This window comes from Stenella coeruleoalba, assembly GCF_951394435.1.
Source record: "Stenella coeruleoalba genome assembly, chromosome: 2".
NCBI lineage: Eukaryota > Metazoa > Chordata > Mammalia > Artiodactyla > Delphinidae > Stenella > Stenella coeruleoalba.
Window position 1 is genome coordinate 40,602,398 of NC_137147.1, and position 60,948 is coordinate 40,663,345.

At 39.7% G+C, this 60,948-nt stretch overlaps 1 protein-coding gene across 1 annotated transcript; it reads left to right on the plus strand.

Annotated features, from left to right (window-relative positions):
* The first annotated feature begins 41,800 nt into the window (after positions 1-41,800).
* On the plus strand, positions 41,801-60,386 carry DHRS7 (dehydrogenase/reductase 7). The gene is made up of 7 exons (XM_079912807.1): positions 41,801-42,157; positions 48,321-48,473; positions 50,231-50,337; positions 50,807-51,046; positions 53,630-53,752; positions 54,953-55,168; positions 57,838-60,386. The coding sequence occupies exons 1-7, from the start codon at positions 42,025-42,027 to the stop codon at positions 57,883-57,885; spliced, it is 1,020 nt and encodes a 339-aa protein (XP_079768933.1). The 5' UTR covers positions 41,801-42,024; the 3' UTR covers positions 57,886-60,386.
* Positions 60,387-60,948: the final 562 nt, after the last annotated feature.

Genomic DNA, 60,948 nt, shown 5'->3' on the forward strand with positions numbered 1-60,948 from the left:
TTTGTAAAAAATGTTGCATATGGGGTTAAGAGCCTTAATATATAAAGCTCATTTACAAATCAATAGGAAAATACAGTGCACAATGAAACAAAAAAAATGGATAAAGGACATGGAAGGTCAATTCCCAAAAGAAGAATATTAATGGCTAATATATCAAAATTTTTTATATGGACTAATATTTCAAGGAATATGAAAATTTTAAATGAGCTGCTATATTTCTCTTATCAAATTTTATCAAAAGGAATCAACTTTTAATAAATTATACTCTTCATTATTTGAGAAGGTTTGGGGAATAAATATTTTCAGTTACTGTTAATAGGAGTGTATTTTGCTACAAACTTTCTTCAGAGCATTTAAGTGATGTGTCAAAGGCCTTAAAAATGCTTATACCCTTCGAACAGTAATTCTACTTCTTAAAATTATCTGAGGGAACTTAGATTGGTCTAAAGAATCAAGATAACTCTCCCAGGGACTTCCCTGGTGGTCCACTGGGTAAGACTCCATGCTCCCAATGCAGGGGGTCTGGATTCAATCCCTGGTCGGGGAACTAGATCCCCCATGCATGCCGCAACTAAAAGTTCACATGACACAATGAAGATCCTGCGTGCCACAACTAAGACCTGGCTCAGCCAAAAAAAAAAAGATAACTCTCCCATGCTAATGACTATATGTTCCCAAAAGAACCTGACTCCATATTTTGAGACACATTTGTATTTGAGAATAAAGACAATGAGCAGATTATCTTGAAAAAAAATTTATCTGAGGGAAATAATCAGAGATGTGGCCAAAGGTTTATCTGCAAACATACTCACTGAACATTTCTCACAACAGACTAAAAAAGACAAACCAAAGGATTCAGTAAATAGATTGTGGTTTTTCCATATGAGAGGATAATATGCAGTCTAATGTTTTAGGAGACTGCATAATCATATGGAAAACTGCTCACAGTATATTAAGTTAAAACACTGGCTTAATAAAAAGGAACGAAACTGAGTTATTTGTAGTGAGGTGGATGGACCTACAGACTGTCATACAGAGGGAAGTAAGGCAGAAAGAGAAAAACAAATACCCTATGCTAACACATATATATGGAATCTAAAAAAAGAAAAGAAAAGAAAAACAAATGATCAGAAGAATCTAGGGGCAAGATGGGAATAAAGATGCAGACCTACTAGAGAATGGATTTGAGGATACAGGGTGGGGGAAGGGTAAGCTGGGACAAAGTGAGACAGTGGCATGGACATATAGACACTACCAAAAGTAAAATAGCTGGTGGGAAGCAGCCGCACAGCACAGGGAGATCAGCTTGGTGCTTTGTGACCACCTGGAGGGGTGGGATGGGGAGGGTAGGAGGGAGGGAGATGCAAGAGGGAGGAGATATGGGGACATATGTATATGTATAGCTGATTCACTTTGTTGTGGAGCAGAAATTAACACACCATTGTGAAGCAATTATATTCCAATAAAGATGTTAAAAAAACAAAACAAAACAAAAACACTGGCTTATAAAGTTTAATACTGATTTTTTTACAGTTTTTTTTTTTTCTTTTTGGCTGCCCAGAGCAGCATGTGGGATCTTAGTTCCCCAACCAGAGATTAAACCCGTGCCCCCTGCATTGGAAGCGCAGAGTCTTAACCACTGGACCGCCAGGGAAGTCCCAATACTGGTGTTTTTTAATACTGATATTTTCAATATAAATTTTAAAGAGGCTAGAAGGATATACTTTAGAGTCTTAATAGTGGTTTTTTTTTAAGTGATGAAACTGAGAATTATTTTATTTTTCTTTTTCCTTTTTCTTTTTCTATATTTTCCACAGAGAGCACTTATTGTTATTTTAGCTGAAATGTTAGTTGAGATAAGTGTATTCTCACATGCAATTATCACAACCAGGATATTGACACTGATATAATCCATGGATTTTGTGCAGATTTTTTTTTAAGTATTTTTGGGGTTTTTGTTTGTTTTGTTTTTTGTTCGCACCATGCAGCTTGTGGGATCTTGGTGCCCTGGCAGTGAAAGGAATGAGTCCTGGATAGCCAGGGAATTCTCTGAATTTCTTACTTTATTGTACTCATTTGCGTGTGTGTGTTTAGTTCTATATAACTTTTATCACACCTGTAGGTTCATGTATCCATCACAAGCAAAATACAGAACAGTAAGAAGCATCCCTCCTGTTTTCTTTTATACCAACATCTACCTCCCTAGTCTCCCACCCACCCTCCTGATCCCTAACCCTGAAAACCACTATTATGTTCTCCATTTCTAAAATGTTATATTAAATAAGTTAAATAAATGTTTAAATTTGTTAAATAATTTAAAACATGGAATGTTAAATAAATGGAGTTAAAAGTTCAAAATGTTAAAAATATGTATTAAGTATTGGAATGTTAAATGTTAACATTTAAATGTTAAATAAATAGAATCATACTGTATGTAACCTTTCAGGACTGGCTTTTTTTTTTTTTTCACTCAGCGTAACTCCCTAGAAATTAATCCAAGTTGTCACGTGTACCGGTAGTTTTTCTTTTTTTTTTGCTGAGTAGTATTTCATGGTATGGCTGTGTCACAGTTTGTCGAATCATCCAACCGCTGACGGACTTTTGGGGCTATTCTGGATAATGCTGCTGTGAACATTTGTGTACAGGTTTTCATTTAGACATAAATTCTCATTTCTCTGGGGTAAATGCCCAAGAATAGAATTGCTACATCTTAAGGTATTTGTGTGTTTACTTCTCTGAAAAACTACTAAACTGTTTTCCAGAGGGCTGTGACATTTTACATTCTCCCAGCAGTGTAAGAGTGATTCAGCTTCTCTGCATTCCTCGCCAGCATTTAGTGTTGTCACTACCTTTTATTTTCACCATTCTGATAGGTGTATAGTAATATCTCATTGTGGTTTTATTTGGAATTTCCTTAATAGCTAATGATGGTGAACATCTTTTGATGTCCTTATTTACCATCTTCAGTGAAATATCTGTTCATGACTTTGACTCATTTTCTAATTGGATATTATTGGGGGATATTTTTAGTGTTGAGTTTTTATTTTTATATATTCTAGATACAAGTCTTTGCTGGATATGTGGTTTGCAAGTATTCTCTTTCAGTTTGTAGTTTGTTTAACCTATTCACATGGTCTGTCACAGAGTGAAGTTTCCTTTTTTCTTTTCCTTATGAATTTCTAATTGATTTTAAAACCTATCCAAAGAGCATTTGAGAAACTGGGTATTTTTGACAATGCTAGTATAAGATTGCTGGGTTATATATAAAACTAGTTAATGTCCAAAAGGCCATACTATAACCTTTGGGATTATCTGTTCCACCAGACAGAAATTATTTGTATACCAGATATATAAATTCACCTCCACTTCTACAGAACTGTAAATAGCCCAAACAATAGAAAGTCGAGCTCAGCACTATATCGCAAGAGTACTGAGTAACCTCTTTTGTTTCTTTCCAAGTTGAACAATGTGCCAGGAACACAAAACTAAACTACAGCCAGTGAGACTCTTCAGGTCTTGCACTTTATTTTATTTTATTTTTTTAAACAACTTTACTGGAGTATAATTGCTTTACAATGGTGTGTTATTTTCTGCTATATAACAAAGTGAATCAGTTATACATATATCACCCTATCTCCTCCCTCTTGCATCTCCCTCCCACCCTCCCTATCCCACCCCTCTAGGTGGTCACAAAGCACTGAGCTGATCTCCCTGTGCTATGTAGCTGCTTCCCACTAGCTATGTATTTTACATTTGATAGTATATATAAGTCCATGCTACTTTCTCACTTTGTCGCAGATTACCCTTCCCCCTCCATGTGTCCTCAAGTCCATTCTCTACATCTGCGTCTTTATTCCTGTCCTGCTCCTAGGTTCTTCATAAACTTTTTTTTTTTTTTAGATTCCATATATACGTGTTAGCATCTGGTATTTGTTTTTCTCTTTCGGACTTACTTCATTCTGTATGACAGACTCTAGGTCCATCCACCTCACTACAAATAACTCAATTTCGTTTCTTTTTATGGTTGAGTAATATTCCATTGTATATATGTGCCACATCTTCTTTATCCATTCATCTGCTGATGGACACTTAGGTTGCTTCCATGTCCTGGCTATTGTAAATAGAGCTGCAATAAACATTGTGGTACATGTCTCTTTTTGAATTATGGTTTTCTCAGGGTATATGCCCAGTAGTGGGATTGCTGGGTCGTATGGTAGTTCTATTTTTAGCTTTTTAAGGAACCTCCATACTGTTCTCCATAGTGACTGTATCAATTTACATTCCCACCAACAGTTCAAGAGGGTTCCCTTTCCTCCACACCCTCTCCAGCATTTATTGTTTGTAGATTTTTTGATGGTTTCTGCCCATTTTTGGATTGGGTTGTTTGTTTTTCTGATATGGAGCTGCATGAGCTGCTTGTATATTTTGGAGATTAATCATTTGTCAGTTGCTTCGTTTGCAAATATTTTCTCCCATTCTGAGGGGTGTCTTTACGTCTTGTTTATGGTTTCCTTTACTCTGCAAAGGTTTTTAAATTTCATTAGGTTTATTTTTGTTTTAATTTCCATTTCTCTAGGAGGTGGGTCAAAAAGGATCTTGCTGTGATTTATGTCATAGCGAGTTCTGCCTATGTTTTCCTTTAAGAGTTTTATGGTGTCTGGCCTTACATTTAGTTCTTTAATCCATTTTGAGTTTATTTTTGTGTATGGTATTAGGAAATGTTCTAATTTCATTCTTTTACATGTAGCTGTCCAGTTTTCCCAGCTCCACTTATTGAAGAGGCTGTCTTTTCTCCATTGAATATTCTTGCCTCCTTTATCAAAGATAAGGTGACCATATGTGCATGGGTTTATCTCTGGGCTTTCTACCCTGTTCCATTGATCTATATTTCTGTTTTTGTGCCAGTACCATACTGTCTTGATTACTGTAGCTTTGTAGTATAGTCTGAAGTCAGGGAGCCTGATTCCTCTAGCTCCATTTTTCGTTCTCAGGATTGTTGTGGCTATTCAGGGTTTTTTCTGTGTCCATACAAATTGTGAAATTTTTTGTTCTAGTTCTGTGAAAAATACCAGTGGTAGTTTGATAGGGATTGCATTGAATCTGCAGATTGCTTTGAGTAGTACAGTCATTTTCACAATGTTGATTCTTCCACTCCAAGAACATGGTATATCTCTCCATCTGTTTGTATCATCTTTAATTTCTTTCAACAGTGTTTTACGGTTTTCTGCATACAGGTCTTTTGTCTCCTTAGGTAAGTTTATTCCTAGGTATTTTTTTCAATTCTTTCAGAATTTTTTCATTAGTGTATAGGAATGCAAGAGATTTCTGTACATTAATTTTGTATCCTGCTACTTTACCAAATTCATTGATTAGCTCTAATAGTTTTCTGGTAGCATCTTTAGGATCCTCTATGTATGGTATAACGTCTCATGCAAACGGTGACAGTTTTACTTCATCTTTTCCGATTTGGATTCCTTTTCTTTCTTTTTCTTGCCTGACTCCTGTGATAAAACTTCCAAAACTATGTTGAATAATAGTGGTGAGACTGGGCAACCTTGTCTTGTTCCTGATCTTAGAGGAAATGGTTTCAATTTTTCACCATTGAGAATGATGTTGGCTGTGGGTTTGTCATATATGACCTTTATTATGTTGAGGTAAGTTCCCTCTATGCCCACTTTCTGGAGAGTTTTTATCATAAATTGATGTTAAATTTTGTCTAAAGCTTTTTCTGCATCTATTGAGATGATCATATGGTTTTCATCCTTCAATTTGTTAACGTGGTGTATCACATTGATTTTGTGTGTATATTGAAGAATCCTTGCATTCCTGGAATAAACCCCACTTGATCATGGTGTATGATATTTTAATGTGCTGTTGGATTCTGTTTGCTAGTATTTTGTTGAGGATTTTTGCATCTATGTTCATCAGTGATATTGGCTTGCAGTTTTCTTTTTGTGTGACATCTTTGTCTGGTTTTGGTATCAGGGTAATGGTGGCCTTGTAGAATGAGTTTGGGAGTGTTCCTCCCTCTGCTATATTTTGGAAGAGTTTGAGAAGGATAAGTGTTAGCTCTTCTCTAAATGTTTGATAGAATTCGCCTGTGAAGCCATCTGGTCCTGGGCCTTTGTTTGTTGGAAGAATTTTAATCACAGTTTCCATTTCAGTGCTTGTGGTTGGTCTGCTTATATTTTCTCTTTCTTCCTGGTTCAGTCTCGGAAGGTTGCGCTTTTCTAAGAATTTGTCCATTTGTTCCAGGTTGTCCATTTTATTGGCATACAGTTGCGTGTAGTAGTAATCCCACATGATTCTTTGTATTTCTGCAGTGTCAGTTGTTACCTCTTTTTCATTTCTAATTCTGTTGATTTGAGTTCTCCCTTTTTTCTTGATGAGTATTGCTAATGGTTTATCAATTTTGTTTATCTTCTCAAAGAACAAGCTTTTAGGTTTATTGATCTTTGCTATTCTGCCCTTCACTTCTTTTTCATTTATTTCTGATCTGATCTTTATGATTTCTTTCCTTCTGCTAACTTTGAGGTTTTTTGATCTTCTTTCTCTAATTGCTTTAGGTGTAAGTTTAGGTTGTTTATTTGAGATGTTTCTTGTTTCTTGAAGTAGGATTGTATTGCTATAAACTTCCCTCTTAGAACTGCTTTTGCAGCATCCCATAGGTTTTGGGTCATCATGTTTTCATTGTCATTTTCTTCTAGGTATTTTTCTATTTCCTCATTGATTTCTTCAGTGATCTCTTGGTTATTTACTAGTATATTGTTTAGCCTTCATGTGTTTGTATTTTTTACAGAAACTTTCCTGTAATTGATATCTAGTCTCATAGCATTGTGGTTGGAAAAGATACTTGATACGATTTCAATTCTCTTAAATTTACTAAGGCTTGATTTGTGACCCATGATATGATCTATCCTGGAGAATGTTCCATGAACACTTGAGAAGAAAGTGTATTCTGTTGTTTTTGGATGGAACATACTATAAATATCAATTAAGTCCATCTTGTGTAATGTATCATTTAAAGCTTGTGTTTCCTTATTTATTTTCATTTTGGATGATCTGTCCATTGGTGAAAGTGGGGTGTTAAAGTCCCCTACTATGATTGTGTTACTGTCAATTTCCCCTTTTATGGCTGTTAGCATTTGCCTTATGTATTGAGGTGCTCCTATGCTGGGTGCATAAATATTTACAATTGTTATATATTCTTCTTGGATCAATCCCTTGATCATTATGTAGTGTCCTTCTTTGTCTCTTGTAATAGTCTTTATTTTAATGTCTATTTTATCTGATATGAGAATTGCTACTCCAGCTTTCTTTTGATTTCCATTTGCATGGAATATCTTTTTCCATCCCCTCACTTTCAGTCTGTATGTATCACTAGGTCTGAAGTGGGTCTCTTGCAGACAGCATATATACAGATCTTGTTTTTGTATCCATTCAGCGAGTCTATGTCTTTTGGTGGGAGCATTTAGTCCATTTACATTTAAGGTAATTATTGATATGTATGTTCCTATTACCATTTTCTTAATTGTTTTGCATTTGTTACTGTAGGGCTTTTCCTTCACTTGTGTTTCTTGCCTAGAGAAGTTCCTTCAGCATTTGTTGTAAAGCTGGTTTGGTGGTGCTGAATTCTCTTAACTTTTGCTTGTCTGTAAACGTTTTAATTTCTCCATTGAATCTGAATGAGATCCTTGCTGGGTAGAGTAATCTTGGTTGTAGGTTTTTCTCCTTCATCACTTTAAATATGTCCTGCCAGTCCCTTCTTGCTTGCAGAGTTTCTGTTGAAAGATCAGCTGTTAATCTTACAGAGATTCCCTTGTGTGTTTTCTGTTGCTTTTCCCTTGCTGCTTTTAATATATTTTCTTTGTATTTAATTTCTGATAATTTGATTAATATGTGTCTTTGCATGTTTCTCCTTGGATTTATCCTGTATGGGATTCTCTGTGCTTCCTGGACTTGCTTGACTATTTCCTTTCCCATGTTAGGGATGTTTTCAACTATAATCTCTTCAAGTATTTTCTCAGTCCCTTTCTTTTCCTCTTCTTCTGGGACCCCTATAATTCGAATGTTGGTGCATTTAACGTTGTCCCAGAAGTTTCTGAGATTGTCCTCAATTCTTTTCATTCTTTTTTCTGCTCTTGGTAGTTATTTCCACTCTTTTATCTTCCAGATCACTTATCCGTTCTTCTGACTCAGTTATTCTGTTATTGATTCCTTCTAGAGAATTTTTAATTTCATTTATTGTTTTGTTCATCATTGTTTGTTTCCTCTTTAGTTCTTCTAGTTCCTTGCTAATCATTTTTTTTAAATTTTCTCCATTATATTTTCAAGATTTTGTATCATCTTCACTATGATTACTCTGAATTGTTTTTCAGGTAGACTGCCTATTTCTTCTTCATTTGTTACGTCTGGTGGGTTTTTGCCTTGCTCCTTCATCTGCTGTGTGTTTCTCTGTCTTCTCATTTTGCTTAACTTATTTTGTTTGGCGTCTTTTCACAGGCTGCTGTTTCATAGTTCCCGTTTCTTTTGGTGTCTGCCCCTAGTGGGTGAGGTTGGTTCAGTGGCTTGTGTATGCTTCCCGGTGGAGGGGACTGTTGCCTATGTTCTGATGGGTGGGGCTGGATCTTGCCTTTCTGGTGGGCAGGGCCACATCAGGTTGTGTGTTTTGGGGTGTCTGTGGACCTATTATGATTTTAGGCAGCCTCTCTGCTAATGGGTGGGGTTGTTTTCCTGTTTTGCTAATTGTTTGGCATGGGGCATCCAGCAGTGGAGCTTGCTGGCTGTTGGGTAGCTCGATCTTAGCATTGAGATGGAGATCTCTGGGAGAGCTCTCGCCGATTGATATTATGTGGGGCAAGGAGGTGCCTGGTGGTCCAATGTCCTGAACTTGGCTCTCCCACTTCAGAGGCTCAGGCCTGACACCAGGCCAGAGCACCAAGACCCTGTCAGCCACACGGCTCAGAAGAAGAGGGAGAAAAAAGAAAGAAAAACTAAAAAATTTTTTTAATAAATAAAATTAAGGAGGAGTCAAGATGGCGGTATGAGAAGATATGGAGTTAGCACCTCCCCACATCTAGGGCGCCTTCTGGCTGCTGGTGGCCGACTCAGACACCCAAGGAGAACAGAGGAACTCTAAAGTGAACTGGTAGGATGTAGGGAGACTAAGGGAGGAGGAGAAGTGGAGACCAGACAGGATTGGCACCCCTGAGGCCAGGGAGATCAGGAGAGGCAGTCGGGAGGGGCCCTCAGGGAGGAGCGGAAGAGGAGTGGAGGGCGATTGCCCCACCCACTCAGGCATGGGGAGCCTGCTGAGCTCCCAGGTCAATCCCCTGCCCTCCAAAGTCCCCTCCGCGTGGGTCCTTGGGGGCATAGGAGGGAGGCCGGGGACATTAGGAGAGGCAGGTGAGAGGGGCCCTCCCAGACCAGAGGAGCAGGAGAAGAGAGGAGAGCGTGTGTCCCACCCACTCGAGTCCAGGAAGCCTGCTGGCCTCCCAGGTGGGGTCCCCTGCCCTCTGAGACCAGGGGTGGAGGGCACGCCTGGGTCCCATCTTTTCCTTGAGCCTGAGCCCCACCCCCTACATCCCCCAGGGCCTTTTCCATCCCTGTGGGTCCTGAGCATTGGCCCCGCCCACCACCCAAACTTCACCCTTGCTTAGGCCCTGCCCCCCACAGCCAAGGCCTTTTGCTCTCATCTTTTTTTTTTCTTCTCTTTTCCCTCCTCCTCTTTTTTACTACTGTGGTATTGATGTACCTTCCAGTTGTTGACTCATCTATATTTTAATTTTTATATTCTTCCTAACGTATCTGTTAGTTTCCTAGTCTAATTTTATATTTTACTTTGTTATTGTTCTCTTTTTTTTTTTTTTTTTTGCACCTCATGCAGCTTGCGGGATCTTGGCTCACGAGCCTGGGGTTGGGCCAAAGCTCCTGTGGTGGGAGCTCTGAGTCTGAACCACTGGACTAACAGAGAACCTCAGATCCCAGGGAATATTCAGCAGAGTGAGTTCTCACGGAGTTCCTCATCTCAGCACTAAGACACAGCTCTACCCAATAGCCTACAAACTCCACTGTAGGAAGCCTCAGGCCAAACAACCAGTAAGACAGGAACAGACTCCCACTCATAAAAAATAAAATAAAATGAGATAGCAAAAAACATGTCACAGATGAAGGAGCAAGGTAAAAACCTACAAGACCAAATAAATGAAGATGAAATAGGCAATCTACCTGAAAAAGCATTCAGAGTAATTATAGTAAAGATGATCCAGAATCTCAGATATAGAATGGAGGCATGGATTGAGAAAATACAAGAAATGTTTAACAAAGATCTAGAAGAACTAAAGAACAAACAAACAGAGATGAACAACACAATAACTGAAATGAAAAATACACTAGAAGGAATCAATAACAGAATAACTGAGGAAAAATAACAAATAAGTTAAAATGGTGGAAAAAACTGCCAAGGACCAGAATAAAGAAAAAAGAATGAAAAGAATTGAGGACAGTCTCAGAGACCTCTCGGACAACAATAAATGCACCACCATTCGAATTATAGGAGTCCCCAGAAGAAGAAGAGAAAATATTTGAAGAGATTACAGTTGAAAACTTCCCTAATATGGGAATGAAAATAGTCAATCAAGTCCAGGAAGCACAGAGAATCCCATACAGGATAAACCCTAGGAAAAACACAACAAGACATGTATTAATCAAACTAACAAAAATTAAATTCAAAGAACAAATATTAAAAGCAGCAAGGGAAAAACAAAAAATAACATACAAAGGAATCCCCATAGGTTATCAGCTGATTTTTCAGCAGAAACTCTGCAGGCCAGAAGGGAGTGGCAGGATATATTTAAGGTGATGAAAGAGAAAATCCTACAAACAAGATTACTCTACCCAGCAAGGATCTCATTCAGATTCAATGGAAAATTCAAAAGCTTTTCAGACAAACAAAAGCTAAGAGAATTCAGCACCACCAAACCAGCTTTACAACAAATGGTAAAGAAACTTCTCTAAGTGGGAAACACAAGAGAAGGAAAAGACCCACAGAAACTAATCCAAAACAATTAAGAAAATGGTAATAGGAACATACATATCGTTAATAACCTTGAATGTAAATGGATTAAATGCCCCAACCAAAAGACACAGACTGGCTGAATGGATACAGAAACAAGACCCATATATATGCTGTCTACAAGAGACCCACTTCAGGGTGGGTCAGTGTAGGGACACATACAGACTGAAAGTGAAGGGATGGAAAAAGATATTCCATGCAAATGGAAATCAAAAGAAAGCTGGAGTAGCAATACTCATATCTGATCATATAGACTTTAAAATAAAAACTGTTACAAGAGATAAGGAGGGACAATACATAATGATCAAAGGATCAATCCAAGAAGAAGATATAACAATTACAAATGTTTAAGCACCCAGCATAGGAGCACCTCAATACATAAGGCAAATGCTAACAACCATGAAAGGAGAAACTGACAGTAACACAATAATAGTAGTGGACTTTAACACCCCATTTTCACCAATGGACAGATCATCCACAGAGAAAATAAATAAGGAAGCAAAGCTTTAAATTACACAATAGACAGGAAATATCTAATTGATATTCATAGAACATTCCACCCCAAAGTGGCAGAATACACTTTCTTCTCAAGTACACATGGAACATTCTCCAGGATAGATCACATCTTGGGTCACAAATGAAGCCTCGGAAAATTTAAGAAAATTGAAATCGTATCAAGCATCTTTTCCAACCACAATGCTATGAGATTGGAAATCAATTACAGGAAAAAACTGTAAAACACACAAACACATGGAGGCTATATAGTATGCTACTAAATAACAAAGAGATCACTGAAGAAATGAAAAAAGAAATTAAAAACTACATAGAAACAAATGACAATGAAAACACAATGACCCAAAACATATGGGATGCAGTGAAAGCAGTTCTAAGAGGGAAGTTTATAGCAATACAATCTCACTTTAAGAAACAAGAAAAATCTCAAATAAACAATCTAACCCTATGCCTAAAACAACTCGAGAAAGAAGAACAAAGAAAACCCAAAGTCAGTAGAAGGAAAGAAATCATAAAGTTCAGAGCGGAAATAAATGAAATAGAAATGAAGAAAACAGTAGTAAAAATCAATAAAACTAAAATCTGGTTCTTTGAGAACATAAACAAAATTGATAAACCCTTAGCCAGACTCATCCAGAAAAAAAGGGAGAAGACTCAAATCAATAGAATTAGAAATGAAAAAGGAGAAATCCCAAATGACACTGCAGAAATACAAAGGATTATAAGAGACTACTACAAACAACTATATGCCAATAAAATGGACAACCACGAAGAAATGGACAAATTCTTGGAAAGGTACAATTTTCCAAGACAGAACCAGGAAGAATTAGAAAACATAAACAGACCTATCACACGTAATGAAATTGAAACCATAATTAAAAATCTTCCAGCAAAGGGCTTCCCTGGTGGCGCAGTGGTTGAGAGTCTGCCTGCCGATGCAGGGGACACGGGTTCATGCCCCAGTCTGGGAAGATCCCACATGCTGTGGAGCGGCTGGGCCTGTGAGCCATGGCCGCTGAGCCTGTGCGTCCGGAGCCTGTGCTCCGCAACGGGAGAGGCCACAACAGTGAGAGGCCCGCATACCGCAAAAAAAAAAAAAAAAAAATCTTCCAGCAACAAAAGTCCAGGACCAGATGGCTTCACAGGCGAATTCTATCAAACACATAGAGAAGAGCTAACACCCATCCTTTTCAAACTCTTCCAAAAAATTGCAGAGGGAAAAACACTCCCAAATTCATTCTACAAAACCACCATCACTCTGATACCCAAACCAGAAAAAGATCACAAAAAAAGAAAATTATAGCAAATATCACTGATGAACATAGATGCAAAAAATCCTCAGCAAAATACTAGCAAACAGAATCCAACAGCACATTAAAAGGATCATACACTATGATCATGTGGGGTTTATGCCAGGAATAAAAGAATTCTTTAATATGCACAAATCAATCAATGTGATACACCATATTAACAAAATGAAGGATAAAAACCATATGATCATCTCAATAGATGCAGAAAAAGCTTTTGACAAAATTCAACACCCATTTATGATAAAAACTCCCCAGAGTAGGCATAGAGGCAACCTACCTCAACATAATGAAGGCCATATATGACAAACCCACAGCAAGCATCATAGTCAATGGTGAAAAAAGAAAGCATTTCCACTAAGATCAGGAAAAAGACAGGGATGTCTACTCTCACCACTCTTATTCAACATAGTTTTGGAAGTCCTAGTCACAGCAATCAGAGAAGGAAAATAAATAAAAAGAATCCAAATTGGAAAAGAAGAAGTAAAACTGTCACTGTTTGCTGATGACATGATACTGTACATAGAAAATCCTAAACATGCCACCAGAAAACTACTAGAAGTAATCAATGAATTTGGTAAGGTTGCAGGACACAAAATTGATGCACAGAAATCTCTGGCATTCCTATACACCAACAACGAAAAATCAGAAAGAGAATTTAAGGAAACACTCCCATTTACCATTGCAACAAAAATAATAAAATACCTAGGAATAAACCTGTCTAAGGAGGCAAAAGACTTCTACTCAGGAAACTATAAAACACTGATGAAAGAAATTAAAGACGATACAGACAGATGGAGAGATATACCATGTTCTTGGATTGGAAGAATCAATATTGTGAAAATGACTATACAACCCAAAGCAATCTACAGATTCAATGCAATCTCTATCAAACTACCAATGGCATTCTTCACAGAATTAGAACAAAAAATCTTACAATTCGTATGGAAACACAAAAGACCCTAAATAGACAAAGCAATCTTGAGAAAGAAAAACAGAGTTGGAGGAATCAGGCTTCCCAAGTTCAAACTATACCATAAAGCTACAGTAATCAAGACAGTATGGTACTGGCACAGAAACAGAAACATAGATCAATGGAACAGGATAGAAAGCCCAGAGATAAATCCACGCACATATGGGCACCTAATTTATGACAAACGAGGCAAGAACATACAATGGAGAAAAGACAGCCTCTTCAATAAGCGGTGCTGGGAAAACTGGACAGCTACAATGTAAAAGAATGAAATTAGAACACTCCCTAACACCATAAACAAAAATAAACTCCAAATGGATTAAAGACATAAATGTAAGACCAGACACTATAAAACCCTTAGAGGAAAACATAGGAAAAACACTCTTTTACATAAACCACAGCAAGATCTTTTTTGACCCACCTCCTAGAGTAACAGAAATAAAAATAAACAAATGGGAATTAATTAAACTTAAAAGCTTTTACACAACAAAGGAAACCATAAGCAAGACAAGAAGACAACCCTCAGAATGGGTGAAAATATTTGTAAATGAAACAAAAGGAAAGGATTAATCTCCAAAATATACAAACAGCTCATGGAGCTCAATATCCAAAAAACAAACAATGCAGTAAAAAAATGGGCAGAAGACCTAAATAGACATTTCACCAAGGAAGACATACAGATGGCCAAGAGGCACATGAAAATATGCTCAACATCACTAATTATTAGAGAAATGCAAATCAACCTCACACCAGTCAGAATGGCTATTATCAAAACATCTAGAAATGGGGCTTCCCTGGTGGCGCAGTGGTTGAGAGTCTGCCTGCTGATGTAGGGGACACAGATTTGTGCCCCGGTCCGGGAAGATCCCACATGCTGCGGAGCGGCTGGGCCTGTGAGCCATGGCCACTGAGCCTGCGCATCTGGAGCCTGTGCTCTGCAATGGGAGAGGCCACAACAGTGAGAGGCCCATGTATCACAAAAAAAAAAAAAAAATCTAGAAACAATAAATGCTGGAAAGAATGTGGTGAACAGGGAACCCTCCTGCACTGTTGGCGGGAATGTAAATTGATACAACCACTATGGAAAACAGTATGGAGGTTCCTTTAAAAACTGAAAATAGAACTACCATATGACCCAGCAATCCAACTACTGGGCATATACCCTGAGAAAACCATAATTCTAAAAGTCATGTACCACAATGTTCACTGCAGCTCTATTTACAATACCCAGGACATGGAAGCAACCTAGGTATCCATCAACAGATGAATGGATAAAGATGTGCCACACTTATACAGTGGAATATTACTCAGCCATAAAAAGACATGAAACTGAGTTATTTGTAGTGAGGTGGATGGACCTAGAGTCTGTGATACAGAGTAAAGTAAGTCAGAGAAAAACAAATACCGTATGCTAACACATATATATGGAATCTAAAAAAAAAAAAAGGTTCTCATGAACCTAGTTGCAGGGCAGGAATAAAAAGGTAGACATAGAAAATGGACTTGAGGACATGGGGTGGGAGGGTGAAGCTGGGGTGAAGTGAGAGTAGCATCAACATATATAAACTACCGAATGTGAAATAGTTGGCTGGTGGGAAGCAGCAGCATAGCAGAGGAAGATCAGCTTGGTGCTTTGTGATGACCTAGAGGGGTGGGATAGGGAGGATGGGAGGGAGGCTCAAGAGGGAGGGGACATGGGGACATGTGTATGCATATGGCTGATTCACTTTGTTGTGCAACAGAAACTAACAGTATTATGAAGCAATTATATTCCAATAAAGATCTATTAAAAAATTTTTTTTAATTTTAAAAAAGTATTAAATAAAATAATTTTAAAAAAGGAAAAAAGAAGAGAACAACCAAACCAATAAACCAATCCACCAATGGTAACAAGTGCTAAAAACTAAACTAAGATTAACATAAAAATCAGAAACTAATCAGTCACAAACAGCAAACCCCAAATCTACCATTGCTCCCAAAGTCCACCGACTCAATTTTGGGATGATTCGTTGTCTATTCATGTATTCCACAGATGCAGGGTACATCAAGTTGATTGTGGGGATTTAATCCACTGCTCCTGAGGCTGCATAGAGAAATTTCCCTTTCTCTTCTTTGTTCGCACAGCTCCTGAGGTTCAGGTTTGGTTGGCCACACCTCTGTGTGTAGGTCACCCTCAGACATCTCTTCCCCACCCAGACAGCAGGGGCGTAAAGCCACGGCTGATTAGGGTGCTCTTGCTCACTCAGGCGGGGTGGGGGAGGGAGGGGTATGGTAGTCATAACTGGAATGCGGAGCGAGCCTGCAGCAGCAGAGGCTAATGTGACGTTGCACCAGCCTGAGGTCCACCGTGTGTTCTCCCAGGGAAGTTGTCTCTGGATCATGGGACCCTGGCAGAGGTGGGCTGCACAGGCTCCTGGGAGGGGGGTGTGGATAGTGACCTGCACTTGCACACAGGATTCTTGGTGGCAGCAGCAGCATTAGCGTTTCATGCCCATCTCTGAGGTCTGAGCTGACAGCCACAGCTTGCGCCTGTCTCTGGAGCTTCAGGTGTTGCTCTGCCTTCTGTGGGCACAAGCGAAAGCAATCCCCTCTCCTCGCACACCCCGAAACAATGGTCTCTTGCCTCTTAGGCAGGTCCAGACTTTTTACCGGACTCCCTCCCGGCTAGCTGTGGCGTACTAGCTCCCTTCAGGCTGTGTTCATGCAGCCAACCCCAGTCCTCTCCCTGGAATCTGACCTCCAAAGCCTGAGTCTCAGCTCCCAGCCCCCACCTGCCGAGGGCTTCCTAGTGCGTGGAAACTTTTCCTCCTTCACAGCTCCCTCCCAGAGGTGCAGTTCTTTTGTCTCTGTTTTTTCTTTTGCCCTACCCAGGTACGTGGGGGATTTTCTTGCCTTTTGGGAGGCCTGAGGTCTTTTGCCAGCGTTCAGTACGTGGTCTGTAGAAGTTCTTCCACATGTAGATGTATTTTTGATGTATTCGTGGGGAGGAAGGTGATCTCTGTCTTACACCTCCTCCATCTTGAAGATCCCTCACGTCTTGCGCTTTAAATGATCGATTTCCAATACACAGGTAATCGATACAAACTTGGGGTTCTTGGCCGATTGTTTAGCTTAGGGCAGACCATCCAGTTGATGCTGACCAATCAACGAATAAATTGCTAAGTATTTGCTTTCCAAGTCACTTTGAGGAACGCTTAATAAGCTTCCCTTAAATTTTCCAGGGCAACAGTTTATAATGAGGGCAGTGAGTCAGGTGTCCATATTGGTCATGGCAAAGTGTAGTGACAACTCCTTACTGCTTACTACTCCATCATTCTAGGTTCCATTTAAAATTGTTGGAATCCTGTCTCCAGGCTAGCAGTCCCTGAGATGTTTTCCCGTTCATCTCAGAGCACTTTCATGGGCCACAAAGCCCTATGGGGATTGGCCAGTTAGAACACATGCCTGTGTTCATGACTCTTCATGACAGCAATGGATAACCCTAATTCAGATCAAGAAGCTGCAACCTCAACTCCTCTGTTGTCCGGAGACGGCAGTGGCATGAACTAAAAGAGGACTCCTTCTCCTGGGGCACCAGCCTTCAGGACCTGCAGAGGGCTCTCATTTCCACTGTTCGGAGCCTTCCAAATGCACAATTCCTGGTGGTCTATCTAATACCTTGTTTGCGGAATTCAAAAGCTTACATTTATTCATTAAGTAGTGTTTCTGAGCCATGCTCCTGGATAACCAGATCCTGGAGGTGGCTCCATTTCATTAATCAAGGTCTCGACTAACTTCTCCACCCTTCAACCTCTACTTCAATGAAATGAAAGTGGTTTCTGTTTCTAGAAGAGGTGCCTTCTCAACCTCCTCAGCCCTGACAGACACCCCTGACACACTAGAGTTTGCTCTCTTTCTTTTTTTCAAAACATGAACTATCGCGTACACAAAGAGTGTAAAACACAAACGTACCACTGTTTAATGTGAAATTATGGAGTGAAAATCTGCAAAACACCATTAATCAAGGAAGAACATTGCCATCCCAGAAGCCCCAGTGTGCCCCTTTCCAAACACAACTCCTTCTCCCTCTCCAGAGGTAACTACTATCTTGACATTTGAACTCATTATTTCCTTACTTTACTTTGTAGTTTTACCAATTTTGTATGCATCCCTAAATAGCATAGTTTAATTTTGCCTACTTTAAAATTCTTTGTGAATGAAGTCTTACCATATATCTTGCTTCTTTCATTCATCGTTATGTTTATGAGCTTTATTCATTTGGTTGAGTCTAAATGTAGTTTGTATACATTCATTGTCCCATTTTTTATTCGTTCTACTGTTGATGAACATTGACTTTTTTTTCAGTTTTTGGTGAATAGGAACATAAACTATAAAGATTCTTGCACATATTTACTGGTGCAAATGTGCCAATAGTTTCTCCAGGGTAAATACCTAGGAGTAGAATTTCTGGGTCATAGTGTAAGGATATCTCTGACTTTAGTAGATAATGCCAAAGAGGTCTGCCAATTTACTCTCCCAGCAGTCCCCATAACTCCATGTGAGCAGTTATATTTTTAGAGTTCTGATGGAAAGGCCTATGTGGCTGGTGATTTCATAGAGTAATGCTTTTTTCCTTTGCTCCCATGGGTCCACGCATGTCAAAAGTAGCCAGGTTACCCAGAGCCCAGATTGAGTCTAACTCCACCAAAAGACAATAGGTGTCAAAGTCAACCTGAGGAGGTGGCCATATTGCCACAATATCATGGACACACTGCCAAAGAAAAGATATAATTTTGAACACTTTAGATAATTTTGTAAAGCATAAAAATATTTGTTGCATTAAATGACATTAGCAGAAAACAAGAACAAAATATTTATTGACAATTCTGCCACTCAGCGAATCATACTGTCTTTCTGTTGTTTCCTGCCAGACCTGGCCTAATTTACTGTTATCATTTTTTTACACTACTGTAGTCACAACATAATTTTGTGCTTTGCTCTATTCCCTTCACAAGATACCATGAGCATTTTTTTCCTACCTTGCTATATAAACTTCCTAATAATTATTTTATTCACTGTGCAATATACTGCCTATCGTGGCAGCTCTGGAGCATAGCTGGGGCAGGTTTTAGTGCCCCCCAATTCCATTCTTCATTCCCCACAAAAAGCCTCAAATAAATATTTAGCCCAAGTAAAAAGAGCATGCGCTCTGTTGAAATGCAGCTTTAAGCCCCCAACTTCCCTCCAACAAAATTATGTATCTCAAACACTTATCATGCAGAAATGCTGAGATTCTACTGACTACCAAGGGTATACCATAACTGATTTAATTGTTCCCCTGTTGGTGAGCCTTCAGGTTGTTCCTAATCCCTAGAAATTTTAAATCATGCCCATTCATAGGGCCATTTTCCTTCCTTTGGGCTATTTCTCTAGCATAAATTCTTAGAAGAGGGTTAATGAGTCAGAAATGAATGTTTTTTCTGGATCTTGATATATAATACTACAGCACTTTACAGAAGTGGTGTTGCAATTTATATTTGCATGGAGGATGTATGAATGTGTGTACTATATTAATCAAAGTCTTTAGTTGCAAACTAAAGAATTATTGGCCCTTCCAGAGGTCCAGAGAATATGTCTTGGAGGCTCCACAGCCATGAAGAATGCCTACACCACACTATGGGACAGTTCCAGAGAAGATTCTGTTGTTGTCATCAGGAGACAACACTGCAGCTCACCTGCTGAGCCTGGGTACTGGTTGATGATAGAAACTCTGCTCTCTCCAAAGCTGCACACCTCTGCTGTCATCTCCATCAGAAAATGAATTCTGTGCATCATCTGCTTCCTCCTGTTTCCCTCTTCTATACCAAATTCTTAACTGGGTGTATTTGTAAGTTACAAGTCTATATCCCTGTTGCAAAGGAGCTTGGGAAAATGAGTTCAGTATTTTCCCTTAAGAGGTAGGACTTAAAACTTGACAACTTCCTCAAATATAAAAAGATTGTTCAAAAGATGCTGGTGGCCACAGACATAATATGAATATGTGTCTGCCTCACCTTCCGTAACTGCCAGCATTAGATGATTAAGTTGCTTTTGCTAACCAGTTAAAAAATAGTTCTTTTTTCATTTATCTGATTACTAATTAAAGTTTCTGTATACTATTTTTATATCCACTCACATAAACTATCAGTCCACCTTCTTCATCTTTTAGAAACACCTGTGAATATATTTATTAATATATTTCTCATGGATGTAGAGGAACTTTTATATGCGATAGAGATTAACCTTACAGGTCAGTGTTTTCATCTCTCAGCATCTAAATGTCACACTCATTTCTATGCAGGGCAAAGGTTAGGTAGGCTCAGCTTATTTGGCCTTTGTGCCCTTTTATTGCCAAGATAAAGAAGAGAAGAAAAAAAGAATCCAAAAATCACAAATATTTGTTTTAAGCCTTTGCACATTTCATGGATCTAGTTATTCTAGGAGGCATGAGAACATTGTGCGCTTAAGTGGCTGAGATGGATCCTCATCATGTCTCAGGTGATATTTTTCTGAACCAGACAGACAGACTTGACCTTGACATTTTTCTCCCGTTTTCATTATGGACTGATGAAACAAAGGAAATAATATTTGTTCTTTATGTCTAATCTTTCACCCAAAGGATCATTAGTTTACAAACATTGACCTCAAGATGAACCCAAGCTCTAATTCTACACTCTGTAAGCAGCCATTTTACATATGGGGGAAAACAGCCCAGTTATTTTATTAAGGTTATAAATATTTTATCAACAGAGTCAGGAATTGTCCCTTTCTCCATTCTGGTCGCTTACTATTATTATCTCATATGCCCCTTATACAGAATTGTACAACTGCCAAATCACATTCTCAACGGCCGGGGAATTGCGCAGCATTCTTTGGGTGCTCTAGGACATGATTTTCTCCTCTACCATGAAAGCACAAAAAGTGCAGCTTACCTCATAGACCACTGGACAAATGCCTAAATCTTTCTGGATTAGATCTGCCCATGTTTTCTGACACATATGGATTTGCCCTAGCTAATGCTGCCCATGATTGGGAACGTCTCTGGAAGGACTTTGACGGATGAATGGCTCTTTCCACTACTTGGTGAATTGTGTGCTCCCATGGATAATAAAATAAATCCAACCGACAAGACTGCATTTCAGAGAAGGGGTAGCAGAGGAGTAAGCAACCAATCAAAAGTATCTAAAGCACCAAATTATGCCCCAGAGGAGTAATCCTGCATATCCTTGGTTCTGTTTCCATGGTAGTAAGGGGTGCTTGGGATATTCAAAGGTAATTTAAATGCATTTAGGCTACAGCTTACAAGGGGATCATCTTCGGAAAATCAGAAGTGAGTAAACATTAACTGCTAGTAAAAATAAGCAGTATTAAAAACGACACTCCATCTTGCTCGCTTTTTTATTTAGTAAAAAATAAACAATTTTTTGACATCTGGAAACTTATGTTTGCTTCTAACTTGGGCTTAGGATGACTCATTTCAAGAGAGCACCACAATTGCCATAGGCTAGAATACAGAAATTTGAGGCCGCTTTTTTTTTTTTTTTTTTTCCGGTACGCGGGCCTCTCCCGTTGTGGAGCACAGGCTCCGGACGCGCAGGCTCAGCGGCCATGGCTCACGGGCCTAGATGCTTTGTGGCATGTGGGATCTTCCCGGACCAGGGCACGAACCCGTGTCCCCTGCATCGGCAGGCGGACTCTCAACCACTGCACCACCAGGGAATCCCCGAGGCCGCTTATTTTTTTAATTTAATTTTTAAGCTCAAAACTATTAACTTACATTACCATTCTCCCCAGGGCCAGCATCAGGAGTGTGAGACCAGGTACAGGAAGTGTACCCTCACCTGAAAATACAACTCCTCAGTGATGTGTCAGTGTTGGAGATTCATTTCTTTAAGCTCTGGTGACTTTCTCAGCCTTTTAGAGTCTCTGTGGAATTCAAAGTACCCTCTAGAAGAAGCTTATCCAGGCACCTTAAAACATTACCAGTTGTGATCTGCTAACACCCTGGTAGGAACCTTGAAAGGGGGCTAAAGATGAACATAGAAAAAAGAAGAAGGGATTGAAAGAAGGAATTGTGGGTAGGAAAGACAAAAAGCTTACTTCTGAATTTTTCCCCTAGGGCGTTGTTTGATTGCAATAATGGGACCAAAGCCTCATGTTGTTTTATCTATTTTATAATTTTGTTTAACGAATACTTTCATAGCACTCGCTCGATGTTAGACACTATTCTATGCACTTTACAAATATTAGCTCATTTGTATCTCATAACCACCTTAAGAAGTAGGCATTTTTATTATCTCAGTTGGATAGATAAGGAAACACAGAGGCTGAGGTGAGGGTACCAAGGGTCCTCACGAGCCAGTAAGTGGCAGATCTAGCTCCAAACTCCCCACTTTTAACCATTCCACTCTGCTCATATACAAACTATGCATGTTTTCAGCTCTCTTTTAGAGCTTTGGTGGTAGGGGATGCGGACGAGGAGAGGTCAGGTTAATGGTAACAGCTAGCTCCCAGGATTCAGCTCCCAAGTGGAGAATATACAATAATGTCTACAGAGGACTCAGGAGACATAAATCCTGGAATTTGATTCTTTCCTCTGCTTTGTGTAACCTTCAGAGAGCTACAGCAACTCACTGCCTCTGTATTCATCTTTGAATGGAGATTTTGATGTTGATCAGATAAGAATTCTAATTTTCATATAAAAGAGAGGCTGAACTCCCCCAGGGGGCAGTTGGGCATTAGCATGATGGCCTGTGAAGGAAACTTTACTTTTTGCTCCTTTGAAAGCAGAGAATAGTCGGATGGTAGAAAACAGTAGGGAACTCAAAGTATTTTGTGGAATCTGAAACTCTTCTCTGTGGCTGAGTATCATGGGAATTTTCTTGGCCTGTGCTGTGAAGGTAGCATGACCCTCTCTCTATGAGGGATGTGAGTTATTCACTATTTCCAACCATACAATTGCTTCATTATGTCCACACCCACATTTTTCTGTTTACAGCCAAAGAAAAGGCCCATTGTTGATGCCAAATCAGCACCTGAAAACAAATGTATCATAATTCACCTAAAATGTCTTAGACTGTTCTGAGGAGCAGTATATTTTATTTGAAACTGGAAAGCAATTTTCAATCATCCCTTATTTAAGAAAATGGTAATAAATCTTTCTAGGGTATTAAAATACCTAGATCTTTAAAGGTATTCAGTCTTAAAAGGTATTGCAAATAATCTTTCACTACCCTCAAAACTGTGTTTTTCTCTTAAAAATGTTATGTGTTTTTGTGTATTCATAGTTTATCCACAGAAGCCTGGGTTTCTGGCCTTTGAGAGCTGCAGAGGACTGAAGTGGCTGTAAGCCATTGTTCAGAGACCATTGCATTCCAAAGCCTCAGTGGAGAGCGATTTTGGTCCCTCAGGGGACATTTCCTTGGCTATAAACAGAAAACTGGCGGTGGGATGTTGTTACTGGCATCTAGCAGGTCGAAGCCAGAGATGCTGCTAAATATCCTACAATGCCCTGGACAGTTTCCTACAACAAAGAATTATCTGGTCTAAAATGTTGATAGTGCTGGGATGGAGAAACCCTGCAATAGAGATGTTCAAAACATTATTTGTAGGACTTTTTACTTAGGCCCTTCATTTTATGCTGCTTGCCTTACAAACCTCCTTTATACATAACTAGTCCGTCCATCTTGGAGCTTACCAGCTCGCAAGGGTGCCCGGCAGGACTCCTTGTTCACAGAGGATCAGAGAAGCTCTATTTCAGAGCTTAAGGTTCCAAACCACACTAAAAGCAGTTCTGTAAGCTAGTCCAAGAACCTAACCCTCATTTATAATTTAGAACAAGTATTTGCTAAGTCCTAGTCTTAGAATGAACTTTTAAAATGTACCTGTTTGAAAACTGGGTGCTGCCTTGATGGTATTTCTTGTTTCAGGTCACTGGGAAAACAGTGGTGCTTGCACTGTTCAACTTCATGCTCTTTAGCTCCTGGAACTACTAAAGAATAAGTCACTACTAGTAAGATCTCTGTCTGAAGAGGACGAAGTATCACGGGGTGGGGTAAGATGATGGGCTTTGGAGCCAGTGTCATTGCTTTCGGATGTGTGGTCTTCGCGGCTCTAATCCTCAGTATACTCATCTGAAGATACCAATTTTTACAGACTTGTTTGAATGATATGAAATGATTTAACCAAATCATGTGCTCCAGTACCTGGCACATAATAGATGTTCACTTAATGCTAATTTTCTTCTCCCCACCTATTTTTCTTAAGAAGAACTCTTCCTTTCTTCTCCTAGCTCATAAAAAATGAAACATCCACCATTTTGCAAGCAAGGGGAAGGGAGTTTCCATCCTTTCTTCCATCTGTTGAATTCTTCTCCAGGGAAGGGGGAAAGACTCATCTGATTGGCGAGATTTGAGGAAAGCATATGTAGTAGAGCCCCATGAGTTCACATGGAGCTTTTGTACAAATGAGACAAAGGTCCCTCTCTGGATGGACACAGCCCTTTAAACACAGGGCTTGACAAGCAAATGGTATTTTTATTCAACACAGACTCAAACTGGTGTGCCCAGCTTGGCTAGCAGAGTGTGAGCTGGATTTCAGCCCCCTCCTGCCCCTCAGCTGGCACCCCATGCAGAGAACAACTTGCACTAAAACATGCATTCTCGGGACTTCCCTGGTGGCGCAGTGGTTAAGAATCCGCCTGCCAATGCAGAGGACACGGGTTTGAGCCCTGGTCCGGCAAGACCCACATGCCACGGAGCAACTAAGCCCATGCGCCACAACTACTGAGCCTGCGCTCTACAGCCTGCGAGCCACAACTACTAAGCCTGTGCGCCTAGAGTCCGTGCTCAGCAACAAGAGAAGCCACCACAACGAGAAGCCCACACACCACAAAGAAGAGTAGCCCCCACTTGCTGCAACTAGAGAAAGCCCACATGTAGCAACAAAGACCCAACACAGCCAAAAATAAAAACTTAAAAAAGAGCATCCTCATTTTTATAACTGGCTTCCCTGCAAAAAGCACACATTTCCCTCTGCCCTTGATTCTGTGGGTAAGCACACCTGGGTCAAGGCCCATGGACGAGCTTCCAGAGGCAGGCCTCTCTCTACTCTACATGTGATAGGCGTAAGGCAGGTGGCCACGTCCCCTGTGGGATGATGGCTGCTCAGCAGACCTTGTCTGACTTCCAGGGTCTAGAAATCTAAACTTCGGGGGAGGAACAGGAAGCCTGATCCTGGCTTGTGGGTTCTGATGTCATTCTCCATCTGACTCCTAACTCTGTTGCCCCATAAAGGAAAGAGGTGAGAGTACCATTTTGGAAACTCCAAGAACATATTCATTAATCCTTACCTCTATTCATTTATTCCACAAATGTTTTTCAGTATCCTCATGTGGCAAGTACGATGTTAGAACTTGCGGGTAAAATTTTGAACAAGACAATCTCTGCTCTAAAAGTACTCACAGCCCAGTGGGAAAGAGAAACAAGTCACAAAATGGTATAGCCAGTTCTCTAATAGACATATCTTTGGGGTGCCTTGGGAACATGGGACCAGATTGAGAACTTAACTCAGCCTGAGAGGACCAGGGAAATCTAGGTTCTTCCCAGGAGAGGAACATCTAGTGAGTCATGAAGGCAGAGGAGTTTTTGTTTGTTTGTTTGTTTGTTTTGCGGTATGTGGGCCTCTCACTCTTGTGGCCTCTCCCGTTGCGGAGCACAGGCTCCAGACGCGCAGGCTCAGCAGCCATGGCTCACGGGCCCAGTCGCTCAGCGGCATGTGGGATCTTCCCGGACCGGGGCACAAACCCGTGTCCCCTGCATCGGCAGGCGGACTCTCAACCACTGCGCCACCAGGGAAGCCCGACAGAGGAGTTTTTTAGACACATGGAGGTAAGCAGGAGGATGGCATCTAGGGTGATGTTGAGGTGTCTGGCTTGGACAACTAGGTGAATAACGGTGGCAGTAATTAGGAAAGAGGATGTAAAGGGAGACGAATCTTAGACATGTTGCTTAGAATTGATGACCTGTGTGTCACCTGGAGTTGTCTAGTAACCAGGTAGCTATAAGAATTTGGAGGAAAGGGAAAAGAGAACACCAGAGTTTTGTTGAAAACCTAATATATGCCAGATACTAAGTGATTTACATGCTTTATTTCATTGAACTTTCCTCAGACTCTGTGATTTATGTCTTATTATTTCCACCTTGCAGATAAGGAAAACAAGGTCTTTCTCAAAGCCACACAATGGCAGAGCTGGAATTTGAATCCAGGTTGTTTATGCTAAAGCCCATGATCCTTCCAGGATCCTGGAGAGATGATGGAGGTCAGGGTTGGAGAGTCTGGTTTAGGATTTTTAACCCAGAAATGATGGTTTATTCTGAATTTGCATTTTGTCTTATTATGGCTGCATCCAGGTGTTCTTGTCGGGACAATTTATGGCACATAGTGTAATTTACATTGGGTTTTCCTTTTTTTTTTTCCTTGCAAGAGCTATTCATGTAGTAGTATCTTTTAATTACTATTTTTTTTCTTGTAAGTCTGAATTTGGGCTAGATATCAGTTGGTTTTCATGCTGTTACTATGTTGGATTCAGCAGTTTGCTGGCTGACTCTCAACCAACAACAATTCTATCAAAGCATAACTTTTTCGCAGCAGGAGAACCAATCATTATAGTTGACCAGGCTTACAGCTTAAATTTTGTCTCAAGAAGATAAAAAGTTTATCTCATGAGCTAGAATTAGCATACACATTGTAAGAACTGCAGCTGGTGATGTCACAAAGAAAGCATTTACTTGAGTTTATTTTTGAGGTTGCCAAAGTAGGAAACCAGTACCCATTTACTCTGATGAGAACTGGCTCTCCTTCTCTGGCTATCTGTCTCTTTCTCCCGGTCTCTCCCTGTTTCTTTCCCTCATCTCTACCTCTGTCTTTCTGCCTCTCTGACTCTTTCTCTTTGTTGTTAATGCATTGGAATTCATTTTTTAAACTTGCAATTCTAAAAATTAGAAAAGGAAGCCTCCTCCTTTTTTTAAAAAAAATCTTTATCGGAGTATAATTGCTTTACAATGGTGTGTTAGTTTCTGCTGTATAACAAAGTGAATCAGCTATACATATACATACATCCCCATATCTTCTCCCTCTTGCGTCTCCCTCCCACCCTCCCTGTCCCACCCCTCTAGGTGGACACAAAGCACCGACCTGATCTCCCTGTGCTATATGGCTGCCACTAGCTATCTATTTTACCTTTGGTAGTGTATGTATGTCCATGCCACTCTCTCACTCCGTCCCAGCTTACCCTTCCCCCTCCCCATGTCCTCAAGTCCATTCTCTACGTCTGTGTCTTAATTCCTGTCCTGCCCCTAGGTTCATCAGAACCAATTTTTTTTTTAGATTCCATATATATGAGTTAGCATACTGTATTTGTTTTTCTCTTTCTGACTTACTTCACTCTGTATGACAGACGCTAGGTCCATCCACCTCACGGCAAGTAACTCACTTTCATTTCTTTTTATGGCTGACTAATATTCCATTGTATATATATGCCACATCTTCTTTATCCATTCATTTGCCAATGGACACCTAGGTTGCTTCCATGTCCTGGCTATTGTAAATAGAGCTGCAATGAACATTGTGGTACATGACTCTTTTTGAATTATGGTTTTCTCAGGGTATAGGCCCAGCAGTGGGATTGCTGGGTCATATGGTAGTTCTATTTGTAGTTTTTTAAGGAGCCTCCAGACTGTTCTCCATAGTGGCTGTATCAATTTACATTCCCACCAACATGTTACTCTCTCACTTCGTCCCAGGGAAGCCTCCTTTTTGAGGAACATATTATTTGACCATACTAATAGGCATGGAGGAATATCCAGACAGCTCGGATGTCTTAGTTTCCATGCAGCTTTCACTGAAATTCAGAAAAAAAAAAAAAAAATCAAAGATTCTATTTAAATCACCTTGGACACAATTGAGTAGTAAACAAAGATTATCCAGTAGAGGGCGGTGCTGACTTATTCATGGATGCCTTCCATAGAAGATGCAAAATTTAGTAATGAAAGCCCCTCACCCCCTTTTGTTTACTTTAAAGGAACCCCCTGATAGACAATAGGTAGTTTTACCTGAGATCCTTTGAATTCAGCAAAAGTGCCTTTGTTGGAAAGAAGAAGTGTGGTCATCAGCTTTAGTCTCTGAACACCTAGGTTTTGGTGCTACCTCAACCCAAGTACCGATGAAAAGGTACATTTCTGACTGCTAAACCTAGACTAAGGTAATGTAGACTCCACATTCCCCCACGACTCAAGTCCCAGCCCCCATCAGTGTCCCTTCATAGACTCTGGTTGGGGACTTGTGCTGGGGAAATGATTCAGCATATCAGTGGTGCCTGCTCTCCTTAACTGGTCCACAGGCTGGTTTGCAGCTCCCATGGAGAGAAGGGTTTGATGCTGATAGGATCTGGTAGACTTACACTAGCTTTGTGAGACTGAGCACAGAGAATAGTACATAAGGCATGGGGGAGGAAGAAGATGCTTTCCTTCCTTGCAACCTACAGACAGAAACCTTGGAAACAGAAGCCTGGACACCAAACTTGATGTTCTTGCAATGGTGGGTGGAAGCAGTGAGATTTCCACAATTCATTCTGCAAAATCATTTAAGGACAAGTTGGAGCAGAGGCAAAAGATTAGGGCAGATGAGTTGTGGTTGTTGCTGACACTCTGCTTTGCAGGTCCATGTGAATCTCTTTTTTGGGGACACCCGACTATGGGTGAGAGACATCTTTTTTTTTGAATTAGTACTTCATCATATTTTTACAAATTGAGATATAATTGACATATAACATTATATTAGTTTCAGGTGAATAACTTAATGATTTGATATTTGTATATATTGCAAAATGATCACCACTAAAGTCTAGTTAACATCCATCACTACAGTTACAATATTTCCTCTTGTGATAAGAGCTTTAAAGATCTACTCTATAGCAACTTACAAATATACAATGCAGTATTACTAACTATAGTCACCATACTGTACATTGCATCTCCATGACTTATTTATCTTATAAGTACTTTTGACTATCTTCACTCATTTCGCCCACCCCTACCCCCTGCCTCTGGCAACCTCCAGTCTGTTCTCTGTATCTATTTGTGTATACTGAAGAATCTTTTTATTTTACATTGCACATATAAGTGAGATCATGCACTACTTGTCTTTCTCTATCTGACTAATTTCACTTAGTATAATGTCCTTAATTTTCTTTCATCCATATGGTTGCAAATGGCAGGATTTCCCTTTTTTCTATAGATGAATAATGATCCATTGTATTCCACTATATATATATTTCACGTTTTCTTTACCTACTCATCCATTAATGGACACTTAGATTGCTTCCATGTGTTGGCAATGCTGCAATGAAAATGGTGGTGCCATTTTCACTAACTTATTTGAGTTAATGTGGTTATTTTTTAACATCTTTATTGGAGTATAATTTACAATGTTGTGTTAGTTTCTGCTGTATAACAAAGTGAATCAGCTATATATATACACATATCCTCATATCGTCTCCCTCTTGTGTCTCCCTCCTACACTCCCTATCCCATCCCTCTAGGTGGTCACAAAGCACCAAGCTGATCTCCCTGTGCTATGTGGCTGCTTCCCACTAGCTATCTATTTTACGTTTGGTAGTGTATATATGTCCATGCCACTCTCTCACTCCGTCCCAGCTTACCCTTCCCCCTCCCCATGTCCTCAAGTCCATTCTCTACGTCTGTGTCTTAATTCCTGTCCTGCCCCTAGGTTCATCAGAACCAATTTTTTTTTTAGATTCCATATATATGCGTTAGCATACTGTATTTGCTTTTCTCTTTCTGACTTACTCCACTCTGTATGACAGACTCTAGGTCCATCCACCTCACGGCAAATAACTCACTTTCATTTCTTTTTATGGCTGACTAATATTCCATTGTATATATGTGCCACATCTTCTTTATCCATTCATCTGCCAGTGGACATCTAGGTTGCTTCCATGTCCTGGCTATTGTAAATAGTGCTGCAATGAACATTGTGGTACATGACTCTTTTTGAATTATGGTTTTCTCAGGGTATAGGCCCAGCAGTGGGATTGCTGGGTCATATGGTAGTTCTATTTGTAGTTTTTTAAGGAGTCTCCAGACTGTTCTCCATAGTGGCTGTATCAATTTACATTCCCACCAACAGTGGAAGAGGGTTCTCTATCTCCACACCCTCTCCAGCATTTATTGTTTGTAGATTTTTCTTTTTTTTAACATCTTTATTGGGGTATAATTACTTTACAATGGTGTGTTAGTTTCTGCTTTATAACAAAGTGAATCAGTTATACATATACATATGTTCCCATATCTCTTCCCTCTTGCGTCTCCCTCCCTCCCACCCTCCCTATCCCACCCCTCCAGGCTGTCACAGAGCACCGAGCCAATATCCCTGTGCCATGCGGCTGCTTCCCACTAGCTATCTACCTTACTACGTTTGTTAGTGTGTATATGTCCATGACTCTCTCTCGCCCCGTCACAGCTCACCCTTCTGTTTGTAGATTTTTTAATGATGGCCATTCTGACCGGTGTGAGGTGATACCTCATTGTAGTTTTGATTTGCATTTCTCTAATGATTAGTGATGTTGAGTATCCTTTCATGTCTTTCTTGGCAACCTGTATATCTTCTTTGGAGAAATGTCTATTTAGGTCTTCCACCCATTTTTGGATTGGGTTGGGTTTTTTTTTTTGATATTGAGCTGCATGAACTGCTTGTATATTTTGGATATTAATCCTTTGTCTGTTGCTTCATTTGCAAATATTTTCTCCCACTCTGAGGGTTGTATTTTCATCTTGTTTATGGTTTCCTTTGCTGTGCAAAAGCTTTTAATTTTCATTAGGTCCCAGTTGTTTATTTTTGTTTTTATTTCCATTACTCTAGGAAGTGGGTCAAAAAGGATCTTGCTGTGATTTATGTCAAAGAGTGTTCTGCCTATGTTTTCCTCTAAGACTTTTATAGCGTCTGGCCTTACATATAGACTTTAATCCATTTTGAGTTTATTTTTGTGTATGGTGTTAGGGTGTGCTCTAATTTCATTCTTTTACATGTAGCTGTCCAGTTTTCCCAGCACCACTTATTAAAGAGGCTGTCTTTTCTCCATTGAATATTCTTGCCTCCTTTATCAAAGATAAGGTGACCATATGTGCATGGGTTTATCTCTGGGCTTTCTATCTTGTACCATTGATCTATATTTCTGTTTTTATGCCAGTACCATACTGTCTTGATTATTATAGCTTTGTAGTACAGTCTAAAGTCAGGGAGCCTGATTCCTCCAGCTCTGTTTTTCTTTCTCAAGATTGCTTTGGCTATTTGGGGTCTTTTGTGTTTCCATACAAATTGTGAAATTATTTGTTCTGGTTGTGTGAAAAATGCCCTTGGTAGTTTGATAGGGATTGCATTGAATCTGTAGATTGTTTGGGTAGCATAGTCATTTTCACAATGTTGATTCTTCCAATCCAAGAACATGGTATATCTCTCCATCTGTCTGTATCGTCTTTAATTTCTTTCATCAGTGTTTTATAGTATTCTGCAAACAAGTCTTTTGTCTCCTTAGGTGGGTTTATTCCTAGCTATTTTATTCTTTTTGTTGCAGTGGTAAATGGGAGTGTTTCCTTAATTTCTCTTTCAGATTTTTCATTGTTATTGTATAAGAATTCAAGCAATTTCTGTGCATTAACTTTTTATCCTGCTACTTTACCAAATTCACTGATTAGCTCTAGTAGCTTTCTGGTAGCATCTTTAGGATTCTCCATGTATAGGATCATGTCATCTGCAAACAGTGACAGCTTTACTTCTTCTTTTCTGATTTGGATTACTTTTATTTCTTTTGCTTCTCTGATTGCTGTGGCTAAACCTTCCAAAACTATGTTGACTAATAGTGGTGAGAGTGGGATCCTTGTCTTGTTTCTGATTTTAGAGGAAATGGTTTCAGTTTTTCATCATTGAGAACGATGTTGGCTGTGGGTTTGTCATATATGGCCTTTATTATGTTGAGGTAAGTTCCCTCTCTGCCTTCTTTCTGAAGAGTTTTTATCATAAATTGGTGTTGAATTTTTCAAAAGCTTTTTCTGCATCTATTGAGATGATCATATGGTTTTTATCCTTCAATTTGTTAATATGGTGTATAACGTTGATTGATTTGTGTATACTGAAGAATCCTTATATTCCTGGGATAAACATCACTTGATCATGGTGTGTGATCCTTTTAATGTACTGTTGGATTCGGTTGCTAGTATTTTGTTGAGGATTTTTGCATCTGTGTTCATCAGTGATATTGGCCTGTAGTTTTCTTTTTGTGTGACATCTTTGTCTGGTTTTGGTATCAAGGTGATGGTGGCCTCTTAGAATGAGTTTGGGAGTGTTCCTCCCTCTGCTATATTTTGGATGAGTTTGAGAAGGATAGGTGTTGGCTCTTCTCTAAATGTTTGATAGAATTTGTCTGTGAAGCCATCTGGTCCTGGGCTTTTGTTTGTTGGAAGATTTTTAATCACAGTTTCAATTTCAGTGCTTGTGATTGGTCTGTTCATATTTTCTATTCCCCTTCCTGGTTCAGTCTCAGAAGGTTGTGCTTTTCTAAGAATTTGTCCATTTCTTCCAGGTTGTCCACTTTATTGGCATATAGTTGCTTGTAGTAATCTCTCATGATTCTTTGTATTTCTTGACTGTCAGTTGTTACTTCTCCTTTTTCATTTCCAATTCTATTGATTTGAGTCTTCTTCCTTTTTTTCTTGATGAGTCTGGCTACTGGTTTATCAATTTTGTTTATCTTCTCAAAGAACCAGATTTCAGTTTTATTGATCTTTGCTATTGTTTCCTTCATTTCTTTTTCATTTATTTCTGATCTGATCTTTATGATTTCTTTCCTTCTGCTAACTGGGGATTTTTGTTCTTCTTTCTCTAATTGCTTTAGGTGTAAGGTTAGGTTGTTTATTTGAGATGTTTCTTGTTTCTTGAGGTAGGATTGTATTGCTATAAACTTCCCTCCTAGAACTGCTTTCACTGCATCCCATAGGTTTTGGGTCATTGTGTTTTCATTGTCATTTGTTTCTAGGTATTTTTTGATTTCCTTTTTGATTTCTTCAGTTTAAATTTAAAGTGTTTCTTTTTTAAAAAAATTAATTAATTATTTTAATTTTTGGCTGATTTGGGTCTTCTTTGCTGTGTGCAGGCTTTCTCTAGTTGTGGCAAGTGGGGGCTACTCTTCGTTGCGGTGCGCGGGCTTCTCATTGTGGTGGCTTCTCTTGTTGTGGAGCACGGGCTCTAGGCATGTGGACTTCAGCAGTTGTGGCTCACGGGCTCTAGAGTGCAGGCTCAGTAGTTGTGGCGCACGGGCTTAGTTGCTCCACGGCATGTGGGATCTTCCCGGACCAGGGCTCGAACCCGTGTCTCCTGCATTGGCAGGCGGATTCTTAAACACTGTGCCACCAGGGAAGCCCTAAAGTGAGTTTCTTATAGATAACATTTAACTGGGTATTGTTTTTTGATCTACTCTGACAATCTGTGCCTTTTAATTTTTGTTTTTAGACCACTGACATTCAAAGTGCTTATTGATATAATTGGACTAATATCCACCGTATTTGTTATTGTTTATTGCTCTATTTATTGCCTTTGTTCTTTGTTCCTAATTTTGTCTTCCACACTTTTTCTGCCTTTTGTGGTTTTTAACTGAGTATTTTATATGAGTCTATTTTCTCTCTGTGATGGTTAATTTTATGTGGTAATTTGAGTGGGCTAAAGGGATGCCCAGATAGCTGATAAAACATTATTTCTGAGTGTGTCTGTAAGGGTGTTTCTGGGAGACTGCATTTGAATAAGTAGACTGAGTAAAGAAGATCACCCTCACCAATACAGGTGGGCATCATCCAATCTGTTGAAGGCCTGAATGGAACAAAAAAGCAGAGGAAGGGTGTATTTGCTCTCTGCTTGAGCTGGAACATCCATCTTCTCCAGATCTCAGATATCAGTGCTTTTGGGCATTTGGACTTGGATGGGGACTTATACCACTGGCTCTTCTGGTTTTCAGGCCTCTGGCTAAGACTGAATTACACCACTGGCTTTCATGGTTCTCCAGTTGGCAGATGGCAGATCATGGGACTTCTCAGTCTCCATGATTGCATGAACCAATTCCTATAATAAATTTCCACACACACACACACACACACACACACACACACACACACACCTTATTGGCTCTGTTTCTCTGAAGAACTGCCTAATACGCTCTCCTGTATTAGCATATAAATTATATTTCTTTTTTGTTAACTTTTTAAAGTAGTTGCCCTAGAATTTGCAATATACATTTATAATTAATCCAAGTCTACTTTCAAATAACACTACTTTAGAGCAAGCATGTTATAACAAAATATTCCTACTTTAAAATGATTATAGATTCATAGGAAGTTGAAAAAATGAAACAGAGAGAGGTTCTGTTTACCCTTTACCCCGTTTTCCCCATTATGTAAAATGGTAACATTCTATATAATTTCAGAACAATGACAGAGCCAGCAAATTGATATTGGCACAATCCACAGAACTTATTCAGATTTTGCCAGCTTTACGTGGGTGCGCATGCGCGCTCAGGCACGCATGTTTAATTTTACACAATTTTACCACAAGTGTAGATTTGAGTAACCAGCACCACTGACTAAATGATTTACTGAGATATGTAAAAGGAAGTTTGAAATGAGGCATTCAATGAGAGAGACAGGGAAACAGAGAGAGGGAACCATATGGTGAACTTTTCATGTTTAAGAGACTCAAGATAATCTTGAAATCAGCTAATCTAAAGAAATGCAATGATATGCAGAACAACATGTGGCCAGCAGTGCAGTGAGATGTTCCTATTGAGGAATCCCATGAGATTATCAAAGAGAAGGAAGCAACTTCTGTAAGAGATGCAAGACCCTTCAGGTAAGATGTTGTCTGCCTGCAGAATATCAGGATACTAAACAGTAACCCGAATGCTTGTACATGCAGTATGGCCCAGGAGATGCACAGGGTATGGAGGAATCCTTCCCTTAAGCAGGGGATAGACCACGAAGCCTCTCTCCACCATGGCCAGGATGCAGTATTTCTGGACAGGCACTGTGGGCATTTTGGGCCAGACAATTCTTTATTGGGTATGTCTTTACACGCTGCACAGATATTTAGCACACCTGGTCCTTGGCCACCAGGCACTATGAAAACAAAGCACGTCCAACAGATTTCCAAAAGTACCCAGGGGTTGTAAACATGTCTGCAAGCAAAAGCCACAAACCCCTTCTTGTTCTTGAGGGAGAATATTCTCTCTCCAGACTTCCTCAGTCTCTGTTTCCACGCACAGGGTCTTTCTTTTTTCTTCTCCCAGATACTGCCAATCTTGGAGGATCTGGATTTTCTAAGTTATTTTTAATATATGCTTTTATTATGGAAGGTGACAATTTTCTTATACACCACTGCTTACATCTTGGCTGATCTACTTTGATTGGTCCTGAGCCCATACATCAAAAGTGACCATTACTAAAAGGAGGGAAGGTGGGGTATCATTCTATCACAGCTGGAATTAAAAACTAAGGTTACAGATTATACAAAAGCCCTTGCTTGGGACTTTATTCAAAGCATTTTAATGACACTAGGAGAAGTTTGAATTATTAAATTCTAGGAACTCTCATTCTAATAATCAACTTGAGCTGAGAGCTTCATGGAGGTTTAACTTTCAAAGAAAGGAGAATTTAATTCAATTTGGGGCTTACCGTTTGTTATATTTACACTAAGCTAAATATTGCAGACCCTTCAAAAGAAACATTAGCTTTGCTACTTTATTTCAAGGAGCTTAAAGTTTCATTGAAGCAATAATATATTAGCCCTAAACATAATTAGAGATATCAGAAATAGTTCCAATCAGAAGTAATTGTAAAAAGAGGTAAGACTAGGAGGAGGTGATATCGCTCCAGACAGTCAGAAAAAACTTTCTAGAGAAGGATGGGAGTGGGCAGGGGTTGGTGGAGGTTTGCAATGGGATTGGAAAGAGACAAAGAAGAGCCGTTTAAGGAAATTTAATTATTGCAAGCAACATTCTTCAAAAACTTTTGAAGACGAAAGAAAAGGAAGTTTCATAACTGGAAAATAAAACATTGAGGAAGGAAGCCGCTATCTCACTTTCATGACTGTTATAAAGTTATATTTGGCTTCTGCCAAAGAACAGCCTTAGATGTCAGAGCATACAAGGTATTGCAGGAGTTAGAATGGAAGTTCTGTTGCATCAATGCCTAGAACATTCTCCATCTGACTATATATTGTCATCAACTATGACCTCGTTTCTCTGCATGCTACCTGGGCCCCCATGAGGCTTGTGGATTGAAACACTTTTGCTTTTAAATGCTTACGAATAAGAAAGTTGCTGCTGTTGATGCTTGTCTAACATATGTAGGTGTTTAGGAGGAAGCAATTAAATGCTTTGAAGCATATTTCTAGTGGAAATTAATCAAGAATAGTATCTTAATGTTTTGTGAATTAGAGTGGTGTTTTGATTACTTTCTGTTTTCACTGTATTGTGAAATTTAGGATGTGAATCATGGCTTAGGTAGGGGGATGATTTAGCACCAAACTAGGATTTATTTGCCAAAATGGATACTTTTGATGAGAGTAAGTTTGTGTGTTTGTAGAATCATGTTGTAAGGTGCTGAAATATATTGGGTTGGCCAAAAAGTTCCTTCAGTTTTTAAGTAAAAATAAAAGACACATTTTTCATTTTCACCAGGAACTTTACTGAACAACATATTCACTCTTTTGTTCCACTACCTTCTGCCATTTTTCAGGCAACTTCATCATAATTCCATCTTCCCCAAACTTTTTATCTTTCTGAGCAAAGAACTGTTCCAGGTGCCTTTTACAGTCTTCCAGGGAATTGAAAGTTTTTCCATTAGGAGAATTTCGTAAAGACTGAAATAAATGGAAATCCGAAGGTGTAACGTCTGGTGAATACGTTGGATGAATCAGAACTTCCCAGCCAAGCTCTAACAGTTTTTGCCTGGTCATCAAAGAAACATGCAGTCTTGCGTTATCCTGATGGAAGATTATGCGTTTTCTGTTGACTAATTCTGGATGCTTTTCATTGAGTGCTGCTTTCAGTTGGTCTAACTGGGGGCAGTACTTGGTTGAATTAATCATTCGGTTTTCTGGAAGGCGCTCATAATAGTGGACTCCCTTCCAATCCCACCATATACACAACATCACTTTCTTTGGATCAAGACTGGCCTTTGGTGTGGTTGGTGGTGGTTAATTCAGCCTGCCCCATGATCTCTTCCGTTCCACATTATTGTACAGTATCCACTTTTCATTGCCCATCACATTTTTTTGAACAAAAACAGAACGTTTTCGTAACGTTTAAATAGAGAATTGCATGCAGAAATACGGACAAGAAGGTTTTTTACTTAACTTATGTGGAACCCAAATATCAAAGCGATGAACATAACCAAGCTGGTGCAAATGGTTTTCAATGCTTGATTTGGATATTTTGAGTATGTCGGCTATCTCCCGCGTGGTATAATGTTGACTGTTCTCAATTAATGTCTTGATTTGATCGTATCAACTTCAACTGCTCTACCCGACTGTGGAGCATCAACCAGCGAGAAATCTCCAGCACGAAACTTCGCAAACCACCTTTGACATGTTTGATCAGTCACAGCACCTTCTCCATACACTGCACAAATCTTTTTTTGCGTTTCAGTTGCGTTTTTACCTTTCTTGAAACAATAAAGCATAATATGCTGAAAATGTTGTTTTTCTTCCATCTTCAATATTAAAATGGCTACACAAAAATTCACCAATTTTGATGTTTTTTTAAAAAATGCACACTGATATGACAGCTGTCACAATACAATCTAACAAAATTGTTTCGAATGAAGTTAAAGACAACTAAGCGCTGCTAGAGTCATCTTACAGAAAAAACCAAACAAACCTTTTGGCCAACCCAATAGTATATGGTTTCAGCCTTTTTTCTCTAATTGTGAAAGGCCCCTGTCCTAACTGAGGGACCACTGCCTTGGCTCGTGGGGACTTAAGTGATGGCCACACTCATCAGTGCTGTCCTGACCTCATAAAAATATACTGAGATGTGAGGAAAGGAGAATCCACTGCTCTTTCCAAATGGGAATGGCATAGGGTCTGAAGTGACAATGATTCTCTCCTTGTCTCTTGGCAATTGTTTAAGTTGCTCTGTTCATAGAGGAAATAATGTAGCTTATGTTTGAGTAAGTTTTTTAAAAAATTAGTGGAATGTTATATTTCAGTGGTTAAAATTTGTCAGCTCATGAATGGACTGATTCAGGAGAGGCCAGATTTCCACTGCTCTGCCTCTTATGCCCCACTGGCCTCAGAAGAGTCCCTTCATTTGTTCATCTGTCTTTCATTTGCTTTGAGCACTTTGGCTCCAAGTTTTAAGGTAAATTCTGTGCAAAATGGGAAGAGGCAACCCTAATGGACACTATTTATGAAAAGAATTTGCTGAGTATCTTCACCAGAGGCGGCAGATCTGAAGCTGGATTTTTCTCACTAGTAAATAGAACAAATGGGGACATTTTATATTGCAAAGGTGTTAGTTATAATAGTTATTTTTTCTGATGATAGTAACTAAATCTTTAGACATATACTTGAATTCCAAAATGAATTATGCCTCTATTCAGGTAAAATAAAATTTCTGATGTGGAAATTTATACATTAATTTGTTGTTTTCATTTTCCAATGCACGAACTGCTGGTGAGGTGAAATGACTGTGCGGTTTTATTATAGCTTGTGTACTAGTTAGGGTTCTCCATAGAAACAGAACCAATAGGAGATACACACACACACACACACACACACACACACACACACACACACACACACACATACATATACCTATACCTATACATATACAGAGAGAGAGATGTATTTTAAGGAGCTGACTCACACAATTGTGGCGGCCAGCAAGTCTGAAATGTGCAGGGCAGGCCTGCAGGCTGGAGACTCAGGGAAGAGCTGACATTGCAACCCAAGTTCAAAGGCAGTCTGGAGTCAGAATTCCCTCTTCTCGGGACCTCTGTCTTTTTTTTACCTAAGGCCTTTAACTGATTGGATGAGACCCACCCTATGGAGGCTGGTCTGCTTTACTCAAAGTCTACCGACTTAAATATTAATCATATCTAAAAAAATTACCTTCACAGCAACATCTAGACTAGTGTTTGACCAAAAACTGGGCACCATGGCCTAGCCAAGTCAACACATAAAATTAAGCATTATAGCTTGTTAATTAATAAATGTCCATAAGTTTACAACAAGTACATACCCTGGAATGAATGAGACATTCATACTGCACCAAATCATCTGATTAAAAGACAAAAACACAGGGATAGATTGGGAGTTTGGGACTGACATGTACACACTGCTATCTTTAAAATAAAATGCTTTTCCATTAAAACAAAAAAAAGACAAAGACATATTTTTGAGACTTAGATGTTCAGAGCTCACGTAGACCTCTTACTCACCAGGGATGGGCAGACCAAAAATCATATTCTTTGGGCCAGTTTTTCCCAGCCCTGGGCCTGCTTCCCAGCTCCCACTCCCATAACTGCCATCTGCAGACCTGTCCCCTTTCACACACACACACCCACCACCACCACCCCCAGCTGGAGTTTGTGATGGAGAATAGAGTGTACCCATCCATGGGTATGGTCTGGCTTGGGACATTAAGTCTAACTCAACCATTTCATTTTACAGAAGGAGAAAAAGGCTCAGAGGAAACTCTTGAAAAGAATTTGTTCACTGTAGTAGTAGTATTGAAACCGAGCAGGACCCTGCGGGGCCCTCCCAGGTACAAAAGCGCTTCCATGTACAAAAGCGCTTCCATGTCCCGTTTCTTGTTTGTAGAAAAGCTGTAGTCTCTGAGGCCCTCCCTGAGTCGCAAAAGAGCAGGCTCAAGCAGTTCATGATTAGGACAACAGAGTCACAGAATCTTTAGTTCCTCCCTGAAGAACGTAGATAACAGTGTCTGATGCACATTCCTGAATTGTTTTGCAAAATACTAAAACCACTACCATATGGAAAAAGCTAACTGTATGATGACTAGACTATAGCCATGACATAAGCTGCTCCATCTTACACAATTTGCAAGAACCGGCCTCAAGGAAATGGAGACAAATCGACCTGGAATTGAAGATTAACTGCACTTAAAACAATCAAGATGACACCAACCAGACCACCACATGACCAGTTTCAAGATGTTTGTCGGAGCTGACTGTGATGTTCTGCACACTCCTGAAACTTCTCCATTTTTCCCTGTAAAACCCTTTCCCTCTAACTGACAAGTGGGAAATGGTTTGGGGGTTGCTAGTTCACCATCTCCCTAGGTTGCCGGCTTCCTGAATAAAGCATCTTTCTATTTTCAACAACCCTTGTCTCTTGGAACACTGAGCAAGAGCAGCTGAACCTGAGATCGGTTCCAGCTCCAGCTGGTAACTATTTATAAGCACCTTATTTGAAAAGTCATTTGTCATAAGGAAAACAAAACCCATATTGTAAAGGTGACAAGGCAATAAGGGTAACTCTTGAGCAATATTATTCCAAGTTGTGATGAGGATAAACTACCAGTCAGGGTCAAGGTTTAGCTAGGTAGGGCACATCTTCCTCCAGGAACCCAGAACAATATCACAACAATTTCTGATTCAACACAGTGTAAACATTCTTATGGCTTTCAGGTGTAAGAGAACTCTATAGGTGTAGAATATAGAGTTTATAAATAAAGCCCTCACCTTTCAGGTTGGAGTCTAAGAAATGATAATTATAATAGAAACAATAAATAATAATAATAATTAATTCTAATAACTACAAAAGAATGAATATAATTACTGCATATGAGCCACTGTGCTTCTCTCACAGGCATTTTTCTCATTTAAATTACATATTCTTGGGCTTCCCTGGTGGCACAGTGGTTAAGAATCTGCCTGTCAATGCAGGGGACATGGGTTCGAGCCCTGGTCCGGGAGGATCCCACATGCGCGGAGCAACTAAGCCTGTGTGCCACAACTACTGAGCCTGCGCTCTAGAGCCCGCAAGCCACAACTACTGAGCCCACGTGCCACAACTACTGAAGCCCGTGCGCCTAGAGCCTGTGCTCCTCAATAAGAGAAACCACCAGAATGAGAAGCCGGCGCACCACAACGAAGAGTAGCCCCCGCTCACCGCAACCAGAGAAAAGCCCGCGCGCAGCAAAGAAGGCCCAACGCAGCCAAAGATAAATAAATAAATTTGTTTTAAAAAATTACATATTCTTTGTGGGTACAGATAAGGAAAAAATTTACTCAGGGTCACTGAGGGCTCAGCTACCCGGACTCCAACTGAGTTGGCTCAAGTCCCCAGTCCGTGCTCCTAGCACTAGACTCAAGTTGCCCAACCTGCACTTTCTCATTCAGCAATGGGGCCAGGGTCACTTTTCAAGGTGCTTTCCAAATTTAGGTGGACACGGGGCCAGTCTTACTCAGCCACTGGGTTAATTCGGTGAGGGGGTGGGGGTGGCGTGGGGTGGAAACAAATTGACGGTTTGTTGGGTTCATCTAGTTAAAGAAAGAAAGATAAGAAGAGGGAGGAGGAGGTCGAATTCATAGGTTGGAATATTTGTGCTCCTCCTGAGCTTCGAAAACTATTTGCCCGCAAAACAACTGTAAAAGAATCGTTCTTGAGATTATAAATGCTGTAACTACCGTACCAACAGGAGTATCGCCAAGTGCTTAAGTCATCCACGCCGTCTGTTCCTACTGCAACCCCTTATTAGGAGCACAAGCAGGCAAAACCTGGGAAGCGATCGCCGGGCTGGGCGCTGGTCCGGCATTGCCCACGCCCAACGCGCGCAGCCGAGGGGCGGCTCCCGGCCGGCGGGGAGCCGGTCTGGGAGCACCTGGCCACTCCTCCCTTCTGCCGGCTCTCTGGGCGGGCCCGGGCCAGGGGCGGGCGCGGCGGCGGCGGAGGCGGCGGCGCTGAGGCACGACCGCTGCCGCGCGGCTTAAGACTAGGGCGGTGGCTCTGTTGGTCTGTCGGCCTTCGTCCTACGTAGCAGGGCGCGCGCGGCCGCGATGAGCTGGAACCTGCTGCTCTGGCTGCTGGCGCTGTGCGCGCTGCTCGCTCTCGTGGTGCAGCTGCTACGCTTCCTGCGGGCCGACGGCGACCTGACCCTGCTGTGGGCCGAGTGGCAGGGGCGACGCCCAGGTGAGGACCCACAGTCGCCTTTCCGGAGTGGGAGGCCGGGCTTCGTGCGGTCCGATTTCCGCTGCCTTTGCGTCCCTCGCGAAGGGTGGCGTGGAGCTTCCGGGAAGCGAGGCTGCGTCTTTCCCCGGGGCTGCGGTTCGGGGAGGAAGAGGCCGGGGCCTTTTGTCTTCTGTCCTGGTCCATATGGACTTCCCTGGTTGCCAGCATAAGAGAGCATTGTGGGGTGCCCACAGATCTCAGAATTCTCAACCCCGCTCCCAGGGATTCAGATGCAGCGTGGGAGGACAATACTTTGAGAAAGTGCGTTCGTAAAGGAGACTCCTTTTGAGGCTACTCTGTGCGGTTGTTTATCTGCCATTTCTCACTCTACTCAGAGTAGAGAAATTAAATTTGAGGTAATCCAGAGTCACCCACATACCTGCTTACTCACTGGGATAAAAGTATAACCATAGAAAGAACTGGATTGGCGTTTTGCCTGGAGGAAGATCATTACTGGCATACTAAAAGGCGTTCTGCCTGTCTCACTTTTATCTTTGCCCTGCTTAATATTTGATGGTCGTTTACTAAACGCATTCTATGTGCTAAGCACTGGGCTAGGCCCTTTTCGCACATGACAGGTCACCTTTTCAGTGACTCTTAAGCTTATTTTCCAGATAGGGAAACTAATGCTCAGAGAAATTCAATAGACTACCCAGAGCTAGGCTTTGGATCTGTAAGGGCCAGGGGGGAAGTGGGATTTCCCTGGACCTAGTTTCCTGTATGAAACTATCCAAATTATGTGAGGAGGTTTGCTTGGAAGTGATAACTAGTATGCTTTAAAAATGGAGCCAGGCATATACCCTGAGAAAACCATAATTCAAAAAGAGACATGTACCCCAATGTTCGTTGCAGCACTATTTACAATAGCCAAGAGGACATGGAAGCAACCTAAATGTCCATTGACAGATGAATGGATAAAGAAGATGTGGCACATATATACAATGGAATGTTACTCAGTCATAAAAAGGAACGAAAGTGAGTTATTTGTAATGAGGTGGATGGACCTAGAGTCTGTCATACAGGGTGAAGTAAGTCAGAAAGAGAAAAACAAATACCGTATGCTAACGCACATATATGGAATCTAAATAAAAGGTAATGATGAACCTAGTGGCAGGGCAGGAATAGAGATGCAGATATAGAGAACGGACTGTAGGACACGGCGTGGCGGTGGGGGGGCGAGGCGGGGTTGGGAAGCTGGGACGAAGTGAGAGAGTAGCACTGACATATATACCTTACCAAATGTAAAATAGGTAGCTGGTGGGAAGCTGCTGCCTAGCACAGGGAGATCAGCTCAATGTTTTGTGATGACCTAGAGGGGTGGGATAAGGAGGGTGGGAGGGAGGCTCCAGAGGGAGAGGATATGGGGATATATGTATACATATGGCTGATTCACTTTGCTGTACTGCAGAAACTAACACAACAGTGTAAAGCAATTATACTCCATTAAAACTGTTAAAAAAAAAAAAAACCCCAAAAACTGGAGCCAGGGAGGGGAGAGGAGCCATATCACTTACACAGGGGTGAGAATTGGTTCTTGGGGACAGAAAAAATTCTTAGATGGTACAATGTTTTATGCCCCTCCAAAGCTCATCTCTACCCAACAAAATATTATTCCTTAGTAGTTCATTTTTCTTCTTGGGTTTTTTGGGGGTATAGCATGTGTAGGGCTGACATTGAGTTCATGGAAAATACATAACACATGTGCAAGATCAGGGCTACAGAACTATGGTAAATAGATGGCTGTGATTGGTAGACTTTCTCTTAGTCATTTGCTCCATCTCAACAGATGGAATGCATGTGCCTATTGGCTGCTTTGTGGATGTTTGTGTTTGATCCTCAGTGCTTTTGTGTTAAATTGGACTTTGAGAATTCCATAAAAATATCTTATATTTTATTATTCTATAAAAGTTATCCAACTGATAATGTCAAGTGCTGAAAAGGAAAAATGTTGACAATATCTAGCAGCTAGTTAAATGAAAAGTTATTTTAACATATCAAGTAAAAGTTAAGGTGGCTAAAGGTAATTTTTAAGAAATTCATTTAGTTTTTTCAGTGTCTTACTTTTGCTGGAAAAGTACCAGTTTTGAAGGGTTTTTTAATACATTTAATTACTTTGCTATTATTATGTAGCTGTATAATTTGCCAATTTACATATGTAATATAATACATTACAATTTAAGTAAATACATTACAAGTTATTTAGCAAAATAACTTTTGTAAGTTTACAGTTGTAAAGTTAAATGTTAATAGCTTTTAAATTTTAACTTAACTTTTAACTTAATTTTTAAAGTTCACCATTCTTAAACCTGCATTGACTGAAGAGTAAACTTTATAGAACTCCTTTTATGTGTAAAGCAAGATAGATATATGTAAATACATAAACAGATGTACAGTATATCTGTGAAATTAAAATGTCTTGGAGGAGTTATTAGGAAAAAATGACTAAAAAGACATTTAGGGGCTGGGGGTGGGGGTGAGGTGATAATGAAAAAAAGTTAAAGGAACATGAAGATAGACTCAAGTTCCCAAAACAGCTCAGCCTGCAAAGATGGGTAGACTCTTTGAAGGTTAAAAAAAAATTATCCTCTTTTTCTTCTCTATAGGTTTATTACTTTTTGTCACTTTAAAAAATAGACAATATACTCACATAAGGCAAATTTTAAAAATACAAAGGGATGTGTGGTGACAAGTAAAGCTCTCTTCCACCCTTGTCTCCCAGCCACCCAGTATGCCTCTTTGGAGGCAACCACCATTTCCTGCCTTTTATGTATCCTTCTGGAGATAGTCTCTGCATTTCCAAGCATGTATCTCACATGGTGAAATTTAAGAGTGACTAATTTTAGTTATTGCATGTAGATGCAGAAAAATCCATGGCACCAGTCCAGAGTAGGAAAAGTCTCAACAGCAGCACATGTGAGGAAGACTCAGATTTTAGTTGGCCGTAACCTCGATGTGAGTCAACTGTGAAGTGCCAGAAAAGATTAGGCAATCCTGGGAGATGTTTAGTGTCTGATGGAACAAACTGCAAACAACAGCAGATGTCTTCTGAATACCTGCTTGTGTTGGCCTCTGTGCTGGGCACTGGGGACACAGCAGTGACTGAGCCAGCCACTGCCTGGGCCCTCACAGAGCCTCCCTTCTGAGGGACAAGGGAAGCGATTTAGTCATGTCACCTTGCTCTGAACTGTCCAGACCCCATGGGAATCCTGTGTCCTGCTCTGGCCGGCTCCTTTCAGTAGGAACATTGACCAGCTGGAGCTTGTGCAGAGGGTATGAGCAGAAGAGTGAGGAAATCGGATGCCATGTCATCTGAGGGAAGGTAGCAGAAATTGGAGGTGTTTAGCCTTAGAGAAGCAAGAGATGAAAGGATGTAGGGAGGACATAACAGCTGTCTTCAAATAAATGAGACACTGTCATGTGCAAAACAGGCTTGATTTATTCTTCCTGACACCACAAGGCAGAAGTGCTGCCAATGGCTGCTGGTCCACAGAAGTTAAAAAGTTATCAGTATAAGAAAGAATCTCTGAACCCCTTAAATGATTAGACTTGCCTTAAAAAGGAACCGGTGTCTCAGAGATAAAGATAACTAGCTTACTCTTCCTGTGAGGAAATTAAGTAGATCCTAGTCAACAGCCTGAGGGGAGAATTCTGAAACTGGGTTGAGGGTTGAACTCTAAGTGTCCTTCCAACTCCAAGAATCTGCTTTCAGAAGCTCTTTAGGGGAGGCCAGTTATGTATGCCAGATTCTGTTGAATTGTTAAACAAAAGTTGGTGCTGAATAAAAAAGTTTTCTTCTCCAGAGTGGGAAGAAGGGTGCCAGAACTGCAGGTGTACTAAGGTAAATGTGAGCCTGTGGGTTTTCATTGTTGCCTTTAAATAATGTTTGCATATTGGTATACAAATGAAGAAATCTTTGTTAGTTCTGTGCTAGTTAGTAAATAGTTACAAACAAATTATATTCACCTTGGAGTCTTGTGTATTGCAGAACTTTGGAACAATGAGTCGTCAATGAATGACTATGAATATACATTCTGCTATTCCTGATAAAGTCCTTCAGGAAGGATGCTCAGTTGAGCCTTTCCACAAAAGTACACCAGATGTGGGAGTTCCCTGGTGGTCTAGTGGTTAGGACTTGGAGCTTTCACTGCCGTGGCCCAGGTTGGGGAACTGAGATCCTTCAAGCTGCAGCCAAAAAAAAAAAAAAGAAAAAAGATGATAGGAAAGCATTGTAGCCCAGACACAGTATTTGGGATGTTTCTGTCCTTACTTCAGATATTTACATGACACCTCTTTCCTGAGGACATTTCCTTGAATGGCTAAGATAGTTGGGTTCTAAGATATTGATCTTATTAAAACGTGGTCAGTGTAGGCTAGTGATCACAGTGTGGGCTTTGGAGCTAGATATACCTGGACTCCTATCCTAGCTCTGCCAGGGTTCTTGGGTGTTTATTCAACAGTGATTTATGGAGTGCTTTCTCTATGCGAGTCTCTGTGCGATGCACTGAGGACACAGCAGTGAATAAGGGAGTCAGGGTTCTAGCCTTAAGGAAATTTACAGTCTAGTGCTGTAAATTAATCTCTGTAAACCTCAGTTCCCTTTTCTATAAAACTGAGATAATTCTTGTTTCATAAGGTCCTTGTGAGGGTTTTCATAAGGTAATATGTTTAAGCACATAGGAAGCAATGAAAAAATGTTAAGCCATTAAAGTTAGTAACCCCATTGCCCCTGGCTGGAGAAATTACAACATACAATGTGTTTTGCTGCCAAAAAGTCCATTTGTTAATCAATTTTAGCAACAATTACAGTTGACATTTTATTAAGCACTGAGTATGTGTCACACACTGCTCTGAGTGCTTTACACATTTTAACTCATTTCTCTCAACAGTCCTATGAAGGAGGTTTTATTATTAATTCAGTTTTCCAGGTTTGGAAAATTAAGGCACCGAGTTCTCACATGGGAGCATTTCATTGCTGTGTGTGACACAGCTGGAACTTAAGCCGATAGTCTCCAGAGCTCGTACTGATTACCCGCCAGTTAGGTTTTAGAATTGTTTGACTAAAACAGTAAACTAGTTTCCTGATTTTAACTTTTCTGATCTAAAATCAGCAAGGTGTATCTTAAATAAAACCTTGTTTGCTATTTTTGATAAATAACACATTTTAATAAACAAGGCACACAGGAACACTGCACTACAGTGACTCTCTATGAATTCAGATGGACGGTGGCTATCGTGTGCTTCAGTGCAAATAAGTTTTTCACTGGAGAATAAACCACTCATCATTGCTTTATTTTTACAATTTTTACAATCTTTAACAAGATGATACTTGGGCAAGCAGAGTACATTTCATTGCTCATATGTATTTCTTCTTGGGTGAACTACTAGATTCTTCTAAGGTGAAAGCTCAGGCATTTGGGGGGCACTAAAAACCTTTAGTTGATAGGCATCAGATATGATTGACAAATGGGGAAAACATGACTTTAAAAATCCAGGGTGATTCTACCATACCCTAGAGTAGAACTTGGTATATTCAGATTTGCAAGAAATTAGAATAATAGAATTGAAAACTGGATGGGACTTTTAGTGATCATCTTATCTGAATCCCTCATTTATGAATAAGGAAAGTGAGAATGTGAATCCAGATACTTTCTATTTACTTACCCTTACTTTTCTTGATCAAATATACAGATAAATAGAGTCTTAGAGTCAGACCATGGAGTTATACCTTGAAGTAAAGTCTGGAAAACTCACCAAGAGTCTAGAATACACAAAATAACATGTTGATAACTGCTACTAATGTGATTTGTAGCACTAAGTAGGAAGTGTTTTCTTAGGATATTTAATTAAAAAAAATTTAAACCACTTTATTGAGGTATGATTATAAGAAACTGTCCATATTTAATGTATACAACTGGATGAGTTTGGGGATAAGTATACACCTGTGAGACCATCACCACAATCAAGGCTGTAAACATAGGATATTTAAATTTTTAAGCGCCACACATTATGTCTTCATATTCAGTGATATTGTTTAAAACTACTTTTTTCCTTTGGTTAATCTTTGATTTATGGATGTAACTCATAGCTTATTTTCTCCCCTCAATCCCCACTCCTTTTTCAATAGAATGGGAGCTGACTGATATGGTGGTGTGGGTGACTGGAGCATCAAGTGGGATTGGTGAAGAGCTGGCTTACCAGCTGTCCAAACTAGGAGTTTCTCTTGTGCTGTCATCCAGAAGAGTGCATGAGCTGGAAAGGGTGAAAAGAAGATGCCTTGGTAAGTACATCTAAAAGAGCAGCAGTGCTTCCTAGAAGTAAATCAGAACCCAAAGTCAAAATTTGGCAATTTTAGAGAGAAGAGGGGGATTCTCCTGGGCAGTGGACTCTGTTTCCAAATGCTCTACGTGCTTTGATCCAAGTCCTCTTCCTTTTGTCATCTCTTAGTTAGCTGGCCTGGCCTTTTTCTTCTTTTTTTCTGCCACATTTCTACTTTTTTTTTGACACTGGTTCTTAGCATTAGGGAGTGACCATCAATTCTCTCAAATGCTAGTGGATTTTTAGTGACCAAATAAATGTCTTACACTTTTGTCTTAAAGAAAGAACAGTTTGGTTCTTATGTATGATATACATGTATGTAACCAGAAAAATTTAATTGACATTTTGGTAAAACATCAGATATTAAAATCATAGGAAATGGTATAAGATTTTTGTTACCAGGAATAAACAGGAATAGAGTTAAATTTTTTTGGGGGGGGGGGATGCCACACATGTGGGAATCTTAGTTCCCGGACCAAGGATCATACCCATGCCACTTTGCAGTGGAAGCACGGAGTCTTAATCACTGGACCACTAGGGAAGTCTCGGAATAGAATTAAGTTTGAAAAATGCAACTTGAGGTAGTATTTTTCATATATATAGGACAACAATGTTTTTGTCGGTTTGGGTTTTGGTGTAGTTATGTTCACAGTGAAAGCAGCCTCAAGTAATAAAGTTATTATTTCTCATGGGACATTTAGTATCTACACTGAAATAATTTTGAATTTTCCAGTAGACCATTTTTTGGGTCATTTACCTGTCATTCTTTAAAAATCTTTCTTTCACTTTGCTGATGGAACTAACCACCCAGAAACAGAGTTAGTTGCCAAGGCCACAAGCCCTCTTTCACGATATTGCTTTCAAAGGCTTCTTGTGTTTTTGAACTGGGCCACTTCTTAACGGCAGTTGCTCCTCCTCTGTTGAGACTTGCACTGGCAGAAATGAACCATAACAGCATTTCTTAGCTGGAGTAAGGCTGTTTTCTTTTGTCAGATCATTAGTCCAAACTATTTCTTTTAAAAAACAGTTACTGTTTCACAATTTACTCCTTTGCCCATAAAGCCTTTACACCTCTTGTTTTCTCTACTTACTTGTTTTTCTTATTGAAACACAACCTTGTTGTATTTCAAGGTTATTCAAGGAAATTAGTTTCAGTTGCTCTTTTGATGAACAGAAATAGAAAGGGCCATTACAGCACAACTTGTTTCTTGGTTGCGAATTTCAGGATTGTATCCTTTTCCTTGTTTGCCTCCTAGAAACCTTAGCCTCTGGAAGGAAGCTTCTATGTGTCATGGGACTGGAGGACTCAACTTATTGATTTTCAGCATAAAATTTTTAAAAATGTGCTTAAAAATCAAGTAGTGAACCTGTCATATAACAGTTGTACAGATGTACCTCTGTACTTCTAAAGAAATTGCTCTAAAATTTTTGCTTTTTTTAGTTTGTAATATAATCTTGATTTCTTCCAGAGTCTGTTCCAATATTAGGCTGTATATATTCAAGCTGAAGAGAGGAATTCTGCTTCCTGTGTACCCAGCTTTTTGTCCGATGATATGTTGCCATATCACCACCAGTCCTCTTCTTGGTCACTGAAGAGAACCTCATCCACAGGGCCACCCAGAAACAAGTTCATTGCCAAATGTGGTTGTAGGGTGGGTGTTAAATGTTAATGTAAATAGCACATGACTTCCACATTAATTTTTAAGTGTCTTTATTTAGAGAACGGCAATTTGAAAGGAAAAGATATACTCATTTTGCCCCTTGACCTGACTAACAGAAGTTCCCATGAAATGGCTACCAAAGCGGTTCTCCAGGAGTTTGGCAAAGTAAGTAGCATTTTGAGTGCATGAATCTTGCTTTGAAGTAGGTGCAAAAGAGATTCCCATCTATGGTGCTGTCATTCAAAGGGCTTTAGGCAAATGGGTTCATGCAGTGTGATGAAGGCCCATGAGTTGGGCCTCTTAATCTCTGAGTCTGTGGCTTTATGTAATTAGAACTTTTCCTCCCTTAACAAATACTAACTCCTCCATGTAGAACAAAAGAAACTAAAAATCCACTGTGCCTATTATTTTTGTGACACATTATTTTCCATAAAAAGTCACTTAAGTTGAGAATTTAGTTCCATAGGTGAATTCTGATTTTCATTTTATCTTTTTTATTGCTGACTTCTGGAAATATACCATCCTGTTCCATTGATTTATCAAGTTAACAATATAACCAGCCATCCCTGGGAATTCCAACAATACATTTACAGGTCATCTCTAAAGTGCCTCTTTTCTGATTTTCTTTAATTAGATTGACATTCTGGTCAACAATGGTGGAGTATCCCAGCGTTCTTTGTGTGTGGACACCAGCCTGGACGTCTACAAGGAGCTAATAGAGGTTAACTACTTAGGGACGGTGTCCTTGACAAAGTGTGTTCTGCCTCACATGATTGAGAGGAAGCAAGGAAAAATTGTTACTGTGACTAGCCTCCTGGGTGTTATATCTGCACCCCTTTCTGCTGGATATTGTGCCAGCAAACATGCTCTTCAGGTAAGGCTGCCAAAACTGAACTCGGATAGAACTGACCTGAATGTGTATATGGGGCATATGGCCTTCACTGCAAGAGATCAACGGAACTGGGTAGTGATGTACGGAGACAGAGAGAGACCGAAGGAGATCTCGGGTAGAAGACTTACCCAGAAGATGCTAAAAAAGACTTGAGTCTTACATGCCTCTTCCTAATTTAGCAAACATGTCTTGAGCACCTACACTGTGTCGTGCACTGCAACAGGTCCTGGGAGTATAAAGGTGATAAGATATGATATGATCCCTGCCCTTGAAAACTGTATAGTCTAGTTGACATGTCACCCTTTACCTTATCCTCGTTTCTAACACATCTTCATGGCAAATTTGGGGTCTACCCCTTGTTTCTTCTACACACATTTCAGGATGTACTTGTCCTCCTCATTTCTGTGACTTCTTTTTCCTTCCCCATTGTTGTTGGTGTTTATTTTACCTGAATTTCTAAATGTACATGCATGTCAGATGTAGGAACTGCCCACTGAATGATGAGCCCTGCGTTTCATATCCCTACTGGGACTAGCCTTGACTCTGTTTACTCTGATTTCATTGGAAGAAGAAAATCTAGTTAAGGCAGAGTCTCGGAGAAAGCTTAATTTGGCTTGCATAATTTATGAGATGTGAATATTAGAAACGAATGAATTTTTAATGTTGGCTCAAGAGTGGATAAGAAATGTTACTAAACTATAACATGGAGCAAATTAAATCGTAAGGCCAGTAGGAGGAGAATGATTAAGAAAGACAAATGATTTATAATTAATGCTGTTGAAGGTCAGTTTAAGTAGAATGTTTCACTGTTGGAATAATGAGATGCAATAGTTGAATGGTCATCAGTTTCATGAAAATTTGAAGCTTTGGTTCCTTAGGATCCTCTTTCTGCTGTGAAGAGCAGACAGTTGCAGAGTGATGAAATGAAATACGGGAGTGATGATTTCCTCATATTTGGTAATGGGGTATCACTTACTTCCTGCAGAGCAGTTGGGCAAGTCTCAGGCAGGCAGATGAGGGAAGTTGGCCACCCCATCTGTTTCACACTTAGTGTCTCATAAGACATGCAGGATGCTTTCAGTCAAACACAATATGAGTTGTCTGGCCTGCCCTCCAAGACTCACTGTTTTATTATTGGATTTGATCAGCTGATACCATGTGGCAGGTTGAGACTCTGGTTATACCAGTAGCTGAACACTGAGACCAGGAGGCTCTTTTTGAAGAGCACATTTCCTTCCCCGATACCCAGCAAGCTAGAGAGTGAACTTATTTGTCATTCAGAGGTTCACACACTATACTAGATGTGATTTCAAACAAGGAGAGGTTTTCGTGTCTGGTGTATTGGCTTTCATGGTGTCCTCTCCCTTCTTTTGCTTACAGTGGCAGAAGGTTAAGGGTGCAGGAGTTCATTCATGAAGCCTTTTTTCCTGTCCATCAGTCAGGCACTGTATTAGTCTCTGACAGCGTGAACCCTCAAAGACCCTGTGTTTGTTAGGCATCAGCATTAAAGGCTGGTAACTGTTTGATGTTATTGGATCATAAATGAACGTACCCTGGGTTAGCTGCTTAGGCTTTTCAGTTAATTCAGTTTATCACAATGTAGTCTTGGAATATTTCCTGATTTAGAGAGGAGATGAAGGGATGTAGATGTTTACTCCCTATTTGGTTTAGAAATGGGCAGTATCCTGTAAGTCTAGAGGGTCCAGCTTGTTTTTACAAAAGCCATTGAGTAAGCAATCATATTACATTTTTAACTAGCTGTGTACTCTCTTACTACCCCCAAAATATAAATCTTTGCTGAAACTAATTATCTATTCAAATAGTAATTGAAAAGGTTGAACTGTTCCTCTATGATAGTTTCGGTTTAGTACTAATCCCCGCTTGCTCCCCCTTGCCCCAACATCTGCACTTTAGGCCACTTCGAGGGAGAAAAAGAAACCCAGCCTCAGTGATGCTCAATGGAGAACATGCAACCCTTTTGGAGTGGGGAGCTGGCGGCGACTAGGTGGGAGGGTGTATCAGACTCTCCAGGGGTAGTCTCTCACTTATTCAGTGCTAAATCACTGGTGGCACGAGCTGCCACTGCCAATGCGGGGATGAACCATTCATACCTGGAAAGAGCTGAGAATGCCTCTTCTAGATTGCCTTCAGTCTTACACTTAAAAATGCCTCATCTTGCCTAATTACATTTCCTATCCTTTACTCAGGCATTTCAGAACATATTTTCTGCTGCTGTTGTCCTTTATAAAAAGTTGAAGAGGGGCTTCCCTGGTGGCGCAGTGGTTGAGAGTCCGCCTGCCGATGCAGGGGACACGGGTTCGTGCCCCGGTCCGGGAAGATCCCACATGCCGCGGAGCGGCTGGGCCCATGAGCCATGGCCGCTGAGCCTGCGCGTCCGGAGCCTGTGCTCTGCAACGGGAGAGGCCACAACAGTGAGAGGCCCGCGTATCGTAAAGAAAAAAGAAACAAAAAAGTTGAAGAAAAGTAATTCCATGCTATTAGTAAACATGAGATATGTGTCTGTATTTAATTTTACTTGCTTTTTTTTTCTTTTTTGCCTTTTAGGGGTTTTTTAATACGCTCCGAATTGAACTTGCTACATACCCAGGTATAATAGTTTCTAACATTTGCCCAGGACCTGTGCAATCAAATATTGTGAAGAATGCCCTAACTGAAGAAGTCACCAAGGTAAAAATTTCTAGTTGGGGAATAATTTGAGTGCTTTAGTAGTTATACACTGGCATCATATCACTATGCCTCAGGGTTTTCATGTTAGAATTGCTTATGAACTCTTTACAGAACTTAACTCAGCATTAGGAAAATGGTTAAGGTTAGCTGATAGGGCTTTGGCATCCAGTTTTAATAAAAGCTAAAGAAATTACTAAGATACTGCTAATAAGTAATCCACTATTATGTGCGCTATCAGTATTTTAAAAACCCAGTTTTAATCAATTCACAAATTATAGCAACACAAAGGTTCTGTGTGGCTGAATTTTGGTACATTAAATCTTACTGGGATTTTAAAAAGGGATTATGGTGAAGGAGCTTAGAAAAAAGCTTGTTGAGTTGTACTAATTTTAGGTTAGCCTCACCCAGGCCTGTGCTTCCCTCAGCTCATAGATTACACATGTGATCTATCAAATGAATAGTGAATGTCTCATGAAGAATCCAGTATCACTCACTAATACAAAAATCCCTCTAAAGGCCATGAAATTTTCCTTCTTCTCCACTTTCTACTGAGATATAAATCTGTATATGCTTCTATGTAAATGTTTACATATACAGTTTACATTTTCACATTTTCTGTGGAGGCACTATGGTAAAATAGAATAAGCACTCTATTATAGGAATCAAGGGACTTGGAATATAGAACTGGCTACTACTAAATGATCTGTGTGAGCACAGGTAAGTTACTGCCTTTCTGGGCCTCAGTTTATTTGTAGAATGGTAGTGGGTTAACTAGAGTAGCAGTACCAGATTTGTTCAATACCAAGAAACCGCTTTTATCTTCTTCCTCCATTTCATCCTCATGGACTCCATATTTTATAGAATTTCTATGTATTAATTTAAAATTTTTTACTAAGTGACATGGAATTATCATTAAGTACTTTAAGACGGTACAATTCTAATTAAAAGCAGAGAACTTTTATCTTGTAGTTAGCCTGCACAATCTTATCTGGTTAAGTGTATGAATTCCATTAGGCTTTTTGAAATATTACAAATAGCTTATAGGAACCCATTAGTACCTGTGGGGACTCCTAAGGGGCATGAGGCCACTTTAAAGGAGTCACTCAACTAGATGTCTTCTGGGTCCTTTCTAGCCTAAAAGTTCTGTGAGATAACTTGGATAAATACACATCCCTCACTAATTTTTCAAAATTTTCTTAGACTACAGGCAGCAATGCAGATCAGTCCCACAAGATGGCAGCCAGTCGTTGTGTGCAGCTGATGTTAATCAGCATGGCCAATGATTTGAAGGAAGTTTGGATCGCGGATCAGCCTTTTTTGTTAATGGCATATTTGTGGCAGTATATGCCAACCTGGGCCTGGTGGATAACCGACAAATTAGGGAAGAAAAGGATTGAGAACTTTAAGAATGGTGTGGTAAGACCGATTTATACATTTCTGAATACATATCCGTCTTGTAGGAAAGTATGACATCTTCTAGTGCTTGAAAACTAACCTTCCACCAACCTCATGATATAAATACAAAAGGTATAGAAAGTTTTCCATTCCCCCATGCATATCTGTTGGTTTACTATAAATTACTACTGGTCTTGGAGAAAGTTTTCTACAAGGTAAAATCAAATCAAGGATTGCCATTTTTTCTTCTATACTTACTGTTTGGCTAGTGTATGGGCCAAAATGCTTTTTCTCTACCATGTGTCCCCACAAACTCCAACCCATCTTACAAGTTTACATCCTACAAGTGTCACCTCCTTGGGTTGATACCTGGCCTCCCCTCCCATTTCTCCCCAGGAGGTGGTGTACCTCAGCCCTGTGCCTACCTCCGTCAAAGCACTTCCACACTATTAAAAGAGATGCACTCTTACATGTAGTGCTGGTTCCTTTGACTTTGTTCCAGAAGCACTTTGCACATCTGAGATGTGTCTAGGAAAATACGCTGATCGCTCATTCTTTCAGCACTCATTCTTCCAGAAAAGTAAGGAATGTTATAAACTATTTCTGAGAAAATTGTGACCATCAAAAGAGTTTAATGTATAAACAGCACAGGATATGTAATGAGTTAAGCTAAAAATTATAGATCATATAGATATGATTATGCAAAGAAGCATTATTTCTGTGGATGGTTTTTACTGTTAAAGTATTTCTTTCAGTGATTACTACCTTCTTTTAGAAATGTTAGCAGGGATTGTATATAAGGAGAATTATAAAATGGGATCATACCATTTGTATCATTATATAACCTACCACTATTTAAGCAATCACAAATTGTTAGACATTTGTTCCAGCTTTTTGCAGGACGGTGAAAATGAATTAGTGAAAAAAGCAAAAAACAAAAGAAAACAAAATACTTAAAGAGACTTAAAGGTTCTAAAACTTTCAATATGCACTAACATGTCTAGAGCTTGAAAAATCATGAAGGGCGCTATTCATTTTCTACTAACTAGTTTGCTTTGGGCCAAAACATTTATAAGTGTTTTGGTAACATTAAGTCCCAACACTGGGACTTGGTAGTGTGGGATGGTTCCGAAGGTAGAGCTTCATCAAATATTACAACTGGGTTTGAAATTTAGAGGACAGCAGATATAGTGGCATTGTGCCCAGTGATGGATAAGAGTTGAGAGGGAAAGGCCACCTTACTAAAGAGGTGACACAGCATCCTGGTTAAGAGCATGGAGCCTGGTGCCGGTCTACCTAGGTTGAAATCCCAGCTCTACCCCATACTCGTCCCATGACCCCAGGCAAGTTACTTCTCTCTCAGTCTCCCCATCTACAAAATGGAGACTACTGATAGCACCTAGGCATAGGACTGTTATGGGGAGTAAATAAGTTAGTATGTGGAAAGCTCTTAAAACATACCGTGGAGTGTTATGATTATTAAGTATTAGCTGTTAATGCTTTTGTTTTGATGGCAGGAGGATATTCAGCAAACAGTAAAGATCAAAGAGTTAAATAATATGGCAGAGAGAGAATGCATTATAGAAATAATTGTTTCAGAGGGCAAAGAAGGACTAGGGGCTAGAGTTTCAGTCCCAGTGTAGCAGCTGTTCTTTCAGGAATGTCCGTAAGAAGGATTTTTTTTTGTTTACAGAATACCTAACTGCAAGATATAAACATCACTCAGTAAATCTAGGCACTTCATTAATCTCACATTTGCTAAAAATAATGACCTCTCTCTTCCTACCGACATCTTTAAAATATTGCTTATTACGTGGTCTTACTGCTTTATCACTTTATGATAAACTGGGCATCCTTTCATTTCCCAAAACCATTTCTGAGATATACCTTATTCTTTACACAAAACCCTAGAAACTTTTAAAAGTTGTTCCTCTTTTTTTTTTAACTTAATTCTCTCCTCCTTGCTTCTTTCCTCCCCACTGTTATTTTGTATTGTATATATCCATCTCCTTATTGAAATTTGTTTATAAGCATCTAAGTTAAGAGATGCCAGTATTATCCCAAACTAAATGTACTTGTTGATAATACTTGAATTTGTTTCTGTCATTTAAGGTAGGAACATTATGTCTGGAACTTTGTTTTGATGAATCGTTATTAATTTTAGGCATAAAGAATTGCATTGAATTTTGTGTTATAATTTATGTCTTATTTAGTGCAAATTCTTGAAAGTGGTAAATGGATATCTTCCCAAATGAAATGTCACCTCTTAGAGACTGAGTTGCCTTGTTTTACTCTTTAAGCAATGTACTCAAAGTCCACAAAAGATTTTGAAGTTGTCTGTCAATTATTTTAATTCTAAAGACACTGTTCTTTGTATTTACTAAGGCAAGTCAGTGTAGGTATGACATGCTGATCCAGAAGAGTAATAATAGAAATTTCAGCATTTATGAAATGGCATAGTCAGATGCTAACAAATGACAGGGAAATAACTATGCTAAGCCCATTAGAGATATTTTTGTGTAGATCTAGAATTTTGGCTATGATTTTTATTCTGACTTAAGCATTTGCCCAGGTTTTATAAGGATTCTCAACAGTGAATCATAATGATATAGCTCCTCAAAACAGAAGAAATTAATTGTCAAAAACCGGGGTAGAAGAGACTGATTCATGTTTCTGTCATTCTGTTATAGGATGCAGATTCCTCTTATTTTAAAATCTGGAAGACAAAATATCAGTGAAGGAGTACTTGCATTTTTCAAGCCAATGGAAAGAGAAACGGAAAACATAACAACAGCAATTTTCTTATGCACTGAAGACTTATTTGTGATTTTACTTCTTAATAGATACAACTTTCCTTTCAATGTGTAATAAATAAGATTGCCAGGAGTCTTGCAATAAGGGTATTAATACATACTACATTCCTGGATTAAAGAGCATTTTAACATACTCTAGCATGTATGCTTAAAATCTAGGTTAGCAGAATGCCAACCAAAGAATTACAGTAATCCATTTAGCATAAATGCATGGAATATTACATGAAGCAGAGTGCTGGGGAATGGGCAGATATAAAGAAGTGTCTGAAATGGCATGCTTCCAAGGTGCTTACACTCTCTTGGAAGAGCTGACAGGTACAAATGTCTGGAATTTGAAGCTGTAGGTAGGACTCATAGCAGCCATAATTTATTAAAAATCTATTATATGTCATTTGCTGTACTGAGGTGCTTTGTAATTAGTTAATTCACTTATTTCTCATAACAGCCCTCTAAGGTAGGTGGTATTATCCACCTTAATAGATGAAGAAAGAAATGACCAAAGCAAGTAGGTGTTACTTTCCCAAGGTCACAGAGTTCGTAAGGGGTAAAGCCTGGGTTAAACTCAGCTCAGGAAGATTCCATTGGCAACTTCTTATTTTAGTTATTATCATTAATTTTACTTTAATCTTTAGCACCTTATAGTAGAAAACATGCATAGGCCATAATAGAAGGGAGAAGAACAGGGGAAGAAGAACATGGTTCTTATGTATAAGCAGTTCACAGTTTACCTATAGACAAGGTAACACCCATAAAATAACTGGAATAGTTGGTGGAGAAGTTGAAGACCACCCCGGTGGCTATCTTTGGGAAATGGGGAAGGTGTAAATGGTGGAGTGATACCATGAGGTACAGCAAGTAAAAGCAATGGAATAAATGCATACATGGCAAGATGGATATATCCTAGAAGCACGGTGATGAGTGAAGAAAGTAAATGATGACTATAACAATTCTGTTTACATATACTTAAATTTATGTGCACAGAAGATAGTGCTCATTTTGTCCACAGGGGATCCCAGATAATGGAATTATTAAACACAGGCTTGAAAATTATGTTTGGTATATTTAAAGATATAAAACACAAGATTGAGAATCTCAGCAGCAACCTAAGTGTCCATTGATGAATAAAGAAGATGTTGTGTATTTATATAAAATGTAATATTACTCAGCCATTAAAAAAAGAAATCTTGCCACTTGATACAACATGGATGGATCTAGAGGGTATTATGCTAAGTGAAATATGTCAAAGAAAAATACCACATCATCTCACTAATATGTGTAATTTAAAAAAAAGAAAACAAGGGCTTCCCTGGTGGCGCAGTGGTTGAGAGTCCGCCTGCCGATGCAGGGGACACGGGTTCGTGCCCCGGTCCGGGAAGATCCCACATGCCACGGAGCGGCTGGGCCTGTGAGCCATGGCCACTGAGCCTGCGCATCCGGAGCCTGTGCTCCGTAACGGGAGAGGCCACAACAGTGAGAGGCCCGCGTACCACAAAAAAAAAGAAAACAAAAAACAGACACGCAGCCACAGAGAAAACATGGGTGATTATTGTGGGGTAGGGGGCAAAATAGGTGAAGGGGATTAAGAGGAAAAAGCCTCCAGTTATAAACCCCTGTGGGTTTGTTCCTATTGTCTGTTGTTTCTCTTGGCTTTGGCTCATGTTGTCTTATCTCCTCAGGTGCTTTATTTTAGATGGTCCAACATAAATATGAAAAATTATAAAAATAACTTAAAAGGTCCAGAGAAGATGTACAGTTGCTCTGGGTATTAGCTAGGTACACTACAAATCCAGGGTCACCTTAATCCAGTATTAGAGATTGAAAAGATTGAAAATGTATCTATTTTTTTTGTTCACCCTCTTTCTTTGGAGAGCCCTGGACTCCATTTTTTAACCCTCTAACTTAGTAGCAAGTCTGCCAAAAGTGTTATCTTCTCAGCTACCTCTTCCTTAATTGGCAAATATTCCTAGAAGAAAAGCAGCTCAAATGCTGAGCTCAGGTCTCTTAAGTTTCATTTTGCCTTGGATCTTGGTTGGTGATATAATTCTTCACTGTCTTCTTGGTTCTCTGATACCTTTAAACAGACTTAAAAATATTATTTTGCCCAGCTTTCCTAATTCTCTGTGAGATGTCTCATGTGAATTACCTAGGCAGTACTAAGGTAGAAGTCAGAAAAGCTGGTATTAGGGCAAGTTCAATCAGGTCAGATATTTTGAATATATGAGATGGAGATAAATAGTTACACATACAGGTTCAGTGCTAAGAAGAGAGGTTGAGTACATGTATTTGAACATCATCGACTTATTGATGATATTTTAGGTCTTGGGAGTGAATGAGAATTGTCTGTGGTGAAATGTAGAATAAGAAAAGGGGGCCTGAACCAGTTGTTAAGAAATTCCAAAATTTAGATGTCAGGTGGAAAAGGAAAAGCAGCAAAGGTGATTGAGAAGGAGTAGTCAGGGAGACAGGAAGAAAATGAAGATAATGTAGTGTCAGGGAAGCCCAAAAGAAAAAAATTCAAGGAGTTGTCAAATGTGTCAAATGCTACTTAGAAAACAAATAAGACGAGAATATAAAAGTAACTATAGTTGACCCTCGAATAGTGCTGGGGTTTTAATCTGCATATAATTTAGAGTGGGCCCTCTGTATCCGTGGTTCCTCCTTATCTGTGGATTCAATCGACTTTGTATCTTAGTATTTACTACTGAAAAAAATCCATGTACAAGTGGACCTGCACAGTTCAAACCCACGTTGTTCAAGGGCCAGCTGTAGTTGGTTTGACAGTATGAAGGTAAACAATGACTTTAATAAAAACTTTCTTTATCTGGGGGGATAGTAGAGATGGAATCCAGACTGGAATGTTTTGACAAGTGAATGAAGATGAGGAAACGTGGCCATGAAAAGAAATGGAGGGACATGGCGGTAGTTTGAGAAAAATTCATGGTAAAGGGAAAGCATGGCTTGGCACTATTATAATACTGAAAATCTTTA

What these genes read in the sequence shown, in the direction of transcription:
- DHRS7 (XM_079912807.1), top strand. Translation starts at nt 42,025, where the DNA reads ATGAGCTGGAACCTGCTGCTCTGGCTGCTGGCGCTGTGCGCGCTGCTC. An exon ending in CCAGCAAACATGCTCTTCAG is followed by an intron (nt 51,047 to 53,629) that starts GTAAGGCTGCCA and finishes TTTGCCTTTTAG; the next exon opens with GGGTTTTTTAATACGCTCCG. An exon ending in AGAACTTTAAGAATGGTGTG is followed by an intron (nt 55,169 to 57,837) that starts GTAAGACCGATT and finishes ATTCTGTTATAG; the next exon opens with GATGCAGATTCCTCTTATTT.